At 49.1% G+C, this 69,907-nt stretch overlaps 2 protein-coding genes and 2 long non-coding RNA genes across 12 annotated transcripts in view; 2 read left to right on the top strand and 2 right to left on the bottom strand.

Moving 5' to 3' along the window:
* Window positions 1–632: 632 nt before the first annotated feature.
* Window positions 633–11,359, bottom strand: AEN (apoptosis enhancing nuclease). 2 transcript variants are annotated; one of them, XM_029952462.1, is made up of 4 exons: window positions 11,282–11,359; window positions 5,981–6,584; window positions 3,147–3,347; window positions 633–2,583 (listed from the first exon to the last, which is right to left on the bottom strand). In XM_029952462.1, exons 2-4 carry the CDS (start codon window positions 6,518–6,520, stop codon window positions 2,347–2,349), a joined length of 978 nt encoding a protein of 325 aa, XP_029808322.1. In that variant the 5' UTR covers window positions 6,521–6,584; window positions 11,282–11,359; the 3' UTR covers window positions 633–2,346. The 2 variants fall into 2 exon arrangements, with proteins under 2 accessions (XP_029808322.1, XP_029808323.1); XM_029952463.1 differs by having other exon boundaries at window positions 5,981–6,692; window positions 11,282–11,318.
* An 8,369-nt stretch (window positions 11,360–19,728) lies between these two features.
* On the bottom strand, window positions 19,729–26,138 carry LOC115301650. Of its 3 annotated transcripts, none has more exons than XR_003913230.1 (6): window positions 24,769–26,138; window positions 24,525–24,606; window positions 23,614–23,726; window positions 23,418–23,522; window positions 22,157–22,247; window positions 19,729–20,309 (listed from the first exon to the last, which is right to left on the bottom strand). It is a non-coding gene; the product is annotated as an uncharacterized LOC115301650 (long non-coding RNA). The 3 variants fall into 3 exon arrangements; XR_003913229.1 differs by lacking the exon at window positions 23,418–23,522 and having other exon boundaries at window positions 24,769–25,120; window positions 25,296–26,138; XR_003913228.1 differs by lacking the exon at window positions 23,418–23,522.
* On the top strand, window positions 24,872–44,035 carry LOC115301651. Its single transcript, XR_003913231.1, has 3 exons — window positions 24,872–24,904; window positions 27,457–27,606; window positions 43,914–44,035. It is a non-coding gene; the product is annotated as an uncharacterized LOC115301651 (long non-coding RNA).
* A 10,916-nt stretch (window positions 44,036–54,951) lies between these two features.
* The window catches only part of DET1 (DET1 partner of COP1 E3 ubiquitin ligase), a 58,283-nt gene continuing 43,327 nt past the window's right edge, over window positions 54,952–69,907 (top strand). For 2 of the 6 annotated variants that reach the window (XM_029952564.1, XM_029952561.1), the window contains exons 1-3: window positions 55,511–55,594; window positions 61,343–62,435; window positions 65,206–65,393. In XM_029952564.1, the coding sequence (XP_029808424.1) occupies window positions 61,353–62,435; window positions 65,206–65,393 (1,271 nt within the window). In that variant the 5' untranslated portion in view covers window positions 55,511–55,594; window positions 61,343–61,352. Of the gene's footprint in view, window positions 54,985–55,473; window positions 55,595–61,342; window positions 62,436–65,205; window positions 65,394–65,572; window positions 66,165–69,907 lie in introns of those variants that run through there. The other 4 variants (XM_029952562.1, XM_029952563.1, XM_029952560.1 and 1 more) reach the window with 4 other exon arrangements.

Below are 69,907 nucleotides of genomic sequence, written 5' to 3'. Positions count from 1 at the left end.
TGGGGAGTTAAGTGTGAAATGAGCAGTTTCAGTTTTGCAAGATGAACAAACTCTGGAGGTTGTACAACAATGTAAATACACTTAACGCCACTGAACTGTACACCTAGAAATGGTTATGATGGTAAGTTTTACGTTATGTGTATTTTATCACAGTCAGGACCGAAAATTGTCTCTAAAAAGTGAGTACATAGCTTCAGCAGAATCAAATTAAATAAACTTTATGCTCTATAATAAGGCAGTTATACAATTTTTTAAATAGGGGTATCTGGGGCCTCAGTCGGTAAAGCGTCCGACTCTTGATTTGGGCTCAGGTGATCATCTCACAGTTCAGGAGATCAAGCCCCACGTAGGGCTCTGCTCTGACAGTGCAGAACCTGATGGAAATTCTCGTTCTCCTCCTCTCTGTCCTTCCCCTGCTCACACGGTCTCTCTCTCTCTCTCTCGCTCTCAAAATAAACTTTAAAAATATTCTTAAATAAACCACACAAATCGTGTTGCTTTAGCATGCCCTTGCCACATCCCAAAGCGCCATCTTGGAAGCGCCCCGCAGGGCTCAGGGCTCCCACGCCTCCCAGCCTCTCCGCCAAGCTGCCCTCCCACCCCAGTTGGGGAGTTCAGAAAAGGCCGCTCCGTCCAGTTTCTAATTGAGTTTTATTCCAGAACAAACGGTTTCACAACAAAGCTGATCTTAAAACCAGTACCTTTCCATACTGGTAACAGCACCATCTCCCTTCCGGCCGCAGCCCAGAGACTCGAAGCCACGGCCCCAGCTGGGAGTGCGGCGCCAGCTGCAGACTTTAAGGACCCTGGACAGAGCCCTGGCACCAGGCCCACAGAGGGGAGTGCTCGGCCAGCCCCCACTCTGCAGGCGGGAGGGAGCTGGGGACAGACAAGTTCCAAGTAGTGTGGTTTCAGCAGCGTCCCGGCTGCTTGGGCGGGTGACCTCAACGCCATCATCACTGAGTATCCTTGGGTCACACAGTGGCCGCAGGGAGGATCCCCGCACCGCCATGTTGTGTCCTCAGCTGGCCTGGTGCCCCACCTGCTGGAACAGCTAAGCAAGGACAGCCCCTGTCGGGGCCAAAGCCGCTCAAGACAAGGGGCGTGTTCAGGCGTGACCCAGAAGAGGCTGATGGTGACCCTTGAAGAAACAAGAGCAGCTCCCACGGACCGCAGCTTGCGAAGGCACGGCGCTAAGCACCTAACGTCCCCCCGTGACAACCCCGTGAGGTAGGTTAGATCATTGTCCCCACTTTACAGACAAGCAAACAAACTCAAGAGTGAAGTCACAGACTTAAGGTCTCAAAGCTTTAAGTGGCAAGCCAAGATGGTGCGCAAAGGTCTGTGTGGACCTGAGCTCTTGGTTCACCTCGATACCCCCAAATTGCCCCTTAGGAAAGAAGGAAAGAAGGGTGGGACATGAAATCCTGGCAGAGCATTTCTAGAAATTTGGAGAAAACCCAATGACCACAAGGACCGTGGATTGAAGTGCCCGGGTGGGGAAGCACTGCCCAGCCCTGCCTCCCGGTTCTGCCCACCCTGCTCCCTGCACACTGCTGGCCTTGCCCTCAATAACTCAAGGTCCCTTGGGTGCGATTCCCCATGGGGGCCGCGGAACTCAAGCTGCTGTCTTGTTCCTCAGGTCTGTGCTTAAGGGAGCCTAGTGCTGGGGGGCAGGGGGGTGGGGGCAGGAGAAGTGCCTGATTGGGGTCAAAATTAATATGCCACACTCTCCACCCAAAGCTGATCGGCTTTCCCCCCCTCTCACCAGTGCTCCCTGAGCCTGAGGGCCTGGCCTCGCGCTCAGAGCCTCCAAGGGTCCCCACCACGGCTACAGGCAGAGTGCCAGTTCAGAGAGAAACCGAAGGAGGGTCCCGCAGAGTGGCCTTAGCTCTGCAGATTCAGAGCATAGTCATTCTGAACCTGACAATGCCGGTGGAGGAAGGGCAGAGGACAAGAGAAGAGGGCTTCACCAGGTCGCTAAGCTAACACCCCAAGGAGGAGACATCATCCCCCTAGCCAGCGCGGCATGGGGATGGGGGAGGCCAGTGACAGTGAGACCGTCTCCGGCACACTCCCTCCTCGGGCTGGGTCCTCCTAGCGCGCCCCCAGACATATCCAGGAAGCACCGTTAGCAACCACAGGAGTGGGGGAATAAGTGCCCTGGGGCGGGGCGGGGGGGGGCAGTGCTGGGGCCAGAGGAAGCCAGGAGGACTGCTGGTCCCACCTCGGGATGCCCTTGGTGGGCTGGCGGATCCTGCCTCGCCCAGGATGCGGTGCCCGGGGCTCTCCTGGCCTCCACACCCTGCTCGCCGTGCTCAGAGGCCGCCTGGGAGCCTCCTCGCCTCATTCCCTTCCGTCCGGCGTGTCTCCTGTCCCTCTGCTAGCGCCCTGGGCCAGGTCCTCCGGCCAGTACCGGTCCTCCATGTACTGCTCCATGTCTGTGCTGCTGTCAGGCTCTCGGTCCTCCGGGCAGGCTGGGAGGCTGCTGGCCTCCTGCTGCTCCCACTGCACCTCCACCAGCCTGTAGAGCTCCATGGCCGTCACGGCGTCTTCCACCGACGAGTGGCCGTGCTGGCCAGCCTGCGGACAAGAGCCCCTGTCATTGCCCGCGGGCCCGGAAGGCAGACTCTCGGGGTGGCTGGGCTCAGCTCGGGACAGGGCACGGGCCGAGGGTGCTGCTCAGACAGAAAAGCCCGGCCGCCCATGTACCGCACGCCACCGAGCTTCTCTGAGCCCACGTCCTTGATCGACACACAGTATAGACCCACAACTTCAAAGAGCACATGGAGTCACACGTAGGAGAGTGGGGACCAGAGTTACTGGCTGCCCCCGAGGAAGGCTCCATCCAGCTCTCCAGCCGCCGCAGTAGGGTCCCGCGTGCAGGCGCAGGGACAGAGCCAGGAGGTGGGTGGGGGTCAGGTCTGGAAGAGAGCCGCCCTCCAGAGCGGGGACACGGGGGACGGACAAGGGAGAAAGCACTCTGGGGCCGCCTGTACATGAGATCTCGTGTCCCCTGGACAGGGGAGGAAGGAGGAGCGGGGCCTGGCGGCGCCACCCTGGGCTGGGCCCCTGCTCGCTCTGCCACTCGCTCCGGTGCCACGCACCTGGGTCTCACTCCCGCCACCTGCTCGCAGGCCACGCACCTGGATCTTCTTGTGTAGCAGCTGCAGGGCCAAGTCCTTGAGAGAGACGCGGGTGCGGGTGTGGAGGCCCGGCCGCTGGAGCAGGTTCGGCACGTAGGTGGTGTCCCGGGTCTGGCTCCGAGGGTGGACGTACTTGAGGGCCTGGAAGTCGTTGTGTAGTGCGTGCCCCACCACCACCTTGCCCTTCAGGAGCTTGAGGATCTGTGAGCGGAGGAAAGAATAATGAAGACCCTTTGGTCACGCTGCCAGCCTCCCCACCCACGCCTGGATCCCGCCAAGGGGTGGCAGCATGGGGGGCAGAGGGGGCAGAGCCACGAGCTCCAGTCGGCCAAGCCGCCTCCGGTGTGAGTCTAGGCCCTCCCAGTTACTAGGACGCAGGGCCTACTTCAGCTCTGTCTTTGGTACGGGTGCTCCCTCCCGGGGTGGTTTGGAGCATTAACGGAGGGCATGAGTGGGTCCGTCTTCTAGTCACTCAATACTAGGAGCCCTTAGGCCCATAGGCTCGTGCCTCCCAACCTGCCCTCCCCCACCCCACCCAACTCCCGTGCCCACCCTTCTCATCCGGTCCGGGCTTGCAGGTCAGGAGGCCTCCCTCACGACTGCCCAGCCACATTAGGACCCCTGTTCTCCCCAGTGGTGGAGGGGGATCATCACAATTTCTAAGCACACCTTCACCTCGGGTTGGTCTATCCCTAACCCGCCACCCCTGGGGTAAGTTCAGTGTAAACACGGGACCATGTGTGACCTGATATCTAGTGATGCTCAATGAACGCTCGGCCCACAGGAGGTGATCAAGAAAGACCCAGCGGAAGATGTCCCCAGAACTGTGTCTGGCACTGGGGAGACCGTGAGCAGCAGCCCTGTTAGCATGAGCAGACGGCCTCTCCTCCCGACTCCGTCCCTCTGTCCCGCTGCTGAACACGACCCCTCTACCTCCTACCCTTGAACCCTGCTCTCTTGCTCAGCACTGGCCGTTGGCCTGACGTGTGCACCCCTGCCCTGCCCTCCACCCTTCTCAGGCCCCGGGGAGGCCAACGTCCAGGCCTGCAGATCCTTCCAGAGCCCAGTCCGGCTCCCCCAGCCCGCCGCCCCCACTGGGAGTGTGTGGTTTATCACTAACCTGGCTCTCACAGCAGAGGGAGCACAGTGCCCACCACACTCAGGTCCCGCCCCAGCACCGCCACCGCGTGGTGAAGAGGGATCGAGCACACTCCTTACTGGCTCAGAGTCTGAGCAGCCCACAGGTGGTCCCGTCTGGGGAGCCCCCCCCACCCAGGCCGGAGAAGCACCAAGGAGTCAGAGGGTTGGCACAGGCCTCGCTTCCTGTCGCTGATTCCCGGGGAGACATCCGAGCTAAGTCATCTCCAAACCTTTTTGGAAGATGAGCTCAGGTCGTCTCTTATGTGAAAAAGGAGGACACAAGGGCAGGTATTATTTCCCAAAGTTACCTAATCCCAAGAATAGCCCAAAACATGAAGCCATGCGGCTGTAATGCTTGTTTTGGAAATGCAAGTTGAAAATATTAAAAAAAAAATTTTATAAAAAAAAAAGGGGGGGGGGCGCCTGGGTGGCTCAGTCGGTGAAGCGTCCGGCTTCAGCTCAGATCATGATCTCATTGTTTGTGGGTTGGAGCCCCGCGTCGGGCTCTGTGCTGACACTTAGCTCAGAGCCTGGAGCCTGCTTCAGATTCTGTGTCTCCCTCTCTCTCTGACCCTCCCCTGCTTGCGCTGTCTCTCTCTGTCTCTCAAAAATAAATAAAAAACACTTCTAAAAAATCATTAAAAAAAAGAAAACGCAAGTTGCAACAGGACTGATGTATCAGGACGCTGCTTGAGAATAACGCAGATTCCCCTGGACTCTGGCAGGGTTTTGCCCTTGAGAAACATTTAAGTGACTGCACCCAGCTCAACTGAGCCACGCGGGACCCCGCCAAACACACACACCTCAGACACCCGGCAGCCAGCGAGCTCGCCTGTGTGCCGAGCACAGCATCCAGACCCGATCTTCCCACTTCCTGTCTCATTTCTAAGGACCTCCTCGCCCACTCACCTAACAGACACGGTGACCTCTCTGACACCCATTGTCACAAGCAAACAGCGGGTTGTTTTCAAGGTAAAGTGCCCTTATCGGCGTCATTATGCCTCTCTTCACCTCTTCCGTGCAAAACTGCTACCGCTGTTAGTAGGTTTTTAGGTTTTAACTGGCGGGTTTCACCTTTGAGGGTTTCTGGGTGGTGTTGTGATCCTAACCCCGTGGTCCCCCGTAAGCTCTGAGGGTTTCGTCCTGCGAGTCTACACAGCATGCTTTTTAGGAACACACACCTGAGAGCTCTCCTCCCCCAGCCCACAAAGGCTAAGAGATGAGAATCTCCAGGGAAGGATCTGGGGACAAAGACCGAGACTGGAGACCGTTAACGTTCCCGTGGTCAAGGACACTGGGAACTCCTGGCACCTAAACGTGGTCCCAACCACTACTTTATATTTTTTAAAGCCCTGAAAAACTAAGGAAATATGTGGAAACACTGACGCCTGAAGGTGATGGAACCTGATGGGATCGTGGGCCTTCCAAGCTCGAAACAGACACATAATTCTTTTGCAACGGAGAAGTAACACGTGACCGTTTTCACACCTTGCCGTTGGCGGTCTTTCCACAAACACTATCCTGCGGGGCGGCCCCACGGTCTTCACGTGGAGGTGAGCCAGGATTTTAGGCACCCCGTCTATGCAGAAGGAAGCCACAGTTTAGTAACTTCCCCAAAGTCTTCCCTTTCCGCTGGCTGAGCGGCGGCCCTTCCCCGCCATCAGCCGTCACACAGCCCCCAGCTCTGCCCTCACCTCTTTCTGGGCCACCTGGAAGGGGATGGCCGTGCGCATGTGCTGCCGAGTGATGCCGCTCCAGCGGGTACGGTAGTCCACGATGGGCATCTCGGGCCGGATGTACTTATCATAGAGAACGTCGCCGTGGTAACTCACCACAGAGCAGCGGGCCAGCTCGCTCACCCGCCCTCGGGGTCCCGTGCCCACCATCTCGCAGTCAATAGCCACGCACTTGCTGGGCCAGGGCACTGCGGATTTCCTGGGGGCGGGCTTTCCTCTGCATGAGGCGCCTCCAGCTTCACTCCTTGGACGCGGCATCCTGCCACCGGTGGTTCCGGTGGCCGGCAGTGCCTCCGGCCTTGTGGGCACTGGGGAGGGTCCCGGCTCCGGGGGCGAGCTCACCAGCCCCTGTCCCTGCAGCAAAGCCTTGCGGGCCAGGAATCGCTGGTGCTGTCGGCTCTTCCTCTTGTGCTTTCTCCGAAGCACATCCTTGGCATTCAGGCCGGCCAGGGAAGGGCACGGGTGCTGGGCAGACTCCAGGCCTTCCCGGGGTACCATCCCAATCAGCTCACCGATGGGGGCTAGCGAGGCCTGGGAGGTAACCTGCCAGTGGGCCAGCGCTCTGCAGGAAGGACACACAGGGCAGAGGGGCTGGGTAAGCGGTGTGCTCCCCTCCGGGCTGCCCCACACCCCTACGCGCTGTCTCAGGCTCCCAGGCCACGTCGAGGACCTTTATGAACAAGCAATGCACTCAGTCAAGCCCACGTGCAAATCACTGTCCTAAGTACAATACAGGGAATCACTAAATATTCCCAACACCCCGAATAAGTATTAGTATCCTCGTAATCACAGGCAAGAGAACTGAAGCAGAGAGACTAAGTAACCTGCTCAATTAATACGAGACAAGAACTGATATGAACCCAGAGTCCACGGCCTCAACTTCCAAAGAATTTTTAGAAAGCGAGGGGCACCTGGGTGGCTCAGTCGTTTAAGCATCTGACTTCAGCTCAAGTCAGGATCTCATAGTTTGTGGGCCCGAGCCCTGCATGGGCTCTGTGCGGACAGCCCTGAGCCTGGAGCCTGCTCTGGATTCTGTCTCTCCCTCTCTCTCTCTGCCCCTCCACCATTCATACTCTCTCTCTCTTAAAAATAAACTTAAAATACTTTTTTTAAGGAAAGTATAGTTATGGGGGAAAAAAGGATTCCAAAAATAGTGTGTATATACGCATGTGTGGGAAAATATATGTATATATTCCCAGGTGGTTTTTTTTTTTTTACCGTTTATTTATTTATTTTGAGAGAAAGAGATAGAGCAGGAGCAGGAGAGGGACAGAGAGAAAGGGAGACGGGCCCAAGCAGGTTCCGCACTGTCAGCACAGACCCCAGCGCAGGGCTGGAACCCACAAACTGGGAGACCATGACCTGAGCCGAAATCAAAAATTGGGATGCTTAACCGACTGAGCCACATAGGTGCCCCCAAAATAAGGTAATTTATTAAATGACTTTCTACTTCACAAATCACAAGAGCACGTACAAACATTCCTTCAATAGCTGGGCACGCTGTGAAGTCCCCACCGCCACGGGCAGCTGCTGAAACCCGCTCAACTAGCAAAAGGGAAACAGGACAGGCCCTGAGCAGTGTGCATGGGCCTCTGGTGCCCCAAGCTCTCCGTCACTCTGGAAACGCCTGAAGCTTGCAACAAGGCCAGCAGCTGCCCCAGAGCGAGGGCCCCAGCCTGGAGAGCTTCGCCTCACTTGCTAAGTCACCTGGTACATTGTTAACAGCCCAGAAAACCAGGACCCTCAAAGCAGGCAGAGCAGGATTATTTTTTTGTTTATTTTTGAGAGGGAGACAGAGAGGCAGAGAATGAGCATGGGAGAGGCACAGAGAGAGAGAAGGAGACACGGAATCTGAAGCAGGTTCCAGGCTCAGCTGTCAGCACAGAGCCCGACGCGGGGCTCGATCTCACGAACCGTGAGATCGTGACAGCCAAAGTCGGATGCTTAACCAACAAAGCCCTCCAGGCAGAGCAGGATTTCACTCAGCTCCGCACTGAGCTCTGCTGAGCTGGGGGTGGCTTGTGCATGAAATGACCCTACTTCCTTTCCTGTTGAAGAAATACAATCATGCGTGTTGTGGTCCGGGGCTCAACAACCACCTGCTCCCTTTCTCCCAGAGAGGCTTTCCTTGTAAGTTTTATTTTTAGAGAGAGAGAGAGAGAGAGGAGAGAGAGCACAAGTAGGAAAGGGGCAGAGAGAGAGCGGGAGAGAATACCAAGCAGGCCCCGCAATGTCAGCACAGAGCTGGACGCTGGAATGTGAGACCATGACCTGAGCCAATATCAAGAGTCAGATGCTCAACCGACTGAGCCACCCAGGTGCCTCTCCCACAGGGAGGTCACGACTCTTCTCCTGGCTGGTAACGAGTTCTTCCCAGGCCAAAGCCGCCCCAGCCTGGACTCACTGCCCCTCCCCGGCCACAGACCTTCCTCTCGCCTCTCTCCCCACTCACCTACACCCCCTATCCTGTCCACATCCCCTCCAGGAAGTCCTGGCAGGAGCAAGGCTCTATCCCACTGGGCGGCCTGAGGCTCCCTGGGGTCCCAGCTGGGCCAGGGGCTGAGCACAGAGTAACAAAGGTGGATCCTGCGCGCCAAGAAGTTTTGTTGCTGCAGAGACAGGGACAAAGCGCAGGGTGTGTGCAGGGCTGGGTCAGCAGGGCCAGGGAAGCAGAACACGCTGAGGGTGATTCTGGGAGGCTTGCCGGAAGAGACTAAATCTACGTGAAGGAGAAACAGTAATTCTCTAGGTGACAGGGAGACGAATTAGTGGCCACATTTGGGGCAAAGGCCTGAGAGGGAAGGAGGGGGTGGGGGGTGAGGAAGGAAGAGGGGCCCAGGAGTAGTTGATGCGGCTGGTGGGTAGAGCACAAGGTGGGTCGAGGCTGGAGGAACTGTCCTCACTGTGGGAAGGCTATCGCACACCTCGGTGGCCCTACGCTAGGCTGGTGTCCCCAGACTGATCTCTGCAGACTGACCCCGAGCACCCAGGGAAGTCCCTGAAATACTGCACAGTATCCCTGAGCCCAGACATTCACCCTCTAGCCTGGGAGCAAAGAAAGTCACCCCTCTATGCCTGGCAGCACAAAGAAGGGCCCAAGACACTTTCAGGCAGTAGGTACAGACCTCAGAGCACTTGAAAGGCAGGGATAGAGCCTCGAGTGTCTCTGTCCCTTCCCCATCAGCCAGCCCAGGCCCTGGCACCTAGCACGTCCTCTTCAGAAGTGTATGTGCGAAGGGAGCTGAAGCCGGGGCCTGCTATCCGCCCGGCCGTGGGGACACCAGAGCCGGAGGTGACCGGGAGCTCCCGGAGAGCTGGTGAGGAGAGAGGCAGCCAGACACCCACCAGGGTGGGCTCAGGGATGGGAGCGGTGAACCAGGGACTGGCTCGCCTGGCCAAGCACTGGACAGACAGAGGGGCGGGGTTCGTGCAGCCTGGCAGCGCAGGCACATGTTGAGGACTTCAGGAAAGCGTGTTAGGAGTGCAGAAAGGGAAGGGCAGCCAGAGACAATGCAGACACTGAGTCCAGAGGGCAGACACACTCACGGGGAGAGGGCAAGGAGGCGGGTGCAGCCAGCAGAAAGGAGGTAGGGGATGAGGGAACAGTGAGAGAGAACTGTCTAGAAGGTGCTGAAAGAGCAGGCTTCATTCAGGGACTGACAAGGGACAGGAGCACAGCTCCCTTATGGGAGGAGCTCTGGAGAAGAGTCTGATCCCCAGCAGCAGAGATTTAAGAGGCGTGGGGCGGAGCTACTGGGTGTTGCCAGGCGGGAGACCCAACCTGACTCATCTCCCCCTGGCTTGCTCATCCACTCCCCAAGAAGCCTTCTCCCCTTTTAGAAGTGCACTTAGCCATAATCAGCTTCTCCATCTCGACAAGCCACGAGAGCTGAGAGATGCAGAACCTCAACTTGCCCCAGCCGGGCAATGGGGAGAACGCGGGGCCTAGGAAGACAAAGTCTGACGCTGCTAGAAACTGACCTCTGTCGAGGGAGTGGAGGGGAGGGGAGAGGGCCCTTTCCCTGAGAGGGCTCAGGGCCCTGCAGGTCAGGAGCTGAGCTGACGACCAGTGGCTTCCCGGACCCTTCTGGCGAGAAGGTTTCAAAGAAGCCAGAAATGTAAGGTCCCTGAGAAAAAGTGGCCTTGTGTTTCAAGAGATGAAGAAAGCCCTTTTCTATGCCGGGGCCTTGCTCACCTGTCCGATCCCACGATTAATTATCTAGGGCTTCCCTCCCCCATCCTGGGCGCCCCAGACGGGAGCTCAGCCAGGCTGGAGAAGTTTGCTCACATAACACAACTGTTTCAATAAGGACAAGCTCAAATCTCCCTTCAGCCTTGAACCGTCTCTTTACGGGATCAGCAGCCTCAGGACCTTCCTGGTGCAGAGGGGTGGGGGTGAGGGGCAAAGGACCCCAGCACCCCAGAGGCAGAGGCCTCAGAGTCAAGGCCTCAAAGGAACCACGAAGTCAAAATCTCCGCGGGGCTACCTCCCCGGGGCCAGATCAGGAAGGCAGGGCACGTGCAGGCCCACTTAGAGCTCCGGCATTAAAGCTAGATGACCCGGACCGAGTCACCATCCCCTCACCACAAAACGAGGGTTTATTAAAAACCGAGAGTTGAACTAGGTTTGGGGCTTCCCCACAAGCAGTTGGAACGTCTGTCTAAAACACCGATTTCCAGGCCTACCTTCCCCTTCCCCCCGCCACCCCCGGCCTTCCTAACTGCCATTTTGGGGAAGGGGGCTTGAGACCTGTATGTCACGGAGCGCGCGACCCCAGCCCCAAGCCCTGGGACGGATAATCGCCCGACTCGGAGAAAGCCTGGCTCGATGTGATCCCCCGTGGACTCCCGAGTTCTCGGCAGGGCAACGAGAGCCCGGGGCCAGCGTGGTCCGCCCCGGCCACCCGCGATCCCTGAGGAGCCCCACCCCCCACATCGCGGGGGAGGCCGGACTTCAACCAGGGAGGGACTCCGGCGGCGGTTACTCGCGGGCCGCGGCGGCCGGGCCGAGCCCGCCAGGCCGAGCCCCAGCGCCAAGGGCCGTCCCCCGCAGGTCCCAGACCCCAGAGCAGGGCGGGGACCCGGCGCAGGCTGCGCCCCAGGCCAGGCCTGCACGATCGCCGGGCCGCGAGAGCTGATCGGCCGGACGCCCCTCGCCTCAGGCGGGGGGCCAGACACCGCGCGCGGGGCCCTGCGGCCGGGGACACGCTGCCCCAGCCCGCCCGAGCCCGCGGTCCCCAGCAGGGTCCCCAAGATCACCTGAAGAGCGGCGGCCAGCCTCCCACCAGCACGTGGTACCCCGGCAGCCCGCAGCTCCCACAAGCCCGGGCAAGCCCCGCTCCGGCTCCCCGCCCATTGGCTCGCCGAAAGGCCACGCCCGCCCAACGCTTCTTCTGATTGGTCGGGAACCTAGCTCGTGGCGGATAGGCTCAAGGCGGCAGAGGGGGCGGGGGTTCCTAAAGGGGTGTGGTTTGGGTCCGGAGCCTGTCAGACTAGCGAGAAATTAAAAACGAACCAGAGCGGAGCGGGGTCTCCTCTTTCCCGGGTCCCATTCCCATCTGTGTTCCCCCCAGCCCCGATCCACCCCTCCCCGGGTTGGGATGTAGGCTCCTATGAGCTCTGCACCACCAAAGGCCAAATGACTTACAGAAGACACACCTACATTTGCAGAATGGGAATAATAGGCTCTACCCCTTGGGGGTCGTAGGGATTCGGTGAAATAATATGCATGAGGGGCACTAAAGAAAGATTTTTAAAGTCAGGTTTGCTCCTTCGGCGCTAGTCTTTCATCGATCTCTTTGCAATAGCTTTATAAGTATGAAGTTCCGGGCTCAGTAGTGGGTTAAGCACTGCTTACACAGAATAAGCACAATCCCTAAAACTGCAGTTGCTCAGGATCTGGCTGGACAACAGAACGGTTAACAGAGAATTCAGTGCAACTGAAATAATAGCAAGAACAATAATAAACAGTTCGCATTTATTATGCGAGAACTACTGTGTGCTGGGCAATACATATAGAATATGTAGAAGAACACCATGAAATATGTGCTATTATTATTTTTGTTTTACAGTTAAGGAAATGGACACTTAAATTTTTTAAATATTTATTTTCGAGAGAGAGAGAGAGAGAGAGAGAGAGAGAGAGAGAGAGAATGCGAGAGGTGGAGGGTCAGAGAGAGAGGGAGAAACAGAATCCAAAGCAGGCTCCAGGCTCTGAGCTGTCGGCATAGAGCCTGATGCAGGGCTCAAACCCACTTACCATGAAATCATGACCTGAGATCATGACCTGAGTCAAGGTCAGAGGCTTAACTGACGGAGCTATCCTGGCACCCCAAGGAAATTGACACTTTAAAGAAATTAAGAGGAAATAGCTAGAGTCCAAACAAAGACCCTTACCAAAGCAGCTCTGACCCCTCCTAGCTGTCTTGCAAGCAGTAGTGACATTGCAAAATACCCAGAAGGCGGGAATCTGCTACTTCTGACCGAAGTAGATTTGAGGGAAACAGGACAAAAGACAAGCCCGCTAGAGAGGTAAGTCCTTCTTAGGCTCCCGATGGCTTCAGGAAGCTAGGAATTTAACCCAGAGCTGGTTTATTTGCCTTTGGGGAAGCTCTCCCGCTGGCTGCAGTGTGGACAGAAGTGGATTAGGTCTGGAGAAATGGGGGTTGAGGGTGATTGTGAACTTTCAGGTAAGATAAGGTCTTGGAGGCCAGAATGGGAGAGTCGATAAAGAGCTTGGGACGGATTCCAGAACTTCTTAGGCAAGAGTGGTAGGACAGAGAGGAAGGGAAGAAGATATAAGGTCTCTAGACACGGAGACTTTGTGAGAGCTCATTCTTGGAGCAAGGAGGGCTTTCAGGGATCAGTATCCGGATCCTTAACTCCCATGGGGCTGGACCTGAGCTGAGCACATGCCTACAGTCTTTGTGGCTCAGCCTCGGTCTCCCCTTGTGCAACCAGCTGTCTCCAGCTTTACAAAGGAAAGTCACACACACACACACACACACACACACACACTTCCTGAATCTTGCTCTGCTGCGTTACCCTGGGAAATAAAAGCAGTCCTCAGGATGGATAAACAATAAGTCAGTTCTACAGATGGGTTCTTACTGAGGAAGGGGCAAGAAACCCTTCTACAAGTCAGGAGGTTTCTGATTTGCTTCCGCTGCGATCTAAGGAGGATTTAAGTATGTTGTCACCTAATAGGTCATTTAAAATATTTTGTTTTGAGGCTAGATAATTATCAGGAATTAAAAAAACTGAGGGACACTGACAAAACAAACCTCCTGGTGCTTCTCTCTGCTTTTTATGTGAAGAGTGTTCATCGGTGCTTACAAAAGGTCATCAGTGCTTACAGAAGGCCCAAACTCTGCCTCCTTCTTGGAAAAGCTAACATTCATCCCTGGATCTGTAAACTTACTGGAAATATAACTGGCTCAAACTATCTCCTTAAGAGACATATTTTCAACGGCACTTCTATTAAAAATTTACTTCTGATGGGTAAAGAGGCTCTTTCTGGGACGCCTGGGTGGCTCAGTTGGTTGAGTGTCCAACTCTTGATGTCAGCTCTGGTCATGATCCCAGGGTCATGGGGTCAAGCCCCTGTCCGCCTCTGTGTTGAGCATGGGGCCTTCTTAAGATTCTCTCTCCCTTTGCCCCTCCTTGCTCTCTCTCTATCTCTCAAAAACAAACAAAAAAAGAAGCTCTCTCATATGTCATGGAATGCTATATATTTATTTGATCATGTATACTGCAAACCCTTGCAACAATATCTCGCTTTAGAAAGAAAAAGTTAAGACCTAGAACTTTTGGGGTCACAGAGCACTTTTGCAGAGTTAACAAGATCAATTTATATACATAATTTTTTGACAGAAACTTACTATTGGCCGATCCAGAAAATATTGCTGAACCTGAGAATATGTTTTGCTAGGATTCACTTCACACCCGCTGAATAGAAATAGAAGTTCAAGAAGGAAAAACAGTGTTGCATATAATGTAAATGAAAAACAAATCTGGATTTAGTAAGGAGAGACATTATTTGGGAGAGTTCTTGGGGGAAGGGAGGGCAGAGAGCTAGAGCCATAGGGGAGTGCTCTGACCAGAAGACCCGCGAGGTTAGGCAAAAAAGATTTTCTCTTATAGGGAAGCACAAACAAGGGTAGAGAGAGTGGGAATGGAGAGGAGGGATAAACGGGAGAAATCTAATCCCATATCCAGCCGGTAGGTGGTGCAGTGGTTGGAACATTGTTTTATCCTGAAGCCGGTTCGCTGGAGGGGTTGGTAAAGAGGGACTATAATCTGGCTCTGGCTGAGGGCAGGCCATCGCTGAGGGACCTAGAGGAAGAAGAGAAGCTTAGCCAACATTAAGTTCATAACCATTTTGTTGCAATTGATCAGGGTGCCTAGCAGTTCAGCTAGCGGCTGATGAGTCAGGGAATGGGAATTTGAAGTGTCTGTCACCTCATCACAGATGAACAAAGGGGAAATCCATGGGTCTTTTAAAAAAAATCTATTTATTTTGAGAGAGACAGAAAGTACAAGTGGAAGAAGGGCAGAGAAAGGAGAATCCCAAGCAGCCCCATGAGAGGCTCGAACTCACAGCACCAAAATCATGAGGTCATGACCTGAGCCAAAATAAAGATAACTGACTGGGCCCCTCCGAGAGTCTTATCTCAGGCAAATGGGACGGGGGTTTCTTTACAGTAAGCCGTTTCCAGAACACAAAAGGATTCAGGAATTTGTTAATCACTGCTGTTTTCTAGAACACTGGGCTCAGGTGAAATTCAACATTGTCAGTAAGAGTTTTTCATTTACTTTTTTTTTTTTTAAGTGTACTTATTTTTGAGAGAGGGGAGGGGCAAAGAGAGAGGGAGGCAAGAGAATCCCAAGCAGGCTCCACACTGTCAGCACAGAGCCCGACCTGACACGGGCCTAGAACCCAGGAACCGTAAGATCATGCGCTGAGCCAAAATCAAGAGTCTGATGCTTAACTGACTGAGCCACCCAGGCGTTCCTTCATTTCCTTTTAAAATAGATAATGTTGGGGTGCCTGGGTGGCAGAGTCGGTTAAGCATCTGACTTTGACTCAGGTTGTGACCTCGAAGTTTGTGAGTTTGAGCCCCGCGTCAGTCTCTGTGCTGACAGCTCAGAGCCTGGAGTCTGCTTCTGATTCTGTGTCTCCCTCTCTCTCTGTGCCTCCCCCACTCACACTCCGTTTCTCTCAAAAGTAAATAAAACAAATTTAATAAATAAAATAATGTTGGTATCAGATTGCTATATTTAGACTTCACTGCATTCATTTAAGGCCACATTTTCTAAAGATGTAAATATTTATAATGCATCCTTTATAACTACTTACATTTATGATTAAAAATATTATTAAGCAGAGGGCGCCTGGCTGGCTCAGTCATTACAGCATGTGACTCTTGATCTCAGTGTTTTGAGTTCAAGCCGCATTAGGTGTGGAGCCTACTTAAAAAGCCAAACAAAGCAAAACAACAAAAAATAGTATCAAGCAAAAAAGTTGAAGTCCCCAGGTGTAGAGGACAGGGGGCCCCATGTCGCAGGATCCTCGCCCAGAGAGTCGTGGCCCCGAGGCTTTTCTTTCCAGGAAGCAACTTTTATTCGTGCCCGCATGGCTCAGTTGGGTTTGTACCCAAAGAACTGAGTGGCCCACATCCCATGGCATAGGTTTTTTATACATTTTCTGTTTCTTTGGCTCCCATATATGGTAACACACATAAACATGCAGTCTAATTGTCTCCGTTTACAAGGTCATGGGGGGTGTAGGCACCTGGACGCACATCCAGGTGACCTTGAAGTCTTCTCTCCTCTTTTTCTCTCTCCTTAGGGAGGGGTCCCTACCACACCAATACTGGCCTCTTGACTGTGGATGCCGAATCCCCAACCCCACCTTTAGGGAACTCGCCCTCTCATTCCTGGGGTGAAAATAGCTCCTCCTTCCGTGGAGACTGGGCTTCTAGATAGCAGCACGCCTCTGCACTGGGCTTGGTGGGAGACAGCCCATAACCCAAGCCTGGTGGCTGCGGACCCCACCCTCTCCTTTTCCTCCTTACGAATCCTGTAGCAATTGAGACGTAGGGCTTGATCTGCGCTGCGCTGACAAATCATCATGGCCACAGCCATAGCACTGTTCTGCCTGTCTTGTGTCCCTGTTTTGAGGACTCTTTGGGACTCTCATGCTGCTGGGCCAGGGGCAGACTCGAAAGGGGGTGTCGATCTGGTCATTTTTAGAGCGGTAGTTCTCCAAGTGTGGTCCTAGATCAGCAGCCCAGGCCTCACTGGGAATTGGCTGGACCTACTAAGGCAGAAATCCATAGGGCTGGAGCCCAGCAATCTGTTTTAAGGAGCTGATTAATAGCTTTGGGTTCATGTTCAAGTTTGAGAGTCCTTATTTAGAGGATATGACACGGATAAAACTCTGGAAATCAAATGCAAGTAATTTACTCATTTGATTTAAACAGATTTCCTCTGCATAGCACTCTTGACAACAGTGACTTTGGACCTACCTGGACATAGCCTGTCATCACGACACTTAGGGTACACCCCTACCTTCACTCACCTTCTGAGATCTTCCAGAATTCTGAAATGCAGGTTAAGTCTTACATGACTGATTTTTTTTTCTGTAGAAAATGGAGAAGATATGACCCAGGGGGATTGTATTCCCCACCATTACTGGTTCCATTCTAGACTAGAAACTTTCTTCACATATGAAATTAAGCCTCACATCCGTGGTCTTTGATCTCAATCTGAATATTGGAGTCATCTGCAGAGCTTTAAGAATTACTGATGCTTGCTCACACCGCAAGGTTCTGGTTTAACCAGTCTAGAGAGAGATCTGAACACGCAGGTATTTTTTAATGTTCATTTCTTTATTTTGAGAGAGAGAGAGAACGCCCACATGAGCAGTCCGGGGGAGGGGAGTGGACAGAGAGGAGAGAGAATCCCAAGCAGGCTCCCCGTGATGGGGAACCAAACCCAAGGACCGCAAGATCATGCCCTGAGCCAAAATCAAGAGTGGGTCGGTCACCCAAATGACTGAGCCACCCAGGCAGCGCTGAATATGCAGATTTTTAAAGCTCCTCAGGGGATTTCAGTTTGCAGCCAAGACAGAAATCAGTGCTTAAGCGCGGCTACCTAGAGACCCCGGTAGAGGGCGCTGTGTCCCCGCTCATCCAAGGACACAGAGGGGTGCGCTGGAAACAGGCGGGCTGCGGGTTGCACAAACAGGGTACACGCAGTTAAAGAGGGGGACCCAGATGCTCTGACCCTTGGATCATCAACGCTTTTGTATTCCGAAACACCTAGAAAGTAACGTTAATAAGTAGTAAGCTATCTATTTTGCTGAATGACCCAGAGGTAAGTCACACACCCTCTCTAAGCCTTGGTGTCTACATTTTTTAAATGGGGGTGGTGGCAGGGAGGAAGGAGGGCGTCTATAGCCTATATTCATTCTTTCATTATATATTGAGTCTCCTGAAATGGACAAGGTAGTGATCTGGGGAGGGAAGAGATAAACATCTGATGGCAGAGACTCTAGTAGAGAGATGGTAGTTTCCTAGTTTTCACTCATTTGCTCCTACTTCAGGGGAGCGGGACCATTGGTACCCCAGGTCAGGGAAGAGGAAAGCCATGAAAGAGGAGGCAAAGCGACGACTGATGAGTATTTACATACGCCATTATGTACTATGACACTTCTGTCCTTAATGTAAATTAACAACCTGGCATGGTAGTTGTGATAAATTCCATTTTATGAGTGAGGAACCTGAGGCTCAAAGATGTTAAGTGACTGGCTCAAGGTCACACAGCCAGTAAGTGGTGGAATCAGGATTCGAATGGGGCGCCTGATGGCAAAGCCCCAATTCCCCTCCCGGCCCCACATCTAGGGGGTGCCTAGTTGCCTGTTTTTCATTCTGCCACATATCAGCAAGGGCTCCCCCATCCACGTCTCAACTCAAGAGTACCCCCCACTTCCCTCCCCAGGTATTTGTTTCACTGAGGCAGGATCTCTCCCCCTTCGGTCTCTACTCCAGGCTTGGAGACTGAGGACTGTCAGGGAGAGATCTGACCTCCTTCCTCTCTCCTTCTGTTCCCCAACTCGGCCCAAATGGAGGGCAGACACCTGCTGAGTGACACCAATTTGCAGCCTTCTCAAGTGTGAATGAGATTTCTAATAGGATCAGTTGCCCACTGGCTTCAGGCAGGGTTAGGAATTAAAGAGAAATTTAAGAGGCAGGAAAGCCAGTTTGGAGGAGCTGAAGGAGCAGCTGAAGCAGTGACAGCGAGCAGTGGCCTTGGTGGGCGTGAAGGACTGATTCCTTCAGAGAGGTTGAGTTCTTTGCCAAAGGTCACACAGGTGGCAGGTGGTGGAAGCAAGGTAAGCGCCAAGAACGGTTGCATTTTTAGCATTACCTAAAGGAGGACAGCTCCCAACCCAACTTAAGTTGGTAAGGAGCTTTTGTGTTAAGATTTTCCCAGCCTTTTCTGCCTCCAGAACCGCTGAGTTAGCCTTCCTTTCTTTGGCCGGAGGACTGCAGGGTGCCTTGTGCCTGCTGAGTGGGTGACGAAGGGTGGGGACATACTTGGGAAGGACCAGAGAGGGCATTTGGGATTGTTGCTTGAAAAATGTGTCCTCAATGAGGGTCTCATCACGGAGCCTGGACGACCACCTTTGGGGAAGTTGCCCCACGTGCAGGGGCGTAAAGAGAGGCTGGGGAATGCGTTTGCTGCCCCCAAGCACAGCTACCTCACCCCAAGTTTCCCCCTGGTGATGCCTCTGGACCCAGCAGCTCAGAGGCACTCTGAGGCCAAGCACTTGCAAACATGGGGGTCCATTCTCTCGGGCCTGGGTAGGCAGCAGGCAAGCTTGAGGTGAGCTGGGGGGTGGCGTGTTCTCTGGGCAGCGTGGTAGGCACCTGGGTCCTGAGGACATGCCCCTCTGTGCCCACGCTGCCTCCCTCTCCTGCCAAACACGACCCAACTGTGGGTGCCTGGCGATAAACGGTTGTGGGGTGAATCCGTGAGTAACAGAGCGGGGTGCTCTCTCCTTGCCCTTTAGTGGTGCAGAAACAGCCCAGGGCTCCCAAGGACAGACGCCCCCATCCCCACACCCCTCCCCCCACCCCTTGCTTCTCAGCTCACACTAACATCTGTCCTTGTTTCTGGAAGACTCGGCTTGAGGTTGTGCTGCTCTGGGAGTGCTCGGAGTGGTTTCCAAAGGTGTTTTCCAGGACACAGAGAAAACACAAAAAGAATCCTGGAAGGGGGCCAGAAAGGGGGGGATGGTCCTGCCACCCCCACTCCACCCCACCCCACCCCTGCTGCAGTGGCCAGCACCATGCGGCAGACTGGGACTTGTTGTTGGGTGCAGAGAAACAACAACAAAATCACTAGTCTTCCAGATGGGACAAGCCTCTCCAAGTCCGCACCCCTGCGGGGGGTGGGGTCAGCTGTGTGCCCGGCGCCCACCACCAAGTGCGCCCCCTCCCACCGCTCCCCTCCTGCCTCCGCAGTCTCCGGAGCCTCTGCGCAGAGCGAGGAGGGAGGGGAATGTCTTGCTTTCTCTTTCTTGCCCCTCCCCCGCCGCCCAGTGTTTCATTTCCTATAGCGAAGCTCCTTGCTTTCATAATACAGAGATCTTATTTAGTAAAGGGAAGCAGGCCAGCAGTTCATTTCTCTACCTTTCATTAATCATGAAGCATTGTATTATCACGGAGATTGGAGGTGAGGAAAAAGGAAAGAATCCGGGTACTGGTGACCCCTCTCCCCAAGCATTCCAAGTCCACCGTCAAGGCCCGTGGTGAAAATCCTACCAGGGCTTACTGAGCCACAGCTCGGAATGAAGTGGGGGTCAGGGTGCTGGACAAGCAGTAGGGAAAAGAGAGGAAAAGGGGTACCGGTTGTGGGCAGGGGGAGGGTGGCTTCTCAGCCCCGGGGTCCCCTCCCCCCCAGGTCCAGTGCCGGGCTCCCCGGGAAAGTGCCCCAGCCCAGCTCCGGGCACTGACGGAGGAAAGGCTAGGCCCCCCATGCCTATTCCAGCCTCTAATTGCACTAGCAGGATGTATCTGCTCTTTAATTGGCAAAAGCCACAATATCCCGGTGGCTCAGAGAGCGCCGCCCTGATTTTATTTCTGCAGCAGCTGAAGGATTATTACCGTTCCCTATTGGTGCCACTTTTAATTCTTTCTCCTTCTAATTGAGAACTCTTTTCCTGTAGCCCAGCTCTCCAACCTTCGGTTTGTTCTCTCCATCCAGAATGGGGCAGGACCTGCTTGGAGACATGGAGCAGGGACATGGAGAACACTGGCAGTGCCCAGCTCTGAGGCCCGACACTTTCCGACTGTGAGCCCTAGACTGGTGAGCCGGATAAAACCCCACGTTCTTCTGTGGAGGATGCAGGGGAGAGATAGGCCTCCCCAGGAGGCTGTTGAGACCCCCTTTTCTGCACTCCCCAGTGGGGTGTTTGCTCTGTGACTCCAAGCTGCAAAGAACTGAGGAGCCCCATCCGCAGCGTCTAACCCATCGAGGAGGAGAAAGGGATTTGTTGTCATCAGTCTCTTTAATAATGTCCTCGTGTCTCTTTGGCGCTGTTGAAAGAGGTCTAGTCCATTGTCCTTAGTATAGTTTCAGAGACAAAGACCTGCGTGCTAATATTAGAGAATAAGGCTAAGTCACGTGTAAGAGGTTAACCTAAGGGGTTAGAACCCGAGGTACTCCTAGGAACAACAGACCTTTCTCAGGGACCCCCCAGGTAAACTTCTGGTGGTCACAGATAAGCTAAAAAATATTACAGAGCGAGCTTGAAGAGAATCCTAGCAGATCTCTGCACACTGCCATTCAGGACTTGTCCAGTCTAGCCTATGTGAGTAGCCCTGACCTAAAGCCACCAATTGGTGTCCTGTGATCAGCTCAATATGCAAATAGGAACTTTTGCTCATGATTATATTCCAGTGCCTACCACAGAGTCTGGCTCTTGAAACCGGTTAGCAAAGAGGCAAAATTCAGACAGAGTTGGTCATGAGTGTGAACAGACTCCTTTTCATTGGCCTTTGCCGTGCAGGACCAATGAAAATGGACTTGAAGCCCAGTTTTCTTAAATTCTTTAACCCTGGGCACTTTCTGGGTTGGGTCAAGATGCAAATAGAGGGGTGGCTGGCAGGCTCAATCGGTGGAACATGCAACTCTTGATCTCAGGGTCATGAGTTCAGGCCCCACCTTGGGCATAGAGATTACTTTCAAAAACAATAAAATGAAAAATGCTTTATTTTTTTAAAAGATGCAAATAGCAAAGGAAGCTGTCACAGTGTAAGAGAAATGTACCTTGAAACCATGACCTGCCCTTGAGCCCCCCACCTTCCTCTCCCCACTTCTAGTTTCTTTCCTCTGAATTTAGAGTCATCCCCTTAGCAACGCTTGTTTCCATGGTTTCCGCCGTGACAATGATCTCCAACCCCCTCCTCTCTCTTTCCTCCTGACAGTAATGGGTGATAGGGATCCTCCGTATGGCCACTCCACGTAACCATGGTAACGATGAGCTGAGCCTTCATTTATCTTTTGTGAAGAGAGCTAGGGAATAGAAGCTTTTGGAAAGGACAGATGGGGGAGGGTCCAGGGCTAGAGCTGCCCTTATCATAACGAGGGAGTTAAGGAACTCGTCTTGATACTAGCCTGTAGGATTCAGTTCAAACATTGTTGAGACTCTGTTTTAACATGACTAAGTTCCAGAGAATCAAAGGTATATAAGATATAGCCCCTAATATTGAAGGGCTTATAGTCTAGTGCCGGGGCTCATGATGCCACTGAAACTCTGGCAGAGATGGGGCCACTAAAGGAGGTGGCCCCTGAGAACACGATCACGATCAAGCATCTGTCCACTCCAAGCATGCCTTCCAGCCGAAGACCAGGAAAAGACTGATCAAGGGGGTCGCTACCCATGTTAAACCTTCTTCCAAATTGCAGGCAGTTTCTGTCTTGGAAGGCGTGGAACTCTAATCCCCCTTTCTTTGGCAGAAGTGTAGGCTGATGGTGCAGGGGGAAAGAAAACACAGACCTGCCCCACTCCAGTGCCACAAGGGCCTGGAATGATCTCCATTTCCAGAAATTGCCTTCACCTACCTGCCACAAGCCTTCCTGGGACGTGATGTGTCTGCTCTTACACGGAACTGAAGGGTCATCATCTCCATCCATCCAGGTTTTTTATTCGTCCCTGAAAATGCAAACCAAAGGGGCAGCCATGAAGAATTAAAGTAGAAAAAACAAACAAAACTATCAGGGGCACCAAAGTTGGACAGAATGAATCCAGAAGCTGAGATATATGTTCATCATGTAGGTAACACAGCTCTTCCCCCTTCTGGCTTCCCATCCTCACCCCTGACAGTTTTCACTATATCCCTAAAGGTGGGAACCAATTCTGCACATCTAGGAGAAATCACAAAAATTCCCTGGACCCTTGGTATGATACCAATAACCTGCAGTGATGTGGAAAGATAATCAAGGTACATTTTTAAAGAAAAAAAAATCCATAGAACAACCTACTTTATGTTCAAGTAAGCTACAAATAACTAGGTAGCAAAATTTGCTCTTACAAGTGAAATGCAATCTGGATTAGTTAAAGTTCTTAAGTCCTAGAACTAAGATTTCCATCCTTTGCTACTAGAAGAAACTAAGGCAGATTCAAATATTCTAGGTACTCCTGTTCACTCAGCTAGTCAGAAAAGGATAAATGGCATCCTCTGATTGGTTGACAAAGTGATGCAAACTAACCAATGAAATAATGCTTCTCCTTTTCTGGCCAATAAGATCTCAATTCTCTTCTTGAAAGGAAAGCAGACCCTTTGTCCATAAAGAAAATGAGCAGAAAGGGAATAATAATTAAAAAAAAACAACACACTGTTGCTATGGGGCATTATTGATGTGATCAATGATATCTGCCCCAGAGAATTCATAAAGGAGGCACTTCTTTGGGAAGAAAAGTACAAAAAGCAGACCAGCTGTCTGGTCTGTATTAAAAAGAAGTTTCTATAGTAACATGTGAGAGGAAAGAATTTTAATGTAAATCTTCCCCAAACTAGCCAGTCATTGGAGGGTAATTTTGACCTTCAACTTAGATTGAAGTTATAATGATTAATTTATTTTAATATTTGCAATGTGTGAAGGAAAAGGCAAGGAAGAGAAAATGAAGAGTGTGTTTACTGATGCGGGGCATCACAGATATTGATAGGATCACTCCTGCCTGAAACAGAGATCTCCCTGTTGTCAAATCATAGCTCAATTTAAAACCAGGTTTTATTTTGGAAAGGGAAAATCCAGGGCTCTTAAGGAAAAGAATATTCTCAGTGAAATAGTGCACAGAACATGAGCTGTCCTATTAACTTACTAGAGATGTCCCTTTACAATCATTCTGAGCCCGTTACAGCGGCCTTTGGAAAACGATGGGTAAAATGATTTCCCACAGATACTGCAAATAAACACGTGGGCAAAGCTGCCAGATGAGAAAATGGAATCAGTGTTTGTCAATCCAGGGAAGCAGAAAAGATCAGATGATTAGAAAGATTGAGTGCTGATTTACTCACCATGAAGGCAAGCTGGAGAGAAAATAGAAGAGAATCTTGAAGAATCAAACGCAGGGGACACTCGTGGCAATTTGCTGAGAGAGCTACATGTCTACCAACCTGTTCTGGGTGCTCTGTGGGGAGAGACGAGAAGAGAGGGTGATCTAGAATTCAGTTCCCCTCCTCTGGAGGGGCTGTCTAGGGAGGAAGGAACCACTATGAAGCCAAGGAGAACCCCTCTCTGTACCAGAGACAGCTTTGGACAATTTCCCTGGCTTCCTGCCATTCATCTATGAAGAACAAATGTGTTTTTCTCATTTAAAGGGGGGGAAAAATAGAGGGGAGGAAAATCAGCCCCTCTATCTAAGGGACTAAATGAAAAAAAGAGAGAGAGAGAAAAGAAAAATCCATAATTGTAAATCCCAGAGAAATGGCAGGGTAGGATAGGATTACCTCAGTGAAGGGGGTGGAGGAGACAGTGGAAAGGGTTGCTGTGGTGGAAAAGTAGTTGCTTTGCCATGAACCTTGACTTAAAAAGAATAATTCACCTTCCAGGATTTCCTCTTAAACTCCTGGGACCTTACAGGACCGGTTGTGTCTCCTATCCAGCCCAGGGAAGGCAGGGACTCTCCAGCAGATAATTTAAAGAATCAAGGTGCTCAGGATAATCAGTGACCCAAACCCCTCCATTCACTGTAACCAAGGCAACAGGAGGCTGGGGCTAGTTGCCTGGCAACCACACTCCAGCGCCTAGGTCCTGTCCCCTCTCCTCCTCCCCCACCTCTGTTAGCCCTTTTGTGATAACGTCTTCCCCTCCGCAGCTTTTTCTTCCCTGGCAAAAGAATCATCCTGCTCCTGGTGCAAAAGGCACTCTGGGCTCCTTTGGTTAAAATCGAGGACCCTGATTTTCATTTAGCACAGATTTCACCTACCTAGATATTCAGACTCAGATAAAATAGGCTTCTTACTTCGGCGTCTATATCTCAAATCGTCCCCCGCCATCCCTTCATTCACCTGCATTAGGGCATTCGGAGATTGTGGAGCCAGAGAGAAGGAAGAGGTGGGGGGTGGGCGGGGGCGACAAAGAAAAGACAGCTTGGATATGGCGATATTTCACAGCACAACAGTGCCTGGGGTTCCCGGTAGACCCACTTTCCAGCTTGCCCCCAAACTCACCATTTCCAGTTGCGCCTCTTTTCGCTTCGGTGCCCTCCACGCACTTTGCGCCAAGTTCTATTCCAGTTGGTCTTAGCGAAGGGCGATAGAATACCGTCCTAGAATCTGACACCTAAGCTCTGGAGAAATGGGGAAGGTGAGCCCCCCACCCCCCGCCTCGGCGAACCCAGCCTCATCTCCTGGCCTCCGCCGTGGGGGGTCTGAGCCGTCTAGCTCAAGCCCACTCGGACTGGGGAGCGGAGTGGCGCGCGGAAACCCACTCTGGGAGCTCTGCGGCCCGGGCGCTGTCCAGGCTCTGGTGCTGAAGCTGGAGGCTCGGATTCATCGTGCAGGGGCTCTAGGGACCATCCAGCTGCCGGCGGTAAAGGCGAGACAAGGACGTGTCTGCAACAGAAATACTTTTTCGGCAGACCCAACTCCCTCCGAGGCGGAATCCCCAGCGCCTCTCCCTTCCCTTCCCCGAAAGAGTGTCATTATTTGCAGCAATCGAGGCGGGTAGAAAGAGCCCCTGGCGCTGGGATAGTTACCCGGTGCCGTCCCGGCACTTCCTACGTTTTCTCCTTCGGCACTGGCTTGCCTAGGCGTCGGCGGACGGAATCCCGGGACTCCTGGCTCTCAGACCTGAAGGCGGTCAAGGCTGGGAAGGGAAATCTGGAACACTGAAACCCACCGCTTTTCTGCACGCAGCAGGTGTGCCACACCTGCACTCCGAAGGGTGAGCGGAGCGGAGGCCAGGTCACTGTAGCGTGTGCTTGGGGACACTGGTTCCGGAGAGCGCGCGCTCCAGCCGCTGGTGCTGCGCCCATCGCCCAGCGGACGCCTGACTCCGCCTGACAAGCCAATATCGCTGTCGCCGGGCTGGTGGGTGCGAGAATGAAACGCCCCCACGACTCAGGGCACCCTGCAGGAGCGCTCAGCTGCCAGGGTGCCGAGCCGCCTCCTCCGGCCCTCGGAAGCAGCCCCGGGCTCAGCCTCGCGCAACTCACCTCCAGTTGGGCATCCTCCAGTCCCGGGCCCTGGCCCTGTGGGGGAGGATTGGACCGCGGACACTGATCGGGGTTTTACCAGACTTGGACGGCCACGGCCAGGAGGGAAGACAGAGACAGCTGCGCCCCGCATCTTTCTCGAAGAAAACCCCCTCCTCACCCCGCCTTCGGCTTGTTGCTTCTTTCCCAAGAACTGCAGAGCAGAGGCGGGAAGGGTGGAGGGAGGTGGGGGTTTGAGGGAGGTATTTTGTGAAGCACCCTTACTTGCCTCTCTCGGACAATGTGTTCTGTCCCAAGCGGTGGTCGCGCTGCCAGGGCGGGAAGCACGTCAGGAGTCGCTCCAGGTGCTCCGGGTGCAGACACCGTCGCCAGGCCTGCGGGAGCCAGGGCAGAACAGCTGCTTTAAAGCCGAGCCCAACCCACAGGTGGCCTGTCAGGGCCACGGACGTCCATGACGTCATCCAGAGGACAAGTGGAGAAGGGAAGTTGGTGGTGCTGGGGGTGGTCACCATGCTTCACATCAAAAGTCCCCTGTGGCCATGGCAACAGCTTGCAGAGGCTTGCCCACCCCCTTCTCGGTTTCTTGCCTCGCTGTTGGGCTCCCAGATCCGAGCTCAGCTGCAGCAGAAAGCTGGGGAGGCGGGGGAGCATGGCTTTAGTGCAGAAGCCAAACTTACCGGCACTGGACGAAGCCCTAGAGCTAGTCCCGGGTCCAGCTCTCTGTCCTCGCTGTTCCAAGGTCCTGGCTGAAGAGCAGGTGAGGAGAGAGGGAGACTCCCTGAGGGAGAGCACACAGAAACCTTCATTTCCACAGGGACATTCGGTATCTGTCCTCTTCCCTCCTACCACCCCCCCCCTTGGCAGGTGGCCCCATGTCACCTGCCCACGGACAGATTGTCCTTCCTGAATTCAAGAAAGTGATCACGCACTCTTCTCACCCACTCTTTAAAGGACACTCATGCCCGAGTGAGCACACCCAGGGAGCACCCACACAGAACCATCTGTGCGGGTCCTCGCCTGTGCACAGGGATGGACTGAGGCCCCATTGCTCCAGAGAACAGCCAAACAGATGAGAAAGTAACAAACTCACCACGGAGCTAGCGTGCATCTAGGGTTTCATGCTTGTGGCCGGGGAGCCAAATGAGGTACGGAACTGAGGTTTCACAGATTAAAAGAAAATTCTTTTGAAGTACTTGCCAACAAAATTGAAAGTGTTCACATAGAAATCTAGGCATCCCTTGGGCTAGGCTCAGTTGTGTTAAGCATCTGACCTCGCTCAGGTCCTGATCTCATTGCTTGTGGGTTTGAGCCCCGTCTCCAGCTCTGTGCTGACAGCTCAGAGCCCGGAGTCTGCTTCAGATTCTGTCTCCCTCTCTCTCTGCCCCTCCCCCACTCACATTCTATTTCTTTCAAAAATGAGTAAATGTTAAAATTAAAAAAAAAAAAGAAATCTAGGCATCCGCTGTCTTTCGCATGCGGTGGCATAGCACTGACCCCTGTAGAAAGAGCTGGGGTCCAGTCCAAACTGAACCTTCCTCTCCTATTTGTCAGTGTCACCAAAGCCATTAATCCTCAGCCATTTCCTTTTTTTTAATAGTAAAGAGGAAAGTGAAATATTTTTCTCCCCATCTCACCTGATCACTTCCTTAACGTCACCTGTCAGGACCTGTAATCATGTGAGGTTTTTGCCCCCTGTGTCCAGCAGGACCTGGTAAGGGCTTCACTCGGGCTGAAATCTTTGCTTCACTACTGGCTGGCTGGCGCCCTGAGGTCTAACCTTTGACTGACATGAAGACATATGTGCTGCCTACATTCGGAGAACATAGGGAGGAGGGCATGTCCTGCTAATAAGGTTGGTTTTTTTTCCTCTTAAATTTTCACATTTCAAACTATGCAGCTGTGGGAAACACTTACAATTTCTATTTTTTATCGATCACCATCCAGTCACAAGAAGACAAAAATACTGGATGATTCTGCTCATATGAAGTACCAGCGTTGTCGAATCCATAGAAACAGAAAGTAGAATGGTTGGTTGCCAGGATCTGGGGGAGGGGGAGATGAGGAAGTATTGTTTGATGGGTGCAGAGTTTCGGGTTTGCAAGATGGAGGAGAACCATGCACGGATCGTGGCATTGTGGCACATCAAAGCTGTATGTCTCATGTCACTGAACTGTGCGTGGTGAATTTCGTATTCCATGCATTTTGCCACGATTAAAAAAAAAATTAAAGAAGGTGTTTATAGTTACATTGCCAGCAAACTTTGAGTTGTTCTCTTTGGAGGCAAAAAAAAAAAAAAGGCTCAGGAGGACAAATGCTAATCATTTAATGGTGAGAGACTGAAAGCTTTCTTCCTTAGATGAGGAACAAGATGCAGAAGTACACTCTCACCCTTTATATTCGATATTGTATTGGAGTTTCTATTCAGGGCTATTCAGCAAAACAAAGAAGTGAAAGGATTAAAAAGGAAGAAGTAAAACTTCTTTAGATGGCATGATCTTTTGTATGGAAAAGTCTAAGGAATCTACCTCCCCCCTTCCCCCCCCACTCGCCAACATTAACATAATGAACAGCTTCAGCAAGTTGCAAAATCTCAATGTAAAAAAATCACTTCTATTTCTAGCAATGAACAATCCAAACGTGATATCAAGGGAACAATTCCACTTGCAATAGCGTCAAAAAGAATAAAATACTTAGGAATAAATTAAATGAGACATGTGTGGAACATCTACACTGAAAACCACAAAGCATTGCTGAAAGAAATTTTAAAATCTAAGTCAGTAGAAAAATATCCAATGTTCATGTGTTGGAATAATTAATATTGTTAAAAGAGCAGTACTCTCTGAATTGCTCTGTAGATGCAACATAATCCTTATCAAAATTCCAGCTGTGTTTTGTGTTGTTTTTTCAGAAAGTGATAAGTTGATCTTCATAGTCATATGGAAATACAAGGGACCCACAATAGCCAAAACACTCTTGAAAAGGAAGAACAAAGTTGGAAGGACTCACACTTTGCAGTTTCAAAACAACCATAATCAAGAAATTATAAAGATAAATATAAATCAAGGGAATAAAATTGAGGGTCCAGAAATAAATCCATGCATTTATCATCCATGATGTTCAAAAAGGTCTCAAGATAGTTCAATGGAAGAAAGAAGTTTCTTTAATAGATGAAGTTGTGGGGGGCACCTGGGTGGCTCAGTTAGCTGGGCATCCGACTCTTCCTTTGGGCTCAGGTTATGATTACAGGATTATGGGATCGAGCCCCGTGTCAGGCTCCATGCTGAGCATGCTGAGTGTGGAGCCTGGCTTCAGATTCTCTCTCTCTCCCTCTGGACCTCTCCCCTGCTCATGCTCCCTGTCTCTCTCTCTCTCTAAAATAAAATTTAAAAAAACCTTTTAAATTAAAAATAAGGGTGCATGGGTGGCCCCGTTGGTTAAGTATCTGACTCTTGATCTCACCTCAGGTCATGGTCTCACAGTTCGTGGTTTCGAGCCCCAAGTCAGGTTAGGCACTGTCAGTGCAGAGCCCTTCTTGAGATTCTCTCTCTCTCCTCCCCGTCCCTCTCTCTCTCTCCCTCTCCTGCTCTCTCTCAAAATAAATAAACTTAAAAAAATGTAGCATTCCTGAGCAATACTTCAGTTAAATAGATAACTTAACATATGAACTTATTCGGAATAACCAGAAAACCTTACATACCAAGGAATAAATCAAATAATGATAAGGCACTCATTGAGGAGATTCCAAAATGTTATTGAAGGATATAAAGAAGACCTAAGTAAATGGAAAGACTTGACATGTTTGTGGATGTGGCAATGGCATTACAATGTTAATTTTCCTAAATTAATTTATAAATTTATTGCAATTCTAATAAAAAGCCAGGGGGTTTTCTTGTGTGAACTTAAGAAACTGATCTTAAATTCTATATGAAGATGACCAAGAATAGCCAAGAGAATGAGGACTGAGGAGGGAGACTTCCCTATCAAATATCAAGGTTTATAATGAAGTTATAGTAACGAGCACTGTGTGGAACGGAACAGACACAGAAATGTTAAAATAGGCTAACCGAAGAGAATAGCGAACTCAGAAACTGACCTACGGGTATATGGAAAAGTGGTCTATGGGTGTTTGGCAGTTCAAATAGTTATATGAAAACATTTATAAGGAAAATAAAAATAAAAGTAGTTTCTAACCTCATACCATACTCTAAAATAATTTACATTTGGAATTAAAAGTAAAAATGTGGTAAGGTTCTAGAGAAAAATAGAAAAATATACAGAAGCATATCTTTATGACTTCATGACAGTGAATTATTTCTTTTTTTAATTTTTAAAAAAATGTTTTATTTATTTTTGAGAGAGAGACAGACAGCATGAGCAGGGGAGGGTCAGAGAGAGAGAGAGGGAGACACAGAATCTTAAGACAGGCTCCAGGCTCTAAGCTAGCTGTCAGCACAGAGCCTGATGCAGGGCTCAAACCCAGGAACCACAAGATCATGAGCTGAGCCAAAGCCGGACACTCAACTGCCTGAGCCACCCAGCAGCCCCTTTCTTTTTTTTTTTTTTTTAATGTTTATTTTTGAGAGAGAGCGAGACAGAGCATGAGCAGGGGAAGAGCAGAGAGAGAGGGAGATAGAAGAATCTGAAACAGGCTCCAGACTCTAAGCTGTCAGCACAGAGCCCAACAAGGGGCTCAAACCCACGAACTTTGAGATCATGACCTGAGCCAAAGTCGGACACTTAACCAACTGAGCCACCTAGGCACCCCGACAGTGAATGATTTCTTAAACGAGACTCAAAAAGCACAAATAAATAAGAAAAATTCAGTAACATTTACCTTTGAAACTTTAGTAGGGGCAAAAGGTATCAACTAAGTTAAAATCAAGTTAAAAATTGGGAGAAGATATTTGCAAAGCATATCATCAGTAAGGAATTAATATCTAGAATCCCTTAGGAACTTGTATAAATAAGAAAAAGATAAAAAAATATTGAAAACTGAGCAAAAGACCTAACCAGGCAATTCATAGAAAAGGGCACTCCAAGGGTGCTCCTGGGTGGCTCGGTTAGTTAAGCATCCAACTCCTGATTTCAGCTCAGGTCAAGATCTCACAGTCCTGAGATCAAGTTCCATGTTGGAACATGGAACCTGCTTGGGATTCTGTCTCTCCCTAGCACCCTGCTCGTCTCCCTCATTCTCTCTCTCTGTAAATAAAGAAACTTTTTTTTTTTTTAAAGAAAAGGGCACTCTAATGGCCAGTAAACTTGTGAAAAATGCCCAAACGGACTGGGCATGAGGATAATGTAGTGAAAACAATTAAAACAACCAATCGCGTCCATCAGGTTGGAAAATTAACCAGAGTAATAATTCAGGTGTTGCTGCAGATATGGGGAGACAGGAATTTTTAGACACTTGTTGGAGGTATAAATTGCTATACTCACTTTGGAGAATAATTTAGGAACACCTAATAAATGTGAAGGTGAGTGTACCCTTCAATCCAGGAGTATGTTCCTTCTAGGCACATACTCTAGAGAAACTCATGTACTTGGCCACAGGGAAGCATGAGAAAATGTCACTGCAGCACTGTCTGAAGAGTAAGACATCGGGACCCTGGCAATCTCCATTGGAAACTCTTTTATGTACATATAATTATTATTTTGCTTATTTATTTTAGAGAGTGAGAGAGACAGAGTGCAAGTGGGGGAGGAGCATAGAGAGAGGGAGACACAGAGCCTGAAGCAGGCCCCAGGCTCTGAGCTGTCAGCACAGAGCCCAACATGGGGCTCGAACTCACAAACCGTGAGATCATGACCTGAGCCGGAGTCGGACCCTCAACGAACCGAGCCACCCAGGCGCCCCTCCGGTGCAAACTCTTGATCTTGGAAACAACGTAAAAATCCATCATTAGGGGAATAGATAAATAAGCTGTGGCCTATTTGTGCAATGAAATACTAGCTCAGTTAACAAAAATACATAGATCATTTAATTTGTAGCTCCATATTTATCATCTTGGATGTCTAGAAACATGTTCAGTGAGAAAAACAAGTTACAAAAAGATTCAGAAGCTATAAAGTGGATATCAGAAGTCAAGTGCACATAATGCCATAGATTATTATGAGCAAATACAGATGCAGTAAATGTTTAATAATAGAGAGAAAAATGGGTTTAATAACACAACTTCAGGATGGCAATCACCTCTGGCAAGGAAGAGAGGAACTGTATCTTTATCATTTTTTTAAAAAGATTTTATTTTTTTAAAGTAACGTCTACACCCAATGTGGGGCTTCAATTCATAACGTGGAAACCAAGAGTCACATGGTCCACTGCTTGAGTCAGCCAGACACCCTGGTGTCATTTTATTTCTTGTTTGAAAGCCTCTGAGGCAAGCATGTTAAAAGTGGTTAAAACCAGGAGAGAGATCAGTAACTATCTTTTGCATTTTTCTGTATTTTACATATCTTTGAACTATTTAACAATTTTTTAATTTTTATGTTTATTTATTATTGAGACAGAAACAGAGTATGAGTGGGGGGAGGGCAGAAAGAGAGGGAGACACAGAATCTGAAGCAGCTCCAGGCTCCAAGCTGTCAGCACAGAGCCCGATGTGGGGCTCAAACCCATGAACCGTGAGATCATGACCTGATCCGAAGTCAGTCCAACCACACAGGTGCCCCAACAATTTATTTTTATTTTTTAATTTTTTAATGTTTTTTATTTATTTTTGAGAGACAGAGAGAGACACCATGAGCAGGGGAGGGTCAGAGAGAGAGGGACACACAGAATCCGAAGCAGGCTCCAGGCTCTGAGCTGTCAGCACAGAGCCCAATGTGGGGCTCGAACCCACAAACCATGAGATCATGACCTGACCCAAAGTTGGATGCTTCACCACCTGAGCCGCCCAGGCGCCCCAACAATTTATTTTTAAATTAGACAATCCCTGCACAAGGTTGTTTGATGGTAGAAACTGATGTTTGATTTTGGGGAGCCATTCAATTCCTGTGTCAGAAATTGTCTTTCCTCAGATGAGAATGGTGACCCTTCTTTGCTCCCGCATAGGGTTTGGTGAGCATCAAATATGCTCGCGCTCAAGAGAGCACTTGGAAAGCCATAAATTCTGCTTAAGGCTGATCCTGTTGTTATCACATAAAATGAAATGGCAAAAACATAATTAGCTAAGAACGGCTCAGTCTGAGATTTACAGTTAGAGCACACACTAATTTTGAATTAGGTTATAGATAAAGAGAAGGTACTCAGTTTCCCCTTCATGTTTCCCCAGGGCGTTCTAAGCAGTGCAGATAAAGGCTGCTTTCCCAGGGAGGCAGGTGAGAAGGTCCTGAGCTTAACTATAAGCATAAATCAGTCCTCTGGCAATCTACCAGACCTTCTATCGGAGGAGCCTTTTAGTGGAAAGTGCCGGAGGCAGCAATCCAAGGCAGCTCTTAGATAAGTGATTAGTTAGTCACAGAGGCAGATCGTGTGAGAGGGGATCCAGGGGACTTCTTGGCATTCTTGGGACCGGAAGGCCAGCAACACTGGCCTCTGAGCAGCTCCCGCCTTTGGACAGGAAAAGGATTCGTTAATTGTTACGCACAGAAGACAGTGCGCTAGCTGACTGTTTCTGATTCGCATTATTATTACTAAAATGATCTCATCCTTTTAGATTGGGAGAAACCGATTTCCTGGACAAATCTCAATAAAATCATTGTTTTCCCATCATCAGGTGGAAATCTTGTTAAGGGCTCCAAACAGCTTGGTTTTCTGGGTTTGCATTCCATAGCCCCTGGCACTTTAACTAGGATTTCATTCTAAAATAACCTTTCCTCTTGGTGAAAAATGTCTTGTTGCTCCATGAACTTGGGCTCAATGACCTTCATGAGTTTTTGACTCCAGGATGCCCTGGGGTGAACCGCAGGACATTACATATAATTTCTCTGACCTACAAGATGAAGTGGGGACTCCTGTAATGACCAAGAGCCCCAACCATTCAGAATTTGTATGACATGTAAAATTTCTAAAAACTAGATTGAATATTTTAGAGCAATTTTAGGTTCACAGCACACTTGGACGGAAGGAACGGAATGTTCACTTATCTCCTACGTGCACAGCCTCTTCACACCCCCCACCAAGGGGAACATTTGTTACAACTGTTGAACCTGCATTGGCACAGCACTAACACCCAAGTTCATAGTTTATATTAGGGTTCACTCTTGATATGTATATTCTGCGTTGTACATTTTGACAAATGTATAATGACATGTAATATAGTATCCCAAAGAGTAATTTCACTGCTCTAAAAATTCTCTGTGCTCTGCCTATTTATTCCTCCCTAGACTACTAGTCTTTTTACTGTCTCCACAATTCTGTCTTTTCCAGAAGATGATGTGTATGTATCCCTTTGAGGTTGGTTTCTTATATATGTAATGTGCATTTGAGTTTCCTCTATGTCTTTTTTTAATGTTTTTTTTTTTTTTTGAGAGACAGAGAGAGATCCAGGGAGGCGAAGAGAGGAAGCAGGGAGAGGGAGAGAGAATCCCAAGCAGGCTCCGAGCTGTCAGCATAGAGCCCGATGTGGGGCTCAATCTCATGAACCGTGAGATCATGACCTGAGCTGAAATCAAGGGTCCCTTGCTTAACCCACTGAGCCACCCAGGTTCCCCTCCTCTATGTCTTTTTTTTATGGCTCTGATAGCTTGTTTCTTTTCAGTGCTGAATAACCCTATTCCATTGTCTGGATGTGCCACACTTTATCCATTCACCTACTGAAGGACAGTTTGGTTGTTTCCAAGTTCTGGCAACTAGAATAAAGCTGCTTTAAATACCTGGGTGCAGGTTTTGTGTGGATATACGTTTTCAGTTCATCTGGGTAAATATCAAGGAGCATGATTGCTAGATCTTACGGTGAGAGTATGTTTCATTGTGTAAAAAAACCACTGAGCTATTTTCAAGAGTGGCTCCATCATCTTGCATTCCCACCAGCCATGAATGAGAGTTCCCGTTGCTCCCATATCCTCATTAGCATTTAGTGTCGTCAGTGTTCCAGATATCAGCCATTCAAAGAGATGTGTAGTAGTGTCTTATTTGTGGAAATGGCATATGATGTGGACATATTTCCATATGTTCACTGGCCATCTGTCTGTCTTCTTTGGAGAGGTGTCTACTCACCTTTTCTTAATTAAAAAAAAATTTTTTTTTGAAAGAGAGAGTGTAAGCAGGAGAGGGCAGAGAGAGAGAAAGGGAAAAAATCTTAGGCAGGTTCCATGCTCCATGGGCTCAAGCTCACCACCATGACCTGAGCTGAAATCGAGAGTCAGACGCTTACCCGACTGAGCCACCCAGGAGCCCCTCCTTTTCTTATTTTTGAGTTTCAAGAGTTCATTTATATTTTGAATGCACAGACATTTATCAGACATTGAGAAAATACTCATCGGATATATCTTTTACAAATAATTTCCTTCTATCTGCAGTTTATCTTCTCATTCTCTTGACTGTGTTTTCAGCACAGCAGGACATTTTAATTTTAATGAAATCCAGCTAATCGATTATTTCTCCTATGGATCATGGCTTTGGTGTTGTGAGTTCTGGCATGCCCAAAGCAGCCTCGGTTTCCCCTCTGTGAACCTCCAGCAGCCTTATCGTTTTGCATTTTACCGTTAGGTCTGGGATCTACCTTTGCGTTAATTTTTGTGAAGCTTATTAGCACTGTGTCTAGATTCACTCATGTGAATGTCCAGTTGTTCCAGCACCATTTGCTGGAAAATAAAACACACTACTTCTATCTTTACAATCAAATAAAACTCCCAACAGGCTGAGTCATTTCCTGAAATTAGGACATGGCTCACCAAACAGAGAGACCGAAGGCACTGTCCAATTCAGTGTTTTCAGCTCTTTGCCTTTTCTGTTTATTATGTTTCATCAACCTCTCTTCCTTCCTTCCTCCCTTCCTTCCTATTTTTAAATAATTTTAGACTCACAGAAAAGTCACAAAAATAAAAGGGAGAATTAACGTTTATCTCTTACTCAGCTCCCCCTAATGTCAACTACTTCTATAACCACAGGACAGTTACCAAGGCCGGAAAATTAACATCTTTACAAAACTACTCATAAAATGACAGGCTTCATTTGAGTCTCACAAGTTTTCCTCCAAATGCCCCTGTTTCTTGTTCTAGAATCTCACACTGTGTTTGGTCGCCTGTCTCCCTGGTCTTCTTGGATCTGTGGTGGTTCCTCATTGTTTCTTCGACTTTCATGTCCTTGACACTTTGGAAGAGCATTGGTCAATAACTGTGTGCCATATCCCTCCATTTGACTTTGTGGGGTGTTTTCTCTGATTGGACTGAGGCCATGCATTACTGGAGAGAATTCTCCAGAAGAGGTAGTATGTTCTTCTCAGTGGATTCTATCTGAAGGCACTAGATGTCATCTTAATACTAGTGATGTTAACAAAGTGATGCCTGCCAGCTTTCTCTACTATAAAGTTATTTTTCCCTTTGGAATTGAAAAATATCTTGGGAGAGCTACTTTGAAATGATGCTATTGTCTGTTTCTTCTTAAACCTTTGTCCCCTGATTTTAGCCTCTATTTTGTCTGCAACGAGTATAACTAGACACATTATTTCTTAAAACATTTTAAAAGATTATTTATTTTAAGGGAGGGGGAGAGAGAGAGAGCAGGGGAGGGACAGTGAGACAGAATCCTTAACAGGCTCTGTGCTGTCAGCACAGAACCTGATGCAGAACTTGAACCCACAAACTCTGAGATCATGACCTGAGTTCAAGTCAGACGTTCAACAAACTGAGCCACCCAGGTGCCCCCAGTGTTTCTTCTATAATTCAGTATCTCAGTGTAGTCTTATTTGCAATTAAATTTATTGCATATGTACTGGAATATCACATCTTTTGTTTTAATAGCCATTTCTTAAATACCTTCTTCTGGGTACTCATGGTTCCTATCTTTTGGACATTTTTATCTTGGGCTATTAGTCTTTATTCTTTGTGGTTTATGGGAGATCTTTGTATATTAGGAAATTAGCCCTTTGTGATATAAGTTGCAAATATTCCTCCCCAGTTTATAACTTGATTTTGATGATTGTAGTTTTTGTCACATAAAATTTTTAAAAATTCTTCGTGGTTGAATGTATTAGTCTTTGGGGTTTCTGAAAGTTGTGTTATATTTAGAAGGACCTTTCCTATGCCAAGGTTATTTTTTAATTACTCATAATTTTTCTAGTGTTTGTTTACATTTATATCTTTAAACCAGTTTGTTGTCTTTCATTTCTAAATACATTGTAATTTGATTTTTTTCTTAGCCTGCGTATTTAGGAGAGTGGTTTTTTTTTTATTTTTGTAGGCAGATAATATTTTGGTTATTCTTTTAATATTATTAATCTTGAATATTATTTTATTGTGTTCAGAAACTGTGGCCTCTTTATGATTTTTCGATTTTTAGAATTTGTTGAGTCTTCCATTTCTGAGACTGTTTTCTGTATGGTGTGTGTGTGTGTGTACTTTTATTGGATTTTGTGTGTATTTGTGTGTTTATGTGTATGTATACACATAGGTAATATACATTTATATATGATCAAGTTTAATTATATTGTCAAATTTTTTACTTTTACCTAATATCTGATAGACGTGGCCAAATCTTCTGCCATATGGATTTATTAATTTCACCTTGCTTTTCTTTCTTAAAAATGTTTATTTATTTTGAGAGAAAGAGAGGGCGAGTGAGGCAGGGAGGGAACAGAGAGAGAGGAGAGAGAGAATTCCAAGCAGTGCAGAGCCGGATATGAGGCTCAGTCTCACCAACTGTGAGATCATGACCAGAGCCGAAATCAAGAGTCAGATGCTTAACCAACCGAGCCACCCAGGTGCCCCAGTGGGTGTGACATTTAAAAGTTTGGTAGAGATTAATTACCAAGTTGTTCAGCTAAAAAATTTTTATTTTTGTGTCAAGTTTATTTATTTATACGAGTAATTGCTACACCTAACATAGGGCTTGAACTCACAACCTAGGGATCAAGAGTCACATGTTCTTCTGACTCTTCAGCAGCCCAGGCACCCAATCTGCTTAAAAAGTTTTAATGGCTCTCTATCCACCCCACTGGGCTCTGAGTCTCCACCTGTCCTCAGAGACAGGGAAACGCAGTCTAAGCCACTGTTTCCTTTCCCTCCATCAGGGTCGTGCAAAGGCTCTGGGCTGTCGGAGACACTGAGGCATCATCTTCTTGCTCACATGGGTTGCCATGCTTTGCACAGCGCCCCCCCTCCCAGTCTCCCCTCCTGCCCTGCACCTGTAGAGTTCATTCCTGTGGGGAGCCCCGGGCCAGGCATAGGTTAAGGAATCCTTTGGCAAGGTTGGGAGTGCAGGTGCTCAGACCCAAATGAAATCACCTTAGGTCAGGTCCTGAAATAGTAGGGTCATAGACCTCCGTCTCCTTCCCGGGCCCCAGGGAACCCCCTTCCCCAACACCACACCTCCGCCCTTGCCCCTTTCCAAGACTCCTCATCTTATCCCTTGTTCTGTAGCTTAATACTTTATAAAAGAGGAAAGGCCTTCACCTACAGTCTGTGTCTGCTTTCCATCCTCCTCTGAGGTAAGAAATTCCAAGTCCTGCTTGCCTCCCAGAGTTGAGGAGACAGAAAGGAAAATTTAAAGGTAAACGGATAAAGTATGATATTTCATAAATTATTTTGCCATGGTGTCTGCTACGGTAATTCCACCTTAAAGACTAATGCTACTTTCTTCTTTCCCTTTGAGTGTGCACCCCCAACACACACACACACACACACACACACACACACACTCTTGTGCATTCCATTTAAAAAGACAGCTGCACTAATGGGTGCCAACGCCAGCCAGGCCTTTCTCCTGCCTCTAAGTGGAGAAGAGAGCCATGTTCAATAGCTGCTAACTAGGCTCTCTGGCTCCGTGTCTCCCGAGTTTGTCTTTCCTGTAGGACCATCAAGGTTGCCTGGCAACCACCAGCAGGTTGGCCTCTCACTCGGTTTCCTTAAAGAAAATGGCAAAGCTCTTTCCCTCCCGGTGCAAGCCAGGCCTAATTAGTGTGAACCGGGAATCAATCACGGAGGGGTTGGGAGCGGGGGTGCGGGATGGTAAAAGGGTGTGAAAAGCACAGGGGAGGGCCTGGCATGGGCCCTTGGGGGCCGGCGTGAAAATAGGCATCATTTCTTAATTTTATCTCTTCCTCCTTCCATAATGGAACTGAGGCCAAGGCTTAGAGCAAGTGGAAGCTTCTTAGGCTCGAGTCTGAGCTACAGTGGAAGGAATAGGGCATCTTTAATCTGGAGACGACTCCTCTCAAGGATTGGAGATATGGGGGCATCTGGGAGGCTCAATCGGTTGAGCGTCTGACTTCGGCTCAGATCATGACCTTGTGGTTTGTGAGTTCGAGCCCCAGGTCTGGGCTGGCTGCTGTCAGCCTGTCAGTCACAGCCCGCTTTCTATCCTCTGTCCCCCTCTCTCTGCCCCTTCCCTATTTGTGCTCTCCCCCAAATAAATATTTTAAAATAATGGATTGGAGATATGGAAATCTTTACATACTTGGGAGCTGAGAGGGCAGAAAAGGGATTAGTCTGGTTTCAGTTGGCATGAGAGGGGCGCACACGTGGCCCATGGTGATGGAGTTTGGAAAGCGTTAAGTCACTGATAGAGGAGAGGGTCTGTTTGGGGAGGCCGTGACCTCCCTGTGGCACAGGAGTGCACACTGGGGACGGGGTGTGCACAGTGAGCCCTGAGCCTCTCATGTGTGGGTTCCCATCCATGACACCTCATCTTTAATGGGTCTGTGTTCCCGAGCGGACACAGGTGCCTTGGTGTGTGGGCACTGAGTCCGCCCCACCCGCACCCCGAGGTACGAGAACCCGCCATCCTCTGGCAGTTGGCAGGTGTTGGGTATGCTGTTGGCGGTCTCTTCATACACCACGGGAATTTCGGCCCAAGATCTCCTGAATCCACTGCTCAGGTTGGGGCCACAGCTGCTGTGGCTGAGCTGCTGCAGGGGGCACTGAACGCAGAGTGAGTTGGGTCGGTCTCCTGGACGGATGGCTTGGCCCACTCGTGCTGGAGCGGGCAGCTGAGTGAGCGGGGGCCGGGGCCGGGGTTATGAGTGGGACTTCCGCAGTGGAAATAAGGATGGGAAAATCCTGGAGCTCGTGAGTGGAGGGGGAAGAGGGAGAAGTTGATGCCAAGTGGTGTGGAAGCTCATTTCAGAAACTGAGCGTGTCAAGCTGAGATAGGGACGAGGAAGCAGGAGAAGGCTCTCGAGGGACCAGCTGTTACCCAGGGACCAGCACTGCCATTTGGTGCGTGTCTGTGATGTGCCAGGTGCTTCCGTTTAATTATTCTTAATCATCTGCAATTGGTAAGGCAGGAAATAGTATCCCCACTTTACAGGGGAGGAAACTGAGGCACAGAGTGGCCACGTGACTTGCCTTCAGTGACTTAGGAAACGGCAGAGTCAAGATTCAAATACAGATGTGTCTCCTTCGAATTCTACCTCTTTCCACCTTGCTGCCGTCCCCCCCCCCCCGCCACCCCTCCCAGTGGGCAGGGGTCCAGGCACTAAGGGCTCCAGTTGTGCACACACAGCCTGGGTCCCTTGGTGGTAGGGGTGTTAAACGTCTGAGTTTAGCATCACTCAGTTGTGCGCATTCCTTTAAAAAAATGGATTTTTCTTTTTTTTTTAAGTTTATTTTTAAAATTTAGTTTGAGAGAGAGATAGAGAGCAAGTGGGGGAGGGCAGAGGGAGAGGGAGACAGAATCCCAAGCAGGTTCCTACCATGAGCACAGAGCCCCACACAGGGCTCAAACCCACAAACCTTAGATTAAGAGTCAGATGGCCACCAACTCTACCACCCAGGTGCCCAAAGAAACAAAGAAAGATGGTTCTTTTAAATGTATAGGTAGATGGGCCGCCTGGGTGGCTCAGTCAGTTGAGAGTCCAACTCTTGATTTCTGCTCAGGTCTTGATCTCAGGGTCATGGAATCGAGTCCCGTATCAGGCTCCATGATGAGCCTGCTTAAGATTCTCTTTCTCCTTCTGCCCCTCGCCTCTGCTCACATACTCTCTCTCTAAAAATAAAATAAAAATAAATACAGCAAATGTATAAGTAGAGAGATGATAGCTAGAGAGCAGGTGCATCAAGGGCACTTAGGCAAATAGCTGGATGATGTTTCACAAATGCATACGCCTGTTTGGTCATCACCCAGACCAGGGTACAGAACACTTCCATCAGCCCCAATGTGTTTTTCCTAACACAACTCAGAGCTCTATCGGAGCAGCTAAATATATACATTAGTGGGTCGTGTGCTACGAGAGAGACCCTAACAGGATTTGCTAACATAGGTGATGTGTTTTCTCTGCAAATGCTATGGTTTCCAGAGTCCAGAAGAGGAGGGGATGAGGCGATTTTACAGCAGATAAGATCCTGAAGCCCAGCATTTGAGATGATTAATGGTCCCTGGGCTGCACTCTTTTTTAGTGTGATATGGAGAGAGGGCAGCCGTGTTTAAATTCTCCCTGTTCCCGCCACCAAACCGTGCTACTCTGTTATCTAAGCAAGGTCAGAATTAACCTGTGTTTAAACTACCAGGAGCCTTAGAGAAGGTGAGTCATTGATAAAACCCATCTCTTAACAAAGTCAAAGAAGAATTTGTGAAGCGTCACCTGGGAACTGAACACTGCCTTTGGAACTTGGGGGGGGCGGTTCATTCTCCCTGGCGGGTGTGGGGGGTCCCTGCAGCCCCCTGGCTTTGAGGAGGTGAGCAAGGACGTCTGGGTGGCCATGTCTGGAGGAGGAAAGTGCCAGATGGCTGGGCAGGTGTTCTAGCTGACTTAACAACCTTATCAGATGCCCCAGGGCCCAGCGCTCAGCAGACAGAGATGTTTTGTGAAGGCAGCAAGGAAAGGTGTCCCCACTCCCCCCTTCCAGCTTCCCAACTCCTGAACCTGTCCCATGTTGGTCACAAGGCCATTCAGTGGTTCTTAGCAGCTGACTGTCATTCTGTCCCCAGAGGCTGCTGGCCAGGTCCCCAGAAGGACCTTGGCTGTCTCCCAAACTGACCAGTTATGGACTAGCACATGTGGCAAAATGCTCCCTGGCTGGCTGTGAGGGAGGAGGCCTGTGTGGGTGGCAGGTGACTTATCCCACCACGGCCATGAGGAGGGCCTAACTTCTCCAGCCTCCTTCGCTGAGCCCCGAGCTCCAGCCTTCAGTTTTTAGCAGTGGGGCAGAGGGGAGAAGAGAGTGACTGTGGGTGGCTTCACCCTTGGAAAAAGTGGCCAAACTTCACACCCCAACTATTCTGATTATTGGTTACATATGACTGGTGTCAATTTCCAGTTGCAAATGCCCACCCCCGCCATCTTGGGACAGAGCCCACCCAGCTCTTTATGAATACACCTAAAATGATGTCCTTTGCCTATATTCAGCCTTTGGAGACTAGGGAGGCTAGATGTCCCCAGGATCGCAATCCTTCCTGGCACTCCTGCTCCCATAAAAGATAGAAAGGAGCTTCCAGGTGAAGGTGGCTCCTGGCACCCACGTGTTTCTCTCCTGCCCTTTCCAAATCCCAGGGATGCAGGGAAGGACCCATGTACAGAATGTACCCATAATGACGAGGGAAACAGGAAGAGGGATCAACCGTGTGTTAAGTGATTAGCAAATTTCCAGAAAGAAGAAAGTCATGGATGATATTGAGCACAAGTAGCTGAACACTCTCTATGCTGCAGAAGGACAGGAAAAGCTGCAGGTTCAGAGTCCGATGCAAAGAGTGGCCAGCTGCCTGACATCTATTCTAGGAGGAGGTGGAAGAGATGTCTGAGGACAGACCCCTGGGGCTTCTCTTGTGCTTGATGGTGCTCTGGAGCCGCGGCCCTCATATTCAGCTACACTCTCGAATCCCCAGAAAGCTCTGAAATACCGCCATGCCCAGGCTGCGCCCCTGGGAGATGAACTCAGAATGCTTAGGGAAGGGATCTGGGACCTGGCCGTCGTCAAACTCTCTAGCTGCACTCATTGGGCGGCCGTGGTTCAGAACTGCTGCTCAAGAGGGCACACTCTGTTCAGACATTGGGGAAGAGGTGATCAGTCCGTTCACGGCTTGTTACCCCAAAGAGAAGCCTGCCAGTCAATAAGAGGGGCTCTCTGGGTATACCTTCTGGCCTGAGCTCTCATCACCTGGAAAGATGGCCCAGCGTCTCCCTCCCTCATGTCCCTGACTCCATCCTCCCTGCCTGTCCTCCGCACCCCTGAGATGTCTTCCCAGGGACTGAGGCCAATCCTGTCACATCCCTGCCTCCACTGCAGACCAAGTCCAGGCTGTGGAGACTCTCCGACAGCTGCCCATGCTTTTCTTTCTAGCCGAATTTCCTCTCCTGGCCCTATACTCTGACCAAACTGAGGATGAGAGCTCATCCGATCCTTCTTGTGTCCCCCCTTCACCCCCAGGGCCTGGCCAGGTGACCCTTGCATAGAAGACGCTCACATAAAGGGCTTGTTTTGCTGAACGGAGCGGTGTCTCTGGGCTGTAGAATGGACACATAATTTGTCCTTGCTGAGCTGTTCTGGCCGTGGGTGGCCTATTCTGAGGGGAAAAGGAGGATTCTAAGCAGCTTGAAAACGCAAGCATTTTTCTCAACCTACCATTTTTTGCTGTTATTTGTGGTTTATTTTGAATGCGTTCAGCATAAATATCTGTACTGGTTTTTGCCAATCATTAAAATAAGGCATTTCACTATAAGTTTTAAAAACCAGAAATATGGGGGCGCCTGGGTGGCTCAGTCAGTTAGGCATCCGACTTTGGCTCAGGTCATGATCTCACAGTTCATGGGTTTGAGCCCCATGTTGGGCTCTGTGCTGGCAGCTCAGAGCCTGGAGCTGCTTCAGATTCTGTGTCTTCCTCTCTCCCTGCTCCTCCCCCCGCTTGCACTCTGTCTCTCTCTGTCTCTCAAAAACAAATAAGCATAAAAAAAAAAATTCCTGATCAGAGTGATGGTGGCTTCCTCCAAGATGCTTATCTCTGGTTTTATGATTCAGAACTTCCTCCAATATCTGCCTCCCAAAGGGAAATATGTATTCTAGAAGGTGCTTCTCACCGTGTGTTTTCTCACCTACTCTCCCTTCTGTTGCTTCCTCCCCCTACAGCTGCTCACCAGACCCAGTTAGAGATGACTTCTTCTTGAAGACCCTCTCAGACAAAGGAGCCCCTGACTTGCTGTCAACTGCTGAATGTATCCACATGGCCCCGGGCTTCCCTAAGCGGCACTTTCCACACCCATTCAAAACTTTCCACACCCATTCTCTCTTTGACCGTTTGAGTTCCTCACCACTGGATCCTCAGTGGATGGGAGGGAGGACAATGGCTGGGGGAGGGGGGGAGAAGGAAAAAAGGAATGCCTGGTCCAGCTCCCACAGACTGCCCTCTGGCTCCCTCCAGGCCCTCTGGTGGCTGGTGGGTGTGGACAGGAGGTCCATTCTAGCTCCCCACTCCTGGTCACTGCTGCCTTCAGGACAGGCCCTCCGCTGCTCCACAGAGCTTGGACTGCCAGACCCCAGGAGGCGGGTGGTGGTTAGGAGGAGGCTCGTGCCTGTGGGCGGCCAGTCCACCTCCGCTTTTGCAGCCATTCCAGCTGCCCACCCCCCCTTATACAGGGGCCAGGAAGGACAGTTCAGTCTTCATAACAGAGGGGTGATTACCGGCGTTGGAGGGGAAGACCAGCATCTCCACCTCCCCCAGCCAGCCCTGGTCCCCTCACCTGATAGCCTCCCTAGGTTTTATCGAATCTCCGTGTCTCACAATTGCCTGTAATTTCATCGCCTTCATGGGAAGAAGAGTGCTTTCCCTGCAGCTAAGAGTTTTCACGTTCCCTGGACTTTGCCTCCTCGGCCCCCAGCCTCTTCTCCTCATTTCCAGCAAGCAACAGGAATAATCCTTCCCCAATCCCAGCTTTACTCGCACCCCTACCCTGGCCACTCACTCCTCAGCCATTGTCCTGCTCCGGGAGAGGAGGTGGGGGACAGGAAGCCCTCGGGCACTTCCAGGCCCCCCAGACTGAGGGGCACACTCCAAGGGGCTCACTTCGGTGTCGGACACAGGTACTGAAACAGGAAAGAAGGGGCTGATGGTTTCCTACTTCTCTTGCCTCCCCAAAGACCGTCTTCTGACTCTAGATCTCAAGCACATTTAGGAGAGCAGTTGGAGTTCAGGTTTGGCTTTACTCATTCATTCATTCACCATTTTAACAAATACTTGTTAGGACTCTAATATGTAGTAGGCAGTAAGCAATCAAAAACTACTTGTTTAACACAGACGTATTCAGCACAGTCCAAGTGAGGCATGGCCATAGACCTAATTTTCAGACATGGGAGCTGCCTTTGAGGAGTTTGAAATCTGCCTGGGCATAGAGGCGATTGTAGATTGAATACCTGATTGGATCCAGCACTGTTTGAGCAAATACTGTTATCCCTTTTTCAAAGACAAGTGAATCTCAGAGCCTTGAGCCCTCGCTCCTCACACTGCCTACGTTAGTTACCCTTTGTGATTCAGTAATGCCCAACCGCACTTTGTTCTCTGCAGACGCGATGCAATTTTGTCTTTCATTCCTTGGCCACTGTGGTCCCCACTGCCTGGAACGCCATCCCCACCTTTCTGTCACCATCTTCTGTAGCATCTGTTTTCAGAGCGCTGAGCTGGGCACCATCTACCCACTGCGCACAGACCTCCACCTGAGTGCTCACCGCGCTGCGCAGAAATTAGCTGTGTGTGTCTTTCTGACGAGACCGCAGGCTTCTCCAGGGCAGGAATTGTGGCCTGTTCATCTCAGTCCTGCCAGCACAGAGCCTGGTACAGAGCCCGAGCTTTAGAAGCACTGAAAGTAACAGACAGAGGAGGCCAGTTGTCTCAAGTTGTGCCGCTAGCAGGGGGTCAAAATGACACTGGAACCGTGGGCGCTGCTTCCATCAGGCGCCTTTGTGTGAATCAGTAAGAAGCTCCCTCTCACGAGGGCATGGAGCGCAAAAAGAGGCAAGCCTTCTGCAGGAGCCAGTGAGAAAAAGACACTCCCTCTCTGATTGCTGCAGCCGCATGCCAGGGTCCCAGCCTGGTTGAGCTGAAGCAAGGACAAGATTTCAGCCCCCTTCTTGCTGCCCGGGCATCCCAGCTCAGACACTGCAAGGGATGGCCTGTTTAAATGTTTTTTCAATGTTTATTTGTATTTGAGAGAGAGAGAGAGATAGAGACGGAGACAGAGTCTGAAGCAGGCTCCAGGCTCTGAGCTGTTAGCACAGAGCCTGATGCAGGGTTCGAACCCACGAACCGTGAGATTATGACCTGAGCCGAAGTCTGACGCTTATGTGACTGAGCCACCCAGGCGCCCCAGGGATGGTCTGTTTAAACCCAAGGCCATTCTCATTCTGATGCCCTTACACTTCTTTGTCAGTGAGCAGGAGCAATCCTCTCTAAACATTTCCAAGCCAAAAGAAAACTCTGGGGTGTGTGTGTGTGTGTGTGTGTGTATGTGTGTGTGTGTGTGTGTGTGTGTGTAAGAGAGAGAGAGAGATTTTTGGCGAAAGCAACCCTCATCCTGTTGCCTGAGCAAAGGTACCTGAGGGATGGGGAAGATTGTCCAAGAAAGACTGAGGGCTGCAGGATCACTGACGATAGAGCAAAAGCACTTCTGGGGCAGGAAGCATTTAGCCGAGAGCATGGACAGAAGGTACATCTTCCAAAAGCTGATAAGAATTCGGATTTGGGGGCACCTGGGTGGCTCAGTCAGTTAAGCGGCCGGCTTCGGCTCAGGTCATGATCTCACGGTTTGTGGGTTCAAGCCCCGCATCAGGCTCTGTGCTGACAGCTCAGAGCCTGGAGCCTGCTTCAGATTCTGTGTCTCCCTCTCTCTCTCTGCCCCTCCCCTGCTTACACTGTCTCTCTCTGTCTCTCAAAAATAAATAAAAAACATTAAAAAATTTAAAAAAAAGAATGTGGATTTGAAATCTGAAGGCTGAGGAACTGCAAGCAGAAACTGAGTACTTCCTGCAATTAGCAGTAAGGGACTTACCACTAAGACGTGAGCCTTGTAGGGCCAGAATAGAGTGGGGCACCTCGGCAAGGGGCAAGGGAAACTGAGCCTCAGTTTCTGCATCTGTAAAGTGGGGATGACAATATCTAAGTCACAGGGGATCAATGACGCAAGGTAGGTGAAATGACTGGCATAGTAAGAATGTACTAGATGGCGATTGCGGGATGATTTTTGTGCAGAGACTGATGACGATAATGATAATAACATGGTGGAGGTGGCATAATGCTGAGGGTAAGAAATGTGTGCCACTGAATACAGGGGTGAAAAGAGCTCAGCCAGCCTGTTCTAGAAAGGGAGAAAGAACAAGAGCCTCTCATCCTGTTTTTGTTCCCGTCTCTTCCTCTCACAGCTAATGCACAACCCGAGTGGAGCTGCTAAAAAGCCCGGGCAGAAGAGCCACGGGGAGGACTGAATGGACCGGAGAGAAAGCTCTCAGGTCCTCCAGGCCCCCCTCCCTGTCACTCCACCGTCCTACTCACTTGGGGACCTTGTGTGCACGAGGACTCCCAGGAGGGACAGAGGAGGACGGGCTGCGGTGGGGGCTCAGGACTCAGTGTTCTTCCTGGGCTGAGAGCACAGTGGGAGGGAGCGGTGGGCAATTAGAAGTTGGAGCATCTGAGAGGCGGGCTGCAGAGCTGCAGAAACCACACGTGTCATCGGAGGCTCTGCCCTGTGCGGACCGGAGACCGGTGTCAGCGTTGGACGAGTCTTTAATGAGCAACCCTGTGCCTGGCCCTGTGTTAGGCCTCTGGGATCAGTAGGCGCAAAACAAATGGTTCCTGTTTTCATGGCGATGACTTCAAATGTTGCCCAATCCAAATATTCTATTACTTTCTTTTTTTAGAAATGTTTTTACATTCATTTATTTTTGAGAGACAGAGAGAGACAGAGCACGGTGGAAGAGGGGCAGAGACACAGAGACACAGAGACACAGTGGAAGAGAGAATGAGACACAAAATTCAAAGCAGACTCCAGGCTCTGAGCAAGCTGTCAGCACAGAGCCCAACGTGGGGCTCAAACCCACAAACCGTGAGATCATGACCTGAGCCAAAGTCAAATGCTTAACTGACTGAGCCACCCAGGCGCCCCTTTCTTTTTTTTTTAAACAATTATTTACTTTTGAGAGACAGAGTGTGAGCAGGGGAGGGGCAGAGAGAGTGAAGGAGACACAGAATCTGAAGGAGGCCCCAGGCTCCAAGCTGACAGCACAGATCCCAGTACGGGGCTCGAACTCACAGACGGTGAGATCATGACCTGAGCTGAAGTTGGATGCTTATCTGACTGAGCCACCGAGGCGCCCCTCTATTACTTTCTGAGTGAAAGCACTCACAACTACTTGGGCCAAATACTTTGGAAAACGCTTGCCTCTTGTCTGTCTCTCTGTCTCACTGCTTTTCCAGGCCATTGGCAATATGTCTTCGATATATATTTCACGTTTGACCACTTCTTACCACCTCGACCTTTCTCACTCAAATCCAGGCGACCACCATCTCTCGCCTGGTCTATTGCAGTAGCCTCCTGGCTGGGCTCTCAATCGTCTCCTTTCCCTGTGACAGAACCGTGTGAGACACGAGTCTGCCTAAGCTGTCCCTCTGCTCAGAGCCCTCCTGTTGCTCTTTATGTCATTCTGAATTGAAGCCAAGTCCTTGAAAAGACTCAGAAGGCAGTCCTAGCCTTGCCTCTAGTTGCCTTTTAACGTCAGACTCTGAGAACAATGAAATGAAATCCACTTCCTGGAAAAAGTAGGGAGGAAAGACAACCTTGGGCTCCTTTACCTTTGGCAGATTTTCCAGGAAGCACAGTGTGACAGCCTCCCCATGTTGGGCTCTGCATTAATTTAACAAATAGCAAGAATCAATCATAGCAAGGCAGAGCATGTTAAAGACATCCTTATAAATAGACAGTAAATAAAAGTTGAAAGTTAAGGACCAGCCTCCCACAGGGAGAAAGCATTTGTAGTCTTAATAAAGGATCGATCTCCAGAATATATTAATAGTTCCTACAAATCAATAAGGAAAAATATCCTTGTAGAAAAATGAGCCAAGGGTATGCTCAGAGTAAAAGCATAAATGGCCAATAAACAGCTGAAAAAAAATTAGCCAACCTCATCCATCAGTAATCAAGAAAATCTAAATTAAAATAAAATAATGAAATGTCATCTTTTGCTAATGTTATGGGCAAAAATAAGAAAGATTGATGACACATAGTACAGACAAGGATGCAGAGTGATGGGAGTACTATGTGGTATAACCTTTTTGTAATTAGCACTCTCTGACTTTTGAAATGCTAACTTTTCAGGGCACCTGGGTGGCTCAGTCAGGTAAGCATCGTACTTTAGCTCAGGTCATGATCTCATGGTTCTCGAGTTCAAGTCTCGTATTGGGCTCAGAGCCTGGAGTCTGCTTCGGATTCTGTCTCCCCCTCTCTCTCTGTCCCTCCCCAGCTCGTGCTCTGTCTCTCTGTTTCTCTCAAAAAACAAACAAACAAAAAACAAACCAGATATGCTTTTGACCCAGTAATTCTACTGTTAAATATGCTTTGTATGTTTATACTTGAGCCCAAAGGTATAGATCAAAGATTATTCATTGAGACAGCTATAAAGGTGAAAATTTAAAGAACCCTAAATGCCCATAAATAGGAGTACAGTTAAACCAGGGACATTCATACTGTGGAATGAGTTAGATCTCTAGGTGCTGACCTAGAACAATCTCCAAAACACTACTGACAAATGCAAAAAGCAAGTTGCAAAATGATACGTAAGGCAATATCCATTCGTGTTTAAAGAAAACAGTGAAGCAAAGTCCTATTTATAGATCTCTGATTGTTCATACGTCTGTACCAATAATGCATAGAAAGGCCTGGAAGGATAGATGTGCAATTACTAGTGGGAAAAGGTGGGACTTAGGATGTGAAGGGAGTTCCATTTTTTCCTCTTTCCATATGATTTGCCAGATCTTTACAAGAGTATCATGTTCGTGTATTATTGTTGTAATTATAGGTTGTGCGCAAACACATTTGTGTATTATTGGTCGAATTCACAAATTCATGTAAACATTAGGTCTTTCACTAACACAATGGCCTTCCCACAGTATACCCATTTCACAGATGGGAAAGCAGGCAGAGAGGAATGACTTGCCAAGGCTACACAACAAGCCAGTGGCAGGATTGCAGGATGGAGCCGATACTCATGGAGTTAGAGTGGTCAGCCTGGGGTAGGCACACGGGAGTTGAAAACAATCTTTATCTTCAAGGGCCTTACAGCCTCACTGATGACGAAAATTCGCAAGGTTCCAAGACAAGGTGGCCCAGCATGGTAAGAGCCAAATTACTGAGTTAACAGTGATGGAGACTAAATGCAGATGGTCCTGACTTACTATGGTTTGACTTAAGATTTCTCAGCTTTACGACAGTAGGAAGGCAATATGCATTCCGTAGAAAGCATACGTTGAATCTTAACTTCTGATCTTTTCCCAGGCTAGTGCCATGCCATACAAGGCTCTCTGGTGAGCTGGGCAGTGGCCCCCAGCTGCAGGTCCCAGCCAGCCACGTGACCACAAGGACAAACGGCCCTTACACTGACACCATTCTGTGCCCATGTGACCATTCATTGTGTTGTCAACTTTTAGCACAGTGTTCAACAAATTACCTAAGGTAGTCAACACTTCATTACAAAGTAGGCTTTGTGGTAGAGGGTCTTACCCAGCTGTTGGCTAGTGTAAGTGTTCTGAGCAAGTGTAAGGTAGGCGAGGCTAAGCTGTGCCATCCAGTGCATGTTTGACTTATCATATTATATTTTTTAAAAATGTTTATTTATTTTGAGAGATAGAGACAGACAGAGAAAGAGAATCCCAAGCAGGCTCCGTGCTCTCAGCACAGAGCCTGATGCGGGGCTCGATCTCACGAACCATGAGATCACGACCCCATTTGAAATCAAGAGTCAGACAGTAAACTGACTCGAGCCACCCAGGCGTCCCTCAACTTATATTTTCAACTCAAGATGGGTTGATCCGGACATGACACCATGGAAAGTCAAGGAAGGTGTGCCAGGCACAGTGATGAGAGCTTTAAATGCGAAAATTAGTTTTATTCCCTCCTGACCCTTTAATAGGTACTACAATTACTATCCTCATTTTACAGATGGGAAAACTGAGGTGCAGACAGGTTAAGCAAAAAGGTAGGAAGCATTGGAGGTCAACCAGAACCAGTTTCACTGCAACCTGACACCCCCTTTTGTTCCTTGGGGAAAACTTATAAGCCAGAGGTCAGCAGAGAACAGAAGGCGAGGTCCTATTGTCCTGTCATCCCCATGCAGTGTTCTGCTAGGGACAGGCAGTAGGCGTCCACATTCCAGGGGAGGGCATTCCTTCCATCGCTCTGTCTTTGGCGTAGGCCAAGCAGGGGAGTAAGCTTCTCCGTGAGGAGAGACACAGGCTGCCTGGATGGCAGAGGGGTGGAGGGGACTTAGACTTTCTATTGTTGTTGCTGTTGTTATGAAAAATTTCCAACATATACCAAAGTAGAGGGAAAACTATGATAAACTCAATGTCCAAGAATGCTCTTGGTCTAAACTCTGTTCCACCGGGAAGGCTCTCCTGGAAGAAATCAGAGGAGCTCAGAAAGTCCTGCCTTCTCTACGGTGGGTGGGAATGGGCAGGGGAGGGCAGTGGAGGGGCTGAGGGGGTGTTGGCTGACCCCTGAAGAGGGGCAGGGTCTGACAGGCTGAACAGAGATGGGGAAGGGCTTCAGCCCACTCACAGCTGGCTCTGCAGACCACCCCAGCCATGGAGCTGAAGACGACCTGACTTTAAACTTGAGATATAATGTGTATCTCATAGAATTCACCACTTAAAAATACACAGTTCAGGGGCGCCTGGGTGGCTCAGTCGGTGAAGCGTCTGACTTTGGCTCTGGTCATGATCTCACGGTTTGTGGGTTCGAGCTCCAAGTCCTGCTCTGTGCTGACAGCTCAGAGCCCAGAGTCTGCTTTGGATTCTGTGCCTACCTCTCTCTCTCTGCCCCTCCCCTACTCACACTCTGTCTCTCTCTCTCTCTCTCAAAAATAAACACACACACACACACACACACACACAAATGTACAGTTTAGTGGTTTTTGAATATGTTCAGAGGGATGTGCAACCAACCACCCTCTAATTCCAATACATTTTCATCACCGTGTAAAGAAACCCTGTACTCATTAGCAAAATCCCCATATTCCCCTCTTTTTTCAGCCCCCAGCAACCACTAATTACTTTCTAGCTCCAGAAATTCTGGATTTTTCATATACATGGAGTCATGCAATATGTGCCTTTTTATGTCTGGCTTCTTTCTTTTTTTTTTAAATTGTTTAATGTTTTATTTATTTTTGATACAGAAAGAGACAGAGCATGAGAGGGGGAGGCGCAGAGAGAGAAGGAGACACAGAACCAGAAACAGGCTTCAGGTTCTGAGCTAGCTGTTAGCACAGAGCCTGAAGGGGCTCGAAACCACGAACGTGAGATCTGACCTGAGCCGAAGTCGGAGACTTAGCCGACTGAGCCACCCAGGCGCCCCTGTCTGGCTTCTTTCACTAAGTGTGATATTTTCAAGGTCCATCGATGTTTCAGCATATATCAGCATTTCAATCCTTTCATGATCAATCTTCCATCATATAGATATACCGCCTTTGGTTTATCCAGTCACCCATTCATGCATCTTTGAGATGTTTCCACTTTGTAGCTATCATGAGTACTATTGCTAGGAACATTTGTATACAAGTTTTTATGAGGACATGTTTTTATTTCTCTTGATCTTATATTTAAAGGAAGTATTTCTTTTTTTAAATTTTTAAAAATGTTTTATTTATTTTTGATACAGAGAGAGACAGAGCATGAGAGGGGGAGGGGCAGAGAGAGAAGGAGACACAGAACCAGAAGCAGGCTCCAGGCTCTGAGCTAGCTGTCAGCACAGAGCCTGATGTGGGGCTTGAACCCAGGAACGTGAGATCTGACCTGAGCCAAAGCCGGATGCCTAACCGGCTGAGTCACCCAGGCACCCCAAAAGGAAGTATTTCTAACTCATTTAGTAACTCCATGTTTAAGTTCTTAAGAGACTGCAAAACTATTTTCCACAATGGCTGTAGCATTTTCACCAGCAGCATAAGAGAATTCACACTTTCTACGTCTTCATTAATATCTTTTCTTTTCCTTTTTGAAAATTATAGCCATCTGAGTGGCTGAGGAGTAGTATCTCACTACAGTTTTGATTTGTGCTTCCTTATGACTAATGATGTTGAGCACCTTTTCATGAGTTTGTTGGCCATTTGTACATTTTCTTTGAAGAAATACCTGCTTAGATCCCTTGCCTGTTTGTCAATTGGTTTGTCTTTTTGTTGTCAAGTGGCAAGAGTTTTTTAAGAAATATTCTTGACGCTGGACCCTGATCAGATATAGGATTTGCAAATATTTTCTCCCATTCTGTGGGTTGTGTTCTCACTTTCTCGTGAGTGTCTTTTGAAGCACAAACATTTTAACATTTTATTGAAGCTCAATTTATTTATTTTTTCCTTTGGTTGCTTGTGCTTTTGGTGTTATATCTAAAAAACTGTTGTGTAATCCAGGGTCATAAAGAATTATGCTTATGTTTCCTTCTAAGAGTTTCACAGATTGGCCATACCTTTAAGTCTTGGTCTATTTGGAATTGGTTTTTGTAGATGGGGTGAGCTGTGAAGCTTCTTTTCAGTTATTCTTCAACACCTCGTGCCAGACAGGCTCCCAATTTTAATTACCAGGCTTGGCACAGAGGGAGGAGGTCCCGGATGTTTCCATTTGGGCAGCACTGGATAGTTTAAACTACATTCTTTTATATGATCTAATTATCAAGTCATATAATTATCAAAATTTATTTTATTTTTTTAAACGTTTATTTTTGAGAGACAGAGAGAGAGTGAGAGTAAGTGGGGGAGGGACAGAGGGAAAGAATCCCAAGCAGGCTGCATGCTGTCAGCACAGAGCCCGATGCAGGGTTTGAACCCATAAACCGTGAGATCATGACCTGAGCCAAAGTCGGATGCTTAACTGACTGATCCACCCAGGCACCCCTACCCAATTTTAGATATAAGAATACAGACGTGGAGAAGGTGAGTGAGTTGCTTAAAATCATGTAGGAACCCAAAAGGCAGAGTCAGAATTTGATACTAGAGGAGAGAACCCTGGAAGAGGGGAGAGTGGAGACGGAAGTCCTGGGTCACAGCCTCAGTTCTGCTGCTTGTGTTTGTATGAACTTGTACAAGTCAGTGCCTGTTGGGGTCTCAGTTGCATCATGGGTGGGTAAGGGAGTTGATCTTGGGTAATTACAATAACACTTTACTGAGCACCTACCACATTCCAGGCTCTGTGTGCTGGTCACTTTAAGTAGAACACCTCTACTTCTTTCAATAACCTTACTAGGCAGGTAACTCTTCATTTCTCAGAAGAGAAAATTAAGACTCTGCAGTCAGTACCCGAGAACACTCAGCCTGGAAATGTCAAGGCACAGCCTGTTTTCTCTCAGCCACCTACCCTTCAGAGTCTGTGTGCTTATCTGTAAAGGTTAATTATCATTCCTTCCTCCTACGTTGCTATGAGCAATGTGGGCAGAGTCCTTCATTCATGGTCTGAATCCTTACTGAGCACCTACAAGGTGCTAAACCCGGCTGCAGGCGAGGATAGAGTAGAAAACAAGACCAAATCCCTGCTCTCATGGAGCTGACATTCTGGAAGGTGGAAGGGAAACAGAACAAAGAAAGATATTTACACACATACACACACACACACACACACACACACACGCTTCAGGTAATATCAGACAGTGATGAGTGCTAACAGAAAACAGCGGGAAAGCAGTGAAAGCAGCATTGCAAGCCATCAGATGACTCATGCACTGAGGACTGAAAGATCCAAAGGAGGCAGAGAGGGAAATTTGGGGGCAGGCTGTCCAAGTAAGGGTTATGGGACTAGGTTAGTGCAAGAAGCTCCTCTGTGCTTCCACTACATGCCAGCAACTGCATTGGGCACAGCGTTCAGAGAGATGAATACAGTCCAGTGGTCCAAGCGCTCACTGTGCAGGGGACAACACAGAGCAGATGGTTTCCCGGCCAATGAATGGGTGCATCTAATCAAGAGGTGAAATACTAATTAAATTTTTTAAAGTTTTATTTATTGAGAGAGAGAGAGAGAGAGAGAGAGAGAGAGAGAGAGAGAATATGAGCAGGGGAGGGGCAGAGAGAGGGAGAGGGAGAGAGAGAGAAATTCCTAAGCGGGCTCCAAGCCCGATATGCAGGGCTCGAACACAAGAACCCCGAGATCATGACCTGAGCCGAAATCAAGAGTAGGACGTCTAACCGACTGAGTCATCCAGGTGCCTCTGAAACATTAATTTTTACCCATGTTTTTGCAAACGTGTCCATCAGTCGCAGAGACCTCACCGTAAGAGATCACCAACGTGGCTAGGTTAGGGCTCCCGGGTAATTTTTCCTTCACAGCTACTGGGCCGCGGAGGAGTTCGATCCCCCCTCCGGGCACCAGGGTGCGCTGTATCTTCTCTTAGTGCCGGCTGACGCCGCCACGCTCTCCCCGCGTCTCGCTGAGCCGCACTTCCGGTGGCCAGCGGAAGCGGGGACTCGCAGCCGCGGGCTCCGGAGCCGGAGGCATGGCGGGGGCGGGGCCTGGGGAGGCGCGCGCCGAGCTGGCCGGGGGGTCCCTCTCCCCGGCCCTCTGAACCCGGAACGTACAGGTGAGGACCTCTCCTTTCGTGGCCCAGCCTCCAAGCCCGTCAGGCCCTCCGCGGCCCCCCGCTCTCCCTGAGCGATCCCTTCCCATTGAGGCCCCGCCCCGGGCTTCTCTTTCCGGGGGCGCCCCCTTGGGTGTGTGTGCCCGCCCCTCGGTATCCCCTTACCGTTTCTGAAGCTGTCACCAAGAATTGAGGGGGTGTGTGCACCGGCCTCCGTGGGGAAGCCGAGATGTCGCAAAGGGAAAAGGACATGCCTAGCACCACACGACGAGCTAGTGGCCCGATTCAGCCAGGCGTTCTTCTCTCGTTCCACGAATAACGTGCCGAACGCACACGAGGGGCCAGCCCCATTGCTAGGCTCTGAGAAAACTTCGGTGCCAGGAGTGGACCTGGTTGCTTCCCACCCGGGGAATACAGTTGAGTGTGTGTGTATGTGTGTGTGTGTGTGTGTGTAGTAAACCACAACCATGCAAGTACAAGTGCGGATTCACATTGTGGGCGTTACCGTGGAGAAGACAACAAATAACGGGGACACCTATTTTGGAGAGAGTGGTCAGGGAAGACTTCCTGGAGGGGATGACAGGCTGCAACTTGAGAAGTTATGGCACGGGCCTGGGGGAAGACGTTCTAGGCAGAGGGAACAGAGCCGGGGGATACCTGAGTTGGCCAAGAGCTTGGCGGAAGGCAGGTCCAACGTGCAGGAAATTAGGCTTGAAAGGAAATTAGGCTTGAAGGGTGTCCCGTAGTGTGATGGCGTGCAGAATCGGTGTGTGTGCTGGTCTGGAGCCCACCACCTAGTGCCACAGACGGGAGTAAATGTAGAGGCAAGGTTGCAAGTGTGGGCAGTGCCAGGAAGGAGAGGTGTGGCTAGGAAGTTGGTATTTTAAAAGGCGAAAGATTTATACGATCTGAAGAGAAATCAGAGTAGGAAGTTGGTATTTTAGCTAATGGGGAGGCGAAGGAGACTTCTCTGAGAAGGTGATTATTATTAGGCTGATGGCTGAATTGGGAGATAACTTAGCAAAGGGAGGAGAGCTTTCTTAGAATGTGGTTAACAGCAAGTGCCAAGCTTCCGAGGCCGGAGGTGAGGTCCCTCTTGAAGAAGTGGTTAAGAGTTCACGGGAAACGAGGCTGGACAGGCAGAGCTGAGACCCTTGAGCACCTGGCTGGCACCTTAAGGGCTTTGATTCTTCTCACTGAGAGCGGTGGGGAGGGACTGACCTGTTTTAATCCGCAGGGGAAAGGACGCGGTCACTAAAGCGTTTCGGAAAGGTCGCTCTGGCTGTTGAAAGCGGATTTAAGTAGGAAACTGATACAGTAACATAGACATGAAATTATAAAAGTTTGGGTGTGGGTGCCGGCGGGTCGTGAGAGCCGTAGTGGAGGGTTAGGGAGGACTGTTGAGAAGATAGTCTGCAGAGTCTGGGGGCTGAGCGGGGGGCTCAGGGAAAGAGGGGCCAAGGACGGCTGTCAGGTTTCCGCCAGCGGGAGGGCTGCTGGGCAGGGCCGGCTTTTAGGAGACTCTTGTAAGTTACTGTCTGTTTTCATAAGCGTCACCCTGCCTACAGGGGACTTTGATGACATACTTGTTCTGCAGTGTTTGTATTTTCATAATCAGAACAGTAAGAGAGCAAATCGAAAAAGCCTTGAAAAACTGCACCAGGTCTCTAAAAATCACAGTTGTGTGATATGACATAGTGTGTGTGTGTGCGTGTACACATATGTACAGGGAGGCGGAGAGAGCGAGCACGCATGTGGAGGGAACTTCAGGGAGGACTTCCTGTACACTTTGGAGCTGAAGCCCACAGGTCCTCCGCTCCCCTCACCCCACCCCATCACCCCAGTTAACTGGTGTCTTTCTCTTAAAAGGGCAAATCAGAGAGGGCCGTCTGGGTGGCCCAGTCAAGTATCTGGCTTGGGCTCCGGTCATGATCTCACGGTTTGTGAGTTCGAGCCCCGCGTGGGGCTCCCTGCTGTTAGTGGGGAGCCTGCTTTGAGTCCTCTGTACCGCCCCCCCCCCCCGCCTGTATCCCGCTCATTCTCTCAAAATAAATACACTTAAAAAAAAAGACAAATCAGAGAATTTAAGATGGGACTATACAAAGTGTGTAGCCCAATTTTCTTAGACTTAAGCATCTATTTTGGCTCTCTCTTAGCTGAACAACTCTAGTTGCCCTTGATCCGTCTCAGCAGTTAGTCTGTTAGAGGCTGTCCGCTGCCTGTTCCTCCCTCCTGTTCCTGGGCCCCACCTGCCTTTCTCAGCCCAGTTGGGCCTCCCTCTGACTCTCCAGCCCCGTCTTAGGTTGGCAGTCTGCCCTCTGCAGGGATCAGGGATCGAGTGAGGCAGTTTTGCATGTTGTTTGGTGCTTTAAAATGCTTCAACCTTAAGAGTGTGTTTTTAAGGCTGAGTCAGAACGGCCACATCAGCAGTGTCCCTGTTACAAGGAGTGGCTGTGTGGGACTTGATGTCGGGTTCCGGTTCAGCCATGGAAGATGTTGCGCTACCATGCCAAGGGCCTTAGAGAAAACTTACGGGATTGCTTTTAACACCAGTGTGGGGAAGAGCCACGCTTCTTCCAAGCGTCTGTTAAGTTTGTATCTTGCTGGCTGTGCAGATTCTGTACCTGATGGTGTTTTCCTTTTGGCTCTGTCTGCAGGTTGGCAGGTCTGCGAGTCCGTGTGGTATGTCTTTCTGGGTACATCTGGCTTCGTCTTATTGTCCTGCCTTTCTCCTTTTCACAGTTATTTTGTAGTTAAAAAAAACTCTGAGTACAAATATTACTTTAAATATATGTAATCTTTAAAGAATGACAGTACAAAGAGTGCTGATTTAGGAAAAAATATAATCTTGGAGTTGCCAGGTTGTCCCAACCCCTATCCTGTTTCTTACTTCTCTCAGGGAACCACTGTACTAATTTTATATTTATAATTCCTTTGCTTTTTATCATCGCGTACCATACATATTGATGGCCTTTAAACTAGAAGTTGTGTGAAGCTTATATAAAGAGAAACACACAAAAATATTGTGCTTGCTTTCTTCATTCATCATTGTGATTCATTTAGGTTGTTATGTATAGCTAACGTTAATTAGCTAAGCATCAATTCGCTGAATAGCTAAGCGTTAATTCACTGCCTCGTAAGATTCCACTGCGTGAATGTGCCTGGGAGAATTTATCTAGGCTTCCGACGATGGGCGTTTGGAGCGTCATCAGGTCTTGCTCTTCCTAATGGTCCTGCTGCAGACGTTCTTGTGGTCTGTGTGCAGACATTTCTCCAGGTCAGGGTTTCTCATCCTTAGCACGATTAACATCTTGGTCCAGATGTGAGGACTGTTCTGTTTACTGTCAGATGTTTGGCAGCATCCCTGGCTTCTGTTGGGTGGACACTCAGCACCCTTCTTTCCCAAGTTAGGACAACCAGCCCTAACTTGTCTCCACATGTCACTCAGTGCTGCCATTAGGAAGCAGTGCCCAAGATCAATGGTCGGCAGACTGCTGCAAGGGGTCAGATGCTAAGTGTTTTAGGCTTGTGGGCCATGTGGTCTTTGGTCTCAACTAATCATCTGTGCCTTAATAGGACAAAAGCAGCCCTGGGTGACCTGTAAATGAATGGGTATGGCTGTGTTCCAATAAAACTTTATTTACAAAAACAGGCAGGCAGACTCGATTTGGCCTGAGGGCATTATGCGCTCTCTTGTTCTAGTCTAGATCAGTAGGGAATACATTTTATACCCTCACCCAGTGCGTGTAACTCATATCTATAATTGAAACAGAAGTTTCATGAAATAGTACTTACCCTTACTCTATGTGATCCAGTCTGGTGTTTTCCATTTTATTCCACTTTTTAAAATGTCAGGTATATCCACTAAATTTATTTCAAGCCCTCATCAATGAGTTGTGACTAACAGTTGGAGAAATTTAGTTTGCTTAATCATAGAGATATGCACGTCTTTCACTTGACTAGACAGTACTATCCCTAGGTACAGCATTTCAAATCCCTTTTAGAAGGAGACAGAATATAAGCAAATACCACATTGTGTATATGTTTTTACTTCTAAAGTGTAGACTGGATCAGTCATTCCCCTGGTTAAAACCTACAATAGCTGTTGTGGCCTGGTGTGAAGTGTAACATGTTTTCTAGTCTGCTTTTCTAAGCTTCTCTTTTATTACTTGCTCTGTGCTTCCTGGGCTCCAGTCGCTTGGGATCTCTGTGTTTCCAGAATGTACCATGCCAGGCTCCCTCCGAGTGTATTTCATCCAAGTGGACGCTCCTCTTTCACTCTGCCTCCTGAATTCTTTACCCTGCAAGGCCCATGTTGAATGTTGCTCCTGTCACTCCTTTAACCTGTTTGTGAACACTTGCTGTGCCTCAGGTACTGTCTCAGGAGGTGGTGGGGATCCCGCAAGGAATTGGGCAGGGTACCGGGGGTCTCCTGTGTGGTGACAGATACTAAAAAGGTAAACGAGACAATTTAACAAGTGATAAGGGCTGAAGAAAATAAAATAGGGTGAAATGATAGTTGGTGTGGATGGGAAGGGAGGGAAAATCTGAGAAGTTGCTGTTTTAGCTGAGATTTGAAAGATGACACAGAGGCGGCTCGGCGCTTCAGAAGCTTTCTTTCTGCTTCCTTCCGGCTTCCACAGTTGCCTGAGAAATCCACGGATGATCGCGTTGTTCCCAAGCAATCCATGGATAATTGCATTGTTCCCCTCCAGGCAATATATCATTTACCGGGTTGCTTGCAAGATCTCTGCTCTGTGTTTCCATGTCTAAGTTTGACTCTGATGGGTCTGGGCATAGATTTCTTAGTGTTGATCCCATTTGGGGTTCTCTGAACTTCTGAGTCTTGAGTTTACATCTATGCAGGTTTCTTTCTGGATTCTCTGTGTATTCCATTGGGGTATTTGTCTGTCTTTATGTCAGTACCACACTTAAAAAAAATTACTTTGGCTTTGCAATATGTTGTGAAATCAGGAAGTCTGAGTCTTTCAACTTTGTTGTTTTACAAAACTGTTTTGGGTGCCTTGAGATCACTTGTGCATTTTAGGATGAATTTTTCTATATTTGCAAAAAACGCCTTTGGGATTTTGACAGGGATGCATTGTGTTTATACACTGCTTTCGGTCGTATGGACATCGTAACAGCCCGGTAGATACATTTCTTTAATGAATGTGCACTCAGTGTCACTCTTACACTGAACAACTGTGATGTAGTTCTAGGTTTATTCTGTTGAATATTCCCAGCATCTAAGTGTGCTTTGAAGGTATTCCTAGTGAATCAGGTCCTTTCCTTAAACCTTGTTTTTATTTATTTTTTTTATGTTTTATTTATTTATTTTTTAAATCTATTTTTGAGAGACAGAGAGAGACAGCTTGAGTAGGGCAGGGTCAGAGAGAGAGAGAGATGCAGAATCTGAAGCAGGCTCCAGGCTCTGTGCTAGCGTGGGTCACGTAGGCGATGGGTCAGCACAGAGCCCGATGTGGGCTTGGACCCATGCACTATGAGATCATGACCTGAGCCGAAGCCGGATGCTTAACCGACCAAGCCACCCAGGCGCCCCTCAGACCCGTTTTTAGACTCAGAAATGTCGGGACCGCTTTCTAACTATAATCTGGGAAGGTGAATTGACAATCAGTGTCATCTTAGGAGCTCCTGGGTCCAAGGTGTAAGGAGGAAAATCTTTGACTTGTGTATATTTGTGTTTTGGTCGATTTTGCTTTGTTTTCTTGACTGCTTTACTTTTCCGTGCAGAGATGTGATAATGGATCATCATGTCTCCACCATCAAACCTCGAAGGATCCAGAACCAAAATGTCATTCACCGCCTGGAGCGCCGGCGGATCAGCTCGGGCAAGGCAGGCACCCACTGGCATCAGGTCCGAGTATTCCACCAGAATGTCTTCCCCAACTTCACCGTCGTCAATGTTGAAAAGCCTCCTTGTTTCTTGCGTAAATTCTCACCTGATGGACGCTACTTTATTGCTTTCTCTTCAGACCAGACATCTCTCGAGATCTATGAGTACCAGGGCTGCCAGGCAGCTGAGGACTTGCTGCAGGGCTATGACGGGGAGATCCTGTCCAATGGCAATGACCAGCGGTCGGTCAACATCCGTGGCCGGCTCTTCGAGCGCTTTTTCGTCCTGCTGCATATCACCAACGTGGCCGCCAACGGCGAGCACCTGAACCGGGAGTGCAGCCTCTTCACCGATGACTGCCGCTGTGTCATTGTGGGCTCGGCTGCCTACCTCCCGGATGAGCCACACCCTCCTTTTTACGAGGTCTATCGGAACAGTGAGTCCGTGACCCCCAACCCGCGGTCCCCTCTGGAGGACTACTCCCTCCACATCATTGACCTGCACACCGGCCGCCTGTGTGACACGCGCACCTTCAAGTGCGACAAGGTGGTCCTGTCGCACAACCAGGGGCTGTACCTGTACAAGAACATCCTGGCCATCTTGTCAGTGCAACAGCAGACCATCCACGTCTTCCAGGTGACGCCCGAGGGCACGTTCATCGACGTGAGGACCATTGGCCGCTTCTGCTACGAGGACGACCTCCTCACCGTGTCCGCCGTCTTCCCCGAGGTGCAGCGGGACAGCCAGACGGGCATGGCCAGCCCTTTCCGAGACCCCTTCGTCAACTCGCTCAAACACCGGCTGCTCGTGTACCTGTGGCGCCGGGCGGAGCAGGACGGCAGCGCCGTGGCCAAGAGGCGCTTCTTCCAGTACTTCGACCAGCTGCGGCAGCTGCGCATGTGGAAGATGCAGCTGCTAGACGAGAACCATCTGTTCATCAAGTACACGAGCGAGGACGTGGTGACCCTGCGCGTCACAGACCCGTCACAGGTATGCGGTGCGCCCTGCCCTTCTCTCCTCCCACCCGCTGGGGAGACAGGAACTGTCCTCTCTCTGCCTACAGCCAGCCTCCCACAAACTTGAATTTCACGTAGTCTAGAAGTTTTGTTCTCCTAGGCCTCAAACTCAAAACTGCTCCATTTTTCTCTGGCCACGTGCATTCATGTGGACGAGTGGAAGCTGAGTCTCATGCCGTTGGCATGTGGATAGTCCACTCTGATCATTACCCGGATGCTCCTGCAGAGCATCTTCAGTACCCGTGAGACAGAAGCCCCCGTGCTGCGGGGTCCAGGTTTGGCCTTGGTCTTGTGCGAGTGTGATTGGTGGTCTGACTGCCTTAGTGCTAGGAATGAGAAGGAGCCCACCGGACCAGAAGCACTTTCTAAAAATGGAGCTTTTCTCTCCTGCCTAAAGGGTTAATGTCAACATGCTTCTTCATAAAGCTGTTAGAAGGTAACTAATAGGTAAAGCTCACCTGGCAGTTCAGTTTTATGACGTTACCCTGACCTTGCCCATGCGTTAGACCATAGATGTAGCGCAGCAGAAAGATGACAAGGAAGCCAGAGTTTCTTATCCCCCAAGCGAGTCATCAGGACGCAGGTATTGCGGTTTTCAGTTTGGATAAAAGATCTCTTAGGGGAGATAGCGGTTTCTCAGATGGGAACAACATGGTGTTAAGGGCACAGAAACCGTTAAGACTCTTGGGTCGGAACACCATGCTGAAATTGAGGGATTTTGGGCGTTTCTCTTTGAGAGGCTCCCCACATTAGTGTGATCAAGTAAGATACCTACCTTTCTATACGTTTGCCCCCTATTCTGTTTCCCGAACATCTCCTTAGATCTGAGTTTGGGAATTGAGAATAGAATAAACCACAAAGTTACCACAAAGTAAACCACAGAGGGGCCGAGTCCGGCACCCCCCCACTGACTCGCAGCTGCTTCTGTCATAAGAGAGACCGTGCATAGCAGTGTTTCCTGAGATCTTACCAGCCATCCGTGGTAAAATGTTTTCCAGTGTTTTTCTTCTGAATCATAGTTCGTGTGTTCTTCAGGGTGGCGGGGAGGGGGAGCGGTGAGTAATACGGTTGGGCATTATTTTTTCTGGATTCTTTTTCTTCCCTGTTAATGGTGAAGTCACCCGTTGAGCCATCACGAATGAGAATCTAGTTCATCTTAATGGGTCCTGGGGGATTGGCAGCGAAACCCTTGACTTCTGTACCCTTGTGCCCTGTATTTTCCGGTCTGCCCTGGAGGCAAGGCTAGTAAAGGTTTCTGTAACTTTATATTCATGTAATTGTGATGGATCCTGGTGAAGCCCTGATATGATCCAAATGTTGTCCACTGAGGACATGAGTCAGTCTTTTATTTAGGTCTGAGCTATAATTACCTTTTTTTGTGGAAGGACTAAGTCGTCTGTGGCAGCCGCATATGAGATTACCCTTCTTCCCTTTGCTAAAAAACATGACCTCCTTCTCTCCGGGAGCTGTAATAAATCGTAGCTGGAACCCGTACTGGAGCTCAGTGTTCCGCTGGCAGACGTAACTGTAAACCCAGTTTGCCCCCGCTGTCCTCCCACCTCCTTCCCCAGCTTAATTTGATAGGTTCCAATCAGGTTAATGAGTAAAAGGCACATGTACCCACACAGCCTTGCTAATACTATGGGTATTATTCTCAGGTTACCCTACAGCCTCTTTCATTTACAACCATATTTGATTTCCAGGTGACCGCAGAAGTCATGTCGTGAAAGCTCTGGGAAGGACTAATGACTGGTAGAACAGGGGGGCCCCGTGGCTCCAGGAGTTGGCAGTGGGGACTTAAAGTCCATCCTAGGAGGGGGCGTGCTAATCCCAGTGTTCTGAAAACTTCTAGAGCCCTGTCGGGAGCCTGCAGGTTGATTCTCACTGGGACGGAGCCAGGGGTTCTTGGGGCTTCCGTGTTCAGCGGAGCAGAGAGCGCTGGTTGTTTAAAGGAGGAGGGCTGGTCCCCCGGGGGTCCGTTCGGAGAAAGTGGTCGCCCTGCCACCTACGGCATTTGAGTGCTTTTCAGGTCCCCCTCTGGTCTTAATCGCTGTGGATCTCAAATGTGTCTTACAAATGATCTTGGCCGAAAGGACATTTTTGAAGGAAGAAATGGAAAATGCCTCTCTAATTTTTCGTTTGTTCAGAGCCAGTTCCCTGCTTGGTGACAACTTGCCTGGGCACTTTTAGGACACAGTGTACTTAGGTGTCTCTGCGTGTTAGAAATCTTAAGAGGGAAAATAAATGCCCTTGAATTGAACTTTCAACTGTACATATACAAGAGAAAGTAATTTGCCAACAGGCAGCTACAGGCTACCAATCACTTTCTCAGCAGGAAGGAAAATTAAATCTAGCATTCTAAAAAAGTGCCTTTTATTTCAGAGTGGGTTGGAGAGCAAGTCAGGAAGAAGTCCTAGGAGGGAAACAAGTTGACTTTGCAGAGTCTGAAATGGAAGATTGAAAACCCTTCTTTCTGCACGTACACGGGGGCCGGCTCAGTAATTCTAGCAGCAGGTGCAGCGGTAAATCTGGCAGAACTGGCCACGACTGACGGTCCGTGGCCCATCAGGTCCCCCGAGCCTTCCTCCTTGCGCAGAACCACGTGCCGCCGTGTCGTTCCGCTAGTGCAGCAGTGGGAGCGTTCGCTTGTTTTCCTTGGGTAGTTTGGTTTTCAGCCGAGTGGTAAGTTTCCAGGACACGGCCGTGTCCCCAGCTGGCTCAGAGCTCTCTGTGTTCTCCCGCAGGCCTCTTTCTTTGTGGTGTACAACATGGTGACAACAGAGGTGATCGCTGTGTTTGAGAACACATCCGATGAGCTCTTAGAGCTCTTTGAGAACTTCTGCGACCTCTTCCGTAACGCGACCCTGCACAGCGAAGTTCAGTTCCCCTGCTCAGCGTCCAGCAACAATTTTGCAAGGCAGATCCAGCGCCGGTAAGCTCTCCCACCAGGCTTGGCAGGCTTACTTCTTCTCTAGACGGCCCACTGGCGTTAGGCCGGTAGTCATTTCCACCAAAACCCCTTCCTGTAATCTCTCTGCCCACCTTGGTTTGGTTAGGCCTGCCCATCGTAACCCCTTGGGTCGTCCTGACCTTTTCCTTTCTGTCTCTCAGAACCAATGGAATTACTAGTCCCTTGTCTGTGGTTCCTCCCAGACTGTGTGTGAGCTGTGGAAAGGTGGAGACTGTGTCCTTGCTATTTATGGCTGGTCCTCATCAGCGCTTTTATTGTATGTATTGTGTTAATGGCAAGCATTTCAGTATTTCTTGAGTGAATGACTAAGGAAATAATTTTAGAACCTCTGGCTAAATGCGATTTGATGTGCTGACCACATGCGTCTATCTTTGCTTCATCCCCAAATCCCACTAAAATGACAAAAAGAAGTAAAAGGTGTAACTTAAAAAAAAAAAAAGAATGGAAAGAAGGGACGTTGGAGGCAGGAGATGCTTGGCGACAGGAGATACGGACCGGTGCTGGGAGCGGAGAAGCTAAGGGAGGCCTGGTAGCGGCCTCGGCCCGCTCCGGAGAACAGAAACCAGACTGCAGAGCTTTCTCTGGGAAGGTCAGGGAGCTGGGGCGCCGGGTACCTCTGAAGATACCTGTGATGTGGGCTTACGCTGGAAGGATTGGGTGAAGGTCTTGAACGGAGCAGTGAGAGGGCGCCTGGGTGGCTCAGTCGGGTAAGCGTCCTGCTCTTGATTTAGGCTCACGGCTCGTGAGATCAAGCCCCGCGTCGGGTTCTGTGCTGACAGTGTGGAGCCTGCTTGGGATTCTTTTCTCCTCCTTTCTCTGCCCCTTGCCTGCTTGTGTATGTTCTCTCTCCCTCAGAATAAATGAGTAAACTTAAAAAATAAAAATAAAAAAAGAAAGGAGCAGTCAGGCCTTTTAGCCTAACCCTTCTCTAAGCCTGATGACTTCGAACGCCAGATGACTGTCTCTCCTCCACCTCCACAGAAGGCTGGAGGTTCAGTCTCCCGAGAAACTGAGCCACGTGGGCCCTGGTTTCACATTCATGAAGCATAGCCGACTGAGAGTAGGGATGACATTTGTCATGCTAGAAACAAGAATTGAATGGAAGCCAACTAACCGAAAGGTAGATATGACAGCTAGGCCTATACCCCTTACGCAGGAGATGGGAGATTTTTCCCGAGGGAAACTGTCCAACCCAGAGAATAGACATTCAGGTGTTGGCCCCCCAGCAGCAGGACTTCCTGTGAACCAGAGCTTCTGATACAATTATCTGAGCACATTCTCGTGAAGTGTCTGGTTGCTCGGGCCAGGGTCCCAAGCGGAGTCCTGCTGTAGTCCGCGCCTCACTGGACGCCACTTTTCCTAACCAGTTAGAGAGAAGTCTCCTGTAGCTTTCAAGATAGATCAGAACGGAGTGAACAAAAGACACAGAATAAGCGTTATGGCCACTAGGACACAGGAGCAAGGTCGGTACAGGAACGCCGCGGCATCATCTCTATGTAAAAGGATTGTGCTCAACCAGGAAAGGGTGTTGGCATTCAGACAGCTAACTTGCCTTTTCCTTTTTCTCCGGTTCACACACATTTTCTGCCTTCTAAGCATTTCTATTCGGTATGGAAGGATTTTTGGAGGCATAATGTGGATCAGATTGTGCTTTTTTCTTTTTGGAATGCATTTCCTTCTTTTAAAATTAGGCAGATCGTTATCAACTAGTTACAAGTACATGTGGCTGAGCGGAAACATCAAAAGAAGCCACTAGAAAGAAGGTCAACGCCCACGAGGGCAGGGGTTTTGTGGGTTCCATTCACTGCCATCCCCACCGCGCCTGGGCCAGTGTCCTTCATGTGGGACACTGTAGGTATTTACTGAGGGGATGAAGTCACCCAGTAGTTAGAGGAGAGCTGTGTTTTGTTTTAATTAATTATTTCAGAATGCATCTGGAATTAAGTGAAATTGTAAGAAGTCCCAGGAGAAATAAAGTTTGAAGAGAAAGGTGGTGTTCTAGCTTTGTGATCCTCAGAGTTTTGCATCATACCACCAAAAACCAAAAGATTCTGAACGATGGTAGATGTCCTACACATTAATTTTAAGTTAATCTTGAGATTTTTTTGGCTATTGGAGTAATTGCTGAAGATGCAAATTTCAGTGTATGTTAAATATTTATTTTTAAAAATGATATAAGCTTTATTGATCTTTATCGAGACATAATTGGCACATAACATTGCATATGTTTATGGTGTATAATGTAACACTTTTGAACCTAGCCAGGGGAATCTAGATGCCACAGTAATTTGGTATCAGTATTTGATATAAAAAGTAGAGAGCAAATTATTCCCATACTGTTTGAAATTTCACATTGTTTCTTGTCGTCAAATTTGTATTTGTATCCTAATACAATGTTTTATGTGAATTGTATCCTAATATATCCTAATATATTTTATTATCCATCTTATCATGCTATATTGCATTGAAAGTACAATGTGTATATACATTGGGATGATTGTTTATTTCTTGTGAGCACATGGCTCTGAATGCTCAATTTCACAGTCTCCAGTAATCTTTTGGTAAAAAAATAAGTGAAAGTGGATCCATTATAGGTTGGAGCAAATGTTTAAGAGAAAAAGGAGGGGGACACTGAGGATCGTGAGTTACTTAAGGAAAATCTTTAGACCAAAATGAAACAAATAGTATAAAGAATAAAGGAGCACATTGCAATCACTGAAATAATTGAAGCTATACAAAAGGAAACACTCCTAGAACAGAAATTAAACTTTGTAGATATGGTTGAGAGAGTAGAATAAACAGATAAAAGTAGGAAAGTGGGAGAGAATCGATGAAAAGAAATTAGAGCATTTGCCCAGAGGGTCCAATTTCTGGTGATTTGCAGGGTGCAGTAGGGAAAAGGAAGGGAGGAGAATGTGTAAGACAGTTTTCCAGTGCCGAAGGGCGTCCGTCTCCAGGTCGGCAGCCCCTCTTGGTGAGGTGCCGGGCTGGTTCCCACTGGCTTACAAGGGCCGGGTGCTAAACGTGCAGGAACTTTTGCAACCTACTGCTAACTGTGGCCATTATTAAAAATTAATTACTTCCCATTTATTTACTAGTATTTATGCTCTTGGGTGTGTTTGTGTCTATTTCATCTGTGTGGTGTAAAGATCGTTTTGTGCTGTTGCTCGTCTTTGGACAGCGCCACATCCAGTGATGTCTCCTTGCTATCTTGAAATTGACCACAGCAGTAGGATTTATAGCACGGAAGCTGGCAAGCACTGCAGTAATGGCTTCCCTGCCCCCCCTCCCCGCCCCCCCCAGAGAGATAATTCTTAAATCTTCATCAGTGTATCACCAGCTCATCAAGTACCCAATGAAGAAAAGACCTGTACGGAGGCATACCATCGTAAAAATTTGGAACGTTGAGGCTAAGGAGAAAATTGTAAAACCTTTCAGAAAGAACATACATTTCACATGTTAAAGAATAAGTCAGCAGAATGGTATTGCAGTTACCAATAATAACACTGAAAGCTCTAAGCCATTATAATCATGCCTTCAGAATTCCGTGAAAAAAATGATACCCAGTCTAGAATTTTATTTATTTATTCATTTATTTTTGAGAGACAGAGACAGAGCATCAGTAGGGGAGGGCCAGAGAGAGAGGGAGGGACACACGGAATCCAAAGCAGGCTCTAGGCTCCAAGCTGTCAGCACAGAGCCTGATGCAGGGTTCGAACCAACGAACCTCGAGATCATGACCTGAGCTGAAGTTGGACGCCGAACGGACTGAGCCACCCAGGTGCCCCAGGCTAGCGTTTTATATCCAGTAGAGTGGAACAAAGACATTTTCAGACATGTAAGTTCTTAAAAAATTACCTCTCATGTATCTTTTCTGAGGAAGCCTTGGGAAGATGTGTTTTCCACATAAACCACAAAAGTATGATACAGGAAGTAGTCTGAAACTAGAGAGAAGCAAAGAGCACTCTGAAGATGATGGTGAAAGGGAAGTTCCGGAGCTTCGGACCACCCGGTGGGCCGGGCGGAGGCCGGAGGGCGGAGGCCTCCAAGAGGCAGGCGTCCAGGGAGATCGTAATCCTTAGGAGGTCTGGTGGGTTTGAGTGGATCAGGCAGAGATTGTCAGCTCTGTTCTAGTAGGCTTGTTCTCACGGGCCTCACGGGCCTCACGAGGGGGCCGTCTGAGCAGAGCTTTCGAAGGAGGTGAGCGAGCAAGCCATGTGGATATTGGGGGGCACAGTATCCCAAACAAAGGCAGTCTTAGATCTGAAGGCCCTCAGGCGGGTCTCCTGCGTTTGAGGAGCTCCCAGGAGGCCAGAGTGGCTGGGCTGGGGCGCCAAGAAAAGCGCAGTCAGAGGTGGGGCCAGAGCCTCTGAGGCTTTGGCTCTCACTGCGGACGAGGTTGTGTAGCATTTGAGCAGAGGAGCGGCACGTTCTCTCTTGTTGCTTTCACGGGGTCACTCTGGCTGCTGCCTTAG

The sequence above is a fragment of the Suricata suricatta genome, chromosome 9, assembly GCF_006229205.1.
Source record: "Suricata suricatta isolate VVHF042 chromosome 9, meerkat_22Aug2017_6uvM2_HiC, whole genome shotgun sequence".
Lineage (NCBI taxonomy): Eukaryota > Metazoa > Chordata > Mammalia > Carnivora > Herpestidae > Suricata > Suricata suricatta.
Note: the sequence above shows the minus strand (reverse complement) of the source record. Positions and strands in the feature narration are given on the sequence as shown.

Bases quoted from the DNA above. Each gene is read 5' to 3' on its own strand.
- AEN (XM_029952462.1), bottom strand. From the start codon at position 6,520: ATGGTACCCCGGGAAGGCCTGGAGTCTGCCCAGCACCCGTGCCCTTCC. The intron at 3,348-5,980 runs GTGAGGGCAGAG...CTCCGCTCACAG, and splicing joins TCCAGGTGGCCCAGAAAGAG to ATCCTCAAGCTCCTGAAGGG. The intron at 2,584-3,146 runs GTGCGTGGCCTG...TCTTGTCCGCAG, and splicing joins TGCTACACAAGAAGATCCAG to GCTGGCCAGCACGGCCACTC.